The following is a 72,089-nucleotide window of genomic DNA, read 5'->3' as shown; positions in this document are numbered from 1 at the left end:
GATTAGTCATATCTACCCCATCTATGTCCATAATCATTTCTTATACGCCGACTCTACTCCAGTGAAAACCAAGGCAGCGCACCCACTCTGTCCCCATAACTGAAATGTTTCAGCCTAGGACACATCTTGGTGAATCTCCTCGGCACCATCTCTAGAGTTATCATATTCCTTCTATACGGAGACGACCAATATTGTTTAGATGCGCTCTTTTCCACATGAGAAGCGGTCTGAGAACCACCAAGGGAAAAATACTGCAAAATGGACAGGAACACCTGGGTACCTGACCTTGTGGTAGAATCGAAAGGAATGTGAAATTCATTCCAAAGTACTTAAAAAAAGATGCCAGAAATACAGAATAAAATTAGAAATGCTGGAAAAATTCAGCAGCTCAGATCACATCCATTGGAAGAGAGTTAATGTTTAAAGTTAAAGTCTCTTAGTCAGAATTGGAATGCAGATAAAAGATGCTTGTGAAACTGCTGGGAAGGAGTGCGATCCGCTTTATCAATAACTCTAAAGATTGAGTGAGGAACGATCGGCTTTAATACACATTAGATTTCAGCTGGCCCAACTCAATTTGCTGGAATGAATGGAAGGGGGCTGGGAGGTCGACCTTTATGGCCAGGTCATAGGGGAAGGGGTTACAAGGGGTGGTCGAGTCATCAGTGGGCGGGCCAACCACAGTATATACATATCATCACAGAGCGGGATGAGCGTGAGCCCTACATAACACATGTCACAGGGGAAAAAAATTGTACAACATAAGATTGATTAGAGGGAACATTGATTGCCAGTTACCTCTATGTTCCCCCAAATTTTAACACTTCCGTGAACATTAAGTATATTTTACAACCCTCAAATCTGCATGTCTTTGAGATGGGGTAAAATGAAGAGCATTTGGAGAATATGCATTTGGAGAATTTGGAGCCGGTGACCAACTGAGAGCCAGCAGCTCTATAATTTCAAGATTTCAAGTCGATTTTACTGTCATCTAATAATACAAAAAAATCTTATATTACATCAAATTTCCTCCTGCTCCCGCAAGATAGACAGGTGCCATTCGTATTGTGTGGCGCCCAGTACAAGTACAGTAAGAGTAAGAAAGTAGAAAACAAGTCCATTCAGAGACTCCATCCGCACAGATCCATTGGCAATCCCAGCTACAGATCTGAGCACCTGAGCCCTCCCCCCCCCACCCTCGAATTCTAGTTCCGTGAGTCTTTCGACCGCGTCGCTGACCACCTGCAGCCTGCGTGGGCCTCTGAGCCCCTCACTTGCCTGCTGCCACAGTCACCGTCCTGCAGATCCTTCAACCGCTGATCGGTCCTACAGAGTTGTCTCCTCCTCTCATTCTTGAAGGGGAGAAGGGGAAGGGGTGTTCTCCCCATTTCTGGTGAACTGCACCCGCCCGCTGCTCTCCCGGTGTCTGTAACCCCTTGTGGCCGCTGCCGAGCATAGGCGCCGCCATCCAGGGCTCAGACGCTGCATTTGCTTGATTGGAAATAACAACACCGTGGGCTCCTTTAGAAGGTCATTTAAAGCTTCTATACCGGGCGGTTGGACCCTGCAGAGCAGCGCTGGGTCGACAGCGTCCGCAGGGTTGCTGCAACTCCGGCAGCACTGCCATTAAAAAAAAATCTAGTTCATAGACTAGGTAAACTAAAAAATGCACACTTTGGTACTGAATATTTAGAATACTAATATCGCAACGTGCCATTTCGACGTATTAGACCTAATCTACCCATGCCGTACCAAACTCGCCTGAACCTCCCGACACATCTCAATTGACAGCCGGCTCAGGGATCCCTCTAAGGAGAAAACGAAGGCTTGGTTTCTCGAGGCTCAATGTCCGCCCTCTTTATCACGAGTGCATCATTCTTGAATAAGAAGATGCTCAAAAATTATTAGTGCAGCGAATAATTCAAATGGGAAAAAGGAATAATTGTATTTTGAGGCATGATTTACATTGGTATTGTCGACAGTCAGTCAAATCAAACTTGGCGAGTTCTAATCCATTCTTAGTGAGTGCACAGACCTCTTTTCTATCAACATAATTATGGGAACCATATAAAGTTCTTACCATGTTATGCCTTTAATGCGAATCTTGTCAAAATTATAACCAGAAGTAAAATGGCCAATCCACCGGCTGTACGCATGATAGTTAGTCTTTTATAATTGCTTTCTGGATCAGGAGAAAAATAAGAAATTGTGAAACATACAAGGATTGGGAGTCGGCGAAATATAGTATTTTACAGTTTGAAAAATTCTCCGATTATTGGTTAATTATGGAATATATTAAGCAAACATTACATGGTGGCATTGGGCACATAGGAATTGTTTATTCCGATTAAGAGGAGTTGTTTGCTTTTTATTTTGCTGAGCCGGGCATTCATATCAGCTGATCAAAACGACTTCCGTGTTCAGTGAGCACCTGTCCTAGGTTCAAGCAGCTGCGTGGAAGAACCGGTATTTTATGTTGTGTCTAACATAGCAATAAATCCCTCGACATTGCATATAAAGGTATTGATGCGTATAATAGGAAATTGAACATTTTAGAGACAGGTAATGCAATAGATGGGGTTGCAGAGGGACATCGAGAATGAAGAGTATTGACAGCTGAAGACATCGTGTGCAGAAAATGGATGAACAGAACGAAATCTAAAACATATTGACCCGAAACAGTATATGGAAGAATGAAATAACTTCGATATAACTAAGATTTTGTCATTTTGTAACCTAAAGGCATTTCTCGAGAATACGGTGTCACCCACTATCCCGTTTGGCGTTAAGATCGCTTGATTCTCAATTTAACAATTGCAGCCTGGAATATTCTCAGTGACTTTTCGTCCACAGTATTCTGAGGTAAACAAAGAGTCATAAATCTCTCAGAGAAGAAGATTTGTTCATTTGCATCTTGGAAGCCAGACCGTTATCCCGGCTGGAGGAAAGTGTCACGCCCTTTATTGCCTGGGGAATCCCTCTTACAATGTAACCATTTCAGTGAAATCATTTTGAACTTCACACCGATGCCATTATTCTCACCCCATTCAACGCCTGATACTATTCGTCTAGGAATCAATCTCTTGAATGGACACTTCAGCTTCAGACAAAGGATATCCTTCCCTGTGTATTAAGGACAAAACTGTATTCTCGTCAGAGTGACCTCAACAAAGCCCCATGCAATTACAATACAAGGATTGGGAGTCGGCGAAATATAGCATTTTACAGTTTGAAAAAAAAAACTCAGATTGTTGGTTAATTATGGAATATATTAAGCAAATATTACATGGTGGCATTGGGCACCATGTCCTTGTTGTTGGAGTAAAACCACATGGAAAGTAGAATGTTCTTCCGGTATGTAAAATTAACAAGGGTGAAGACAATATTTGAAGAGGACACATAATGGATAATGAGTTGAAGAATACAGAATTACTTGGAGGAAGTAGGAACCTTGTGATGCTTATCGACCGATACCGGAATTAACAAAGTTGTCTCACTATTTCTCTCTCCACATCAAATATAAGCATAACTAGGCGGAATGGTTGGCTGGGCCGTAACTGGGATGGCCCCACTCCTGGAGAAAGGAGATATGCAAACAGTAGAATTATAGATAAGGAGAAGGGTCTAGTAGGCTGGGGATATTATAGAAGGATCTGGATGAAAACTTGAAGAAAGCTAACGTACATGGCGAGAGTTGAGAAATGAGAGATATTGGAAAGACTCCATTTTATAGACTTGCATAGTCGGCAAGTGACAATTAATCTTCAGCGGACCTTCTATGCAGAAGTTCGATTGGAAATGATGTATTCACTTTTGATCTGCTCGCACGTTGACTTTTCACTATGAATAAATACAATTCATAATTTTCATCCTCGAGTATGTCAGCAATCCACTTAAATTTCACATCTGCACTGGAGCTTGCTTTAACGCTTCTAGTCTAAACTTTTTGACACCGTATCTTAAACGGACATAAACTTTGAAAGATTCATTTTGAAACCAGGCAGCTGTCCGGAAAATTTAAAGAATTGTATTTTAAGATCCATTTAAAAATTTGGTATTGTCAATTACGCTATTGTCATGGTGTTTTGCAGGTTGAGAGGATGTCATTTTTCTCTTATCTAAAACAGAATGAAGGAATGGTAAATTCTACAGTATTCTTACCACAATCTGTTTTTAATCCATATGTGTTCAAAAATATAACCAGAATCACAATTGCGGATCCGCTCAATGCACATCCAAGAACATATTTTCCACCTGAGCTCTCTGAACCAAATGAAAAAACAAGAAACCATGACACATAGATACATATTCATGTATTGGGAGTCAAGAAGACTGAACATATATTTTTCATTCCTTATGGTACATAAATTACAAGGAACACTACAAATCACGAATTATAATTTAATGACAGAATCTACAGAACAAACAAATCGCATTAGTGCTTTGCACATAAGATGGTCTATTCAGATTAAGAGGAGTCTCGTTATCTGTTTACGATGCTGCACCAAGCAGCTTGACATTAGCTTGAAAAGGTCAAGATGTTCTCTGTTCTGGAGCGGATATTCAGTACTTGCCCCAACAGATTCTAATTTGTTAACAAGAGAAACATGTTATTTGCTTTGTGCATATAAGACAATAAGGCACCCCAAATCACTTCACATTAAAAGGCATAATTTTGACAACCCCCATTTCCTTTTGCTTTCTCACGTGAACCTGCCCAAAGGATGAGGGCGAACTGAATGAAGGAAAGCGGGAGCAATGGTCATCTGGAATGGAAAGGTTTATAGAAAGGAATTGCTGGCGATTCGGCATTAGGTCCAAGATCTTTGCTCTCCGACGTACATATACACATTGGACCTTAATCTAGTGGGCATTATTTAGAGATTATCCTGTGGTAGAGTAATAGGTACCGAGGAAACAATTTTCATGTGGCAGGAAAGCAGCAAGAGTTGTTTTGGTGGGCACAGAGGTATCAAAGAGAGTTGCAACGAATTCTGAAGTACACGAAGCTGGAAAGGGAGCAGAACAGATGTGAATGTAGGGGGGGGGGGGCTGTAAAGCTTGAGTTAGGACGATATACTTCATAGGGCGCGACATTTTCTCCCTGGAACGGAGGAGACTGAGAGATGACCTCTATAAATCATGACGGCATAGATAAAATGGGTTGTCACAGAATTTTCCTTGAGCTCGCGGAGGCCAAAACAAGAACGCACGAATTAAAGATGAGAATGGAAAGAAGTAAAATAACCCTGAAGGGCACTCAGATGGTGGAGGATATGTTGTATGTGGCATTTCCATCAGAGGTGGTAACAGAAGCAGGAAAAATTAAAAAGCTAAAAAATATTTTGAAAGATACATGGATAGAAAAGGTTTAGAGGCGTAAGAGCTAAATACAGACAAATGCCACTAGTTCAGGAAGGGCATCTTGTTCGGTAAGGACGCGTTGGGCAGAAGGGCCGATGTTTGTGCTACCTAGCGCGGTGGCAATGCCGGACTGTGCCTTTCTCGCACTTCGCTTGTTTAGACACCCTTATTTCAGATCATTGCCTTCGATAAACATGCTTGTTTCGTTGCATTCTTGGCTGGCCATCCCTGTTCTACTGGCCATAAACTTATATCCACCCGTGCCTCAGCTTTCCGCCCGAAAATAAATTCTTGGTCAATGTCACCCTAGAATCTGGCCATCATACCTCCACATACAGTTATGCAAAAAATCTTTTAAGTTTACCTCATGGCCGAAGCAGCCGGCCATCTGCCCTCATATTTCCTTGTGTCATATTTCCTTATTGGTGCTTGTTTGCATTTTAAAAGTTTTTGTGAATTGACTTGGGATGTTTGCAATGTAACGGGGAACAGATGAATTCAACAGCGAGATATATAATTCATATTCATCGCTCCTAAATTGCTCATCCGGGTTGGAACTTGCTTTAAATGCTTTCCTTCTTGCATTGCTCGGCTACCTACTGAAACGGGAGGGTGTCTTAGAGGATTCATGTGATACCAATGGTATGTGAGTGGAAAGAAAAAGGTTGAGAACCACTGCTCTAAATGGTGAGGGAAGCGAAGCAGGTAGGAAGATGAGGGAAAAAAGAGATGGATAGAGAATAATAGAGACTCGGGAAGGAATGTAGGACATATTTACGTTACACATTGAGGAACGTATTTCTGTTTGTGCTCAAGACACAGTCAGTATTACGCTATAAAGAGGATTGGCTATTAGATTATTTTGCCAATTTATTGAAATCATGTGAGGCATGCATAGAGTGAACGCTCATTGTTTATTGTCTCCAGTGTTGAGGATTGTAGAACTAGAGAGTATAGGTCCAAGGTGAATCAGGAGGGATTTGAGAGGGACTTGAGTAGAAACCTCTTCTCTCAGAGGACAGTCCGTTTTTTAATCGAGCTGGCAGAGGAAGCTATAGAAGCGAGCACAATTTCCAAATTCCAAGGATATTTGCACAGATGATTAGATTGGAAAGTTGTGTGGACTAAATGCAGGCACGTGGAACCGGCCCAGAATACAAATTTATTCGGTATGGATGAGATGGGCCGAAGGGCTAATTCTGTGCTGCATGAATCTGCAACTCTAAGAAATATGCTTAATATTGGTTGTGTTTAGCATTTTTACTTTCCATTCATTACATTAATACCATGTATTTTAGAGACATTACTCTGAACTTTGAAAGAGATTTTACCTTTTTTCCCTGCCTTCAAAGAACTGTCAATTACGGCTCCAAAATGTTCGTCGATGACACGGAAGTGTCCGGTATTGTAGACAGTGAGGACGATTCCCAAAGATTGGGACAGGATTGCAGCATGATATTGATCGGTTGGGCAGATGGGGAGACGAATATTTGATGGGATTAAATACAGAGAAAGGAAAGGTGTTGCATTTTGACCGATATAATGTGGGTAGAATACACCCAGTGAATGATATGGATCTGCAGAGAGATCTTGGAGTTGGTACAGCAGGTAGAAATCCTCTGCACTTAATTTAATGGTCACAAATGGTTTCTTTCTAATTCTTCTGCCGTAAAAAAAATTCTTTACATTACGGTCCACTGGCAAATCATTTGCTCGGTCGCCTAAGAGAAACATAAGGACTAACAGCAAATTGAACGCTTCAAAGCGATTACTTTGCGACGATATAAGGAGTGGAGAATGTTATGAGATTGGACTGCACGGGATTCAAGACCCTTATATGGGTTGGATTTGAATGAAAGGTTATAGTGTTTGCTGAAGCACCATTTGACAGAGTGATTGATGATGAAGGAGTAAATCCCATGCTGCGAAAATTAAACAGCAATGGATTTGTACCTTGGACACAAACGCCACAAGGGGCTTGGTGATTGGATGTTACCCAGCTATGCCTTTCTCTCACGCGATCATGTTTCGGGAACCGTTTCTAAGTTCTTGCCATTTCTTAACTTGCTTATTCCGATGCTTTCTCCGCTGTTTCCCCCCGTTCTACCCGCATCAAAGCTAAATTTCGCATATAAATCCAATTTCTGCTTTAGCTTTTCTCCTGGGAAAAGGTCTTAACGTCCACCTGAACGTCTTAACGTCCGTCCATCGGCCTAAGCATTGGCTATATTTCCTATTGGTGCTTGTTTGCATTTTAATGGCTTTGAAATATGCAATAATGTTTGCGAGGTCGCAGGCAGAATATGTTAGTTCAGACTGGAAATGACGTTTTAGCTTTTGAAAACAAAACTTTTTATGGTGAATGAAAACAATTCACCTTTCTTGCCCTCGTGCGCGACTAGACTGCGGTGGTCGAAGAATTTCTCATCTGGGCTGGAGCTTCCCTCCTTACCTTGCTCGATAATGTAGGTGAAGCTGGCAGACATTGTAAGAGCCTCATGTGACACGAGGCAGGTGTAAACAGCTTTGCCCAGAGCAAGCTGCGAATCTTCCAAAACACTCGAAGCCTCATAAAATCCTTCCGCAGTCGTCCGTGTCTCAGTTTCTACTCCGGTCCGAATGTCCATGTTATTTCTTCGCCAGATGATTTCTAATTCCTCCGGATAAAATGGAGCCGTTTTACACACGAGTTTCCGAGAATGCGGTGAAGTCGTTTCAACAGGAACAATGTTCAGGGGAGTTGGGGGAGCTGAGACAGAGAGAAGAATGCAAATATGAATGTTTTTGATGATATTTTCCATCCCCTATCCCCTAATATTATTCAGCTCTCCCGAAAAAAAAATCTCCATCTCAAAATTGGGAGTTTGTTTTGCAAGTGTCTGAAATTTGCGATAGGAAACATTGCATTGGGAATTTGAGAAGCGGACGCCAAAACAATCGGGATGGCGTGGAAATGAACGGGGTCACGTCCATATGAAGCACAAAATAAGGTGAGGAATAAACTCTGGGTGTTCTATTTTATTTCGGGATTCCACCTCTGAAGTATTTATTGAAGGATGAGACGAATACGTTCACACCCTATTAACCCAATTATCACATTTTAAATCAAAACGACCCGGGAAATTTACCGATGTCACCAAAACACAAAATTCTCCTACTCAGAGTAACAAAAATACACTCACTCAACACAATAAGCTGGGAGCCGCTTCCATTTCCGATTATTTGTTGCCGATGCTTCACTTGACAATAATACATCCCGATATCTGCGACACTAGCGTTCAGGAGCGTAAATGTACTCATAGCCCTGTTTTCCCGAAATTGAGTTTTGCTGTCTGGCTCTATGAATGTTTTCTCACCCTCTTTCCACCAGGAAACGTCAGCAATATCTTGTAATAGTTTATACTTGCAGTACATCGTTACATTTCCACCTTTGGAAACTTTCACAACCCGATCGAATTGTTCCACCTTGTTCGAAGTTGCTTTGGCTGCTGGGAAAAAGTAAGGACGATAAAAACAAATGCACACACCGGACCAAGAGACGCCGAGTACAAAACCTCGAAGGATCAAGGGCAAGAGAATGGGAATCGCATTCGAACGTAGAATATGGTGCAATCGGATTGACGCCGTCAAAGTGGCTGCTAAATTGATCGTACCTTGCCAAATCACAACCAAAAGAGACATGTACCGAATTACTGCTTTGAACAACATATCGCAAACGAGAGTAACTTGGGTTGAAAAAAATCAGATTTCATCGGAAATTTGAGGCAGTATGACCCTGATGTGGTCTATCACATGATTATTGCACCGCGATGCATTTCTGGTTCTCTTTGTCCACGTACCAAGTTCAAATTCCAAAACTCTGAATATATCTGACACTTTATCATTACATATCTCCCTGCTGGATCTATTATTTCCTCCTCTATTTTGATTGGTACTTTTTTATTAATTAATGTAGCTACACCTCCAGCTTTTGAATTATATGATACTGCTTCTGTGTCCTACTCAGTCTCTCTTTAATTTATTATGTTCTGCTTCAATTAGATGCATTTCCTGCACAAATGCTATGTCTATTTTTTTTTCTTTTAGGAAATTTAATAGCCTCTTTTATTTAATTTGGTTATGTAATCCATTAATATTTATAGTCATATAGTTCAACATGGCCATCTCATATCCTGTTTACACCTCATTTCCATTTCTTCACTTTTCCCCATTTTCATCTCTCAGTTTTCCCTTTTTGAACTCAATGTATAACATATTTAAAATATAAAATACTTCAACAACTCCCACATCTAATATTCCCTTAGTCTCTGAGTTGCCCCTTATCCCTTGCCAGGCAACCACAACTCCCCTCTCCATTTGGATCGTGAACCCGCTCGCAAGCATCAACTGATTTCATTCTCTCCCACCTAACCCCCTCCAGAAAATACTTTTTTCTTCACATATAACAAAGCTCACCCTGTTCCCCACCCCTTATTTCCTTTCTTCCCTTTTCTTTCCCTTCTTTAGTTCTTACATATACATTACTTTTACATCTTTATATGCATTTTATTGCCATTCTTCATTCTTGTTACATCTCTTAATCTCTCCTTCTGTCCTGCAGGCGTTCTGCAAATTCTCGTGCTTCCTCTGGATCTGAGAACAGTCTGTTTTGCTCCCCAGGGATAAATATTGCACAGTTGGATATCTTAACATAAATTTATAAACTTTTTTTTCCATAGGATCGATTTTGCTGTATTAAACTCCTTCCTCTTCTTTAGGAGTTCAAAACTTATGTCTGGGTAAAAAACTATTTTTTGACCCTGTATTCCAATGGTTTTTTGTCTTCTCTAATTTTATTCCTTCCCTGCTCCAGTATATTTTCTCTTGTTGTATATCTCAAAAATTTTACTGAAACGGATCTTGGTTTTTGTTGTGTTTGTGGTTTCTGGGCTAGTGTTCTGTGTGCCCTTTCTATTTCCATTCCTTCCTGTATTTCTGTCATTCCCAGGACTTTTGGGATCCATTCTTTTATAAATTATTTCATATCTGTGCTTTCTATATTTTCCTTTATGCCCACTATCTTTAAATTGTTTCTTGTCTACTATAATTTTCCATCATATCAATTTTCTGAGCTTACAACTCTGATGAGTCTTTAACTTTTTTGTCACTTTCTTCCAATTTCTACAGCTGTTTCTCATTCTTCCACATTTTCTAATATTTTCCCTATTTCTGTTATGACCAGCTCTATTCTACTCACTTTTTCTTCTGTACTTTTAATTTCACTAAATTATAATGTCAACCATTCTTTTAAGGCTCTCATTTGTTCTTGAAATTTTTTTTAATCTATATTCTGTCCATCTATTTTACCTTCTATTTCTCTCTGCAGATCTTGGTAATCTTCTTCCTCTTCTTCTGTGTCTGCACCTGTGTTTGTGTCTTCCTCTTCTCTTTCTCCTATCTGTGTCTCTTCTGACTTTCCTGATGAGTTGCTTGCCTCACTTTGCTGGGCTTCTTCTTGCTTTGCCTCTTGCTGTTGGTCCTCTTCTTCTGGGCTACTCATCTGTTGAGCCTCCTGCTGCTGCTCTTCTTTCCTTTCACTACCTTTGCTGTCACTTTCCTCTTCTTCCAGCTGAGACCCCTGATGTCCGCCATCCCTCAGCTGGTCACGCTGTGGTTGCCCTCTCCTCAGGTGAGACCCCCTCCCATCGGAGTTCTCCTTTTCCTTAGTAAATGCACTGCAGCTTTTGCACCATTTGAAAGCAGCTCATGCTGCAGGAGCCAGGCATCTGGTATTATTTTTGAAGATGGCAGATATTGACAACAAAGAGCAGACTGAAAGTTATCAGAAAGAAGATGTGGAGGATGCTGAAGATATTGTAGAAAAAGATGCATCTGAAGATAGTAATGCTCGACAGCTTACAGTTCAGATGATGCAGAATCCATGAATTTTGGCAGCATTACAGGAGCAACTTGATGGACTTGTAGGAAACCCATCTGGTTATATAGAAAGCTTGCCAAAAATTGTGAAGAAGTGTGTTAATGCTTTGAAGAACCTTCAGGTGAAGTGTGCTCATATAGAGGCCAAGTTCTATGAAGAAGTTCACGAATTGCAAAGATAATATACTGCTCTTTATCAACCTCTTTTTGATCAGAGGTGTGATATTATCAATGCCACCCTTGAGCCTACAGAGGAGGAATGCAAATTGCAAGGAGATGAAGAGGAGGAATTATCAGATGAAATGAAAGAAAAGGTGAAAGTGGAGGAAGAAAAGAAGGATGAAGAAAAAGATAAACCAAAGGGAATTCCAGAATTTTGGTTAACTGTCTTTAAGAATGTGGATTTGCTCAATGACATGGTACAGGAACATGATGAGCCTAGTTTAAAGCATATAAAAGACTTGAAGGTTAAATTTTCAGATCCTGGACAACCAATGAATTTTACTCTGGAATTTAAGTTCGAATCAATTGAATATTTTACAAATGAAGTCGTGACAAAGATGCATATGATGAGATCACAGCCTGATGAGTCAGACCCCTTTTCATTTGATGGGCCAGAAATTATGGAGTGCACTGGGTGCCATATTGACTGGAAGAAAGGAAAGAACATAACAAAGAAAACTATTTAAAAAGAAGCAGAAACATCAGGGTCGTGGAACTGTTCGAACTGTTACAAAAACTGTACCAAATGATTCATTCTTCAATTTTTTTTTCACCTCCTGAAGTTCTGGAGAATGGAGAAATGAATGAAGATTCCGAGGCAATACTCGCCTCTGACTTTTAAATCGGTCACTTTTTGCATGAGCGGGTAGTTCCGCGAGCAGTGTTGTACTTCACTGGAGAAGCTATTGACGATGATGATTATGATGAAGAAGATGAAGTGGCAAATGATGAGGAAGGGGAGGAAGAAGCAGATGAAGAGAATGATCCGGATTATGATCCAAAGAAGGATCCAAGCCCACCATCTGAGTGCAAGCAGCAGTGAAATCTGTTTATGTGGCCTTGAGCAACAACTGCACTGTACTGGCTTACCATAAACTAATAGTTACTTAACAGCCTTATAATGTTTTGTACTTTCTTGGTCAGACAAATTTCATTTAGCATTTTTTTGGTTAATCATGAACCCTTGAATCAGCCAGTTCAGAATGTGGTTGGTACTTTTGCTTTGTTTTGTTTAATTGGTTGTTCATGGAATGAAGTTTATAAAAGTTCCAGAATTTGTCATTCCAATACAATGGAATTTGGATTCTTCAGACAACCTTTGTTGGAGCTACCACCAGTGGCTTTTGGGAACAGCAAATGAAAAACCAATATTTGTTTAGTAATATCTTGCTGAAGAACAATCGACCAAAGTAATTAACTTTTCGTTCAGCCCTGTCATCTTGATGTATAAAACATGGAAAGATTTCTTTTGTTGCTGGATGAGTGTCATGTGGACTTTCTACAAAATGATAGAAATAAAATTGTGCAACATTTCTGTAGTTATACTGGCTGTGCTTTCATTACTCATCTTCCTGTAAGACACGTAGTTCCAGTGAATTACCTACTGGAGACGCATTGAAAAATGTGGTTGGCTCTATTAATAGAGTTGCAGAGTAGTTGACAGGTTTACAATGTCCAATCATCTGTATTGTTCATACATTGTTTGCTTAATTATGCTACAGTTTTGTTTGTTTGTTTTAATGTGAGATTGTGAACAACATAGCTTAACCACGACCTGAAAGGCCCTGCTGTACCACTAAGGTTGTGAATAAAAAAATAGCATTTTCGGAAAAAAAAAGAAAGTGTACTATACAATTTTGTTTGGCTCAAAGAGCCATTATTGCAGTCCAGCGGTTGGGAGGTCACGACTCTGCGGGGTCATCACCAGCCTTGGAAAATGGGCTCTCTTCTCCATGAAGTTTCTTCATGCAGGTAAGGACTTCTCCTTTTTCTTCCATTGTCTTTTCTTCTTTTTTCCCATAGTTTTTACTTTTTCCTTCTTGGGTGCCATTTTCTTTCTTTTCTCTACAACTTAATCTTTTATTTGTTATGTTTTGTATTTCTTGAACTTTGTATTTTCTTCACTTTATTTCTTCTTTCCTGGAGAGGGCTGGTATTCCCCTGCTGGCCACTACTCAATCACGTGAGTCCTCCCCTTCCACGTACCAAGTTCAAGTTGATATTTATGTTCATGAGTTTCAGTAAAACCAACACCAATCCGCTTGAAATGTTTCCGGATAACCACACACGGAATGTCCATCAGAGCATTACCAAATATGGTGCAAGCGAATATAGATTTCAATAGGTGGGGGGGGGGGGGGTCGGTTTATTTGAAGATTTATCCTAATCAGTCATGGCCCTACTAAATGCTAAGAGGAAACACAAAAAAAAGTTTTTTTTTTCTGCAATGTATTCCCTGTTCCAAGAAGAGGGCCAAAAACCTGGGCTTCATAGGTCAGGGCAGAGATGGGAGTCAGGTGTAAGTGTTGGTCGAACCTGTGTCTTGATAGCATGACCACAATAATTAACTCACAATATTGACTGGTGCAGTATAACTTTCTTCACCACAGAAATTGAATAAAGCTAACCAGAAATTTCAGATCAGTGTTTCAGATGCAGCATAGAGACAGGAACCTTTGTGCACTCAACCTGGTCATGCTCCAAGGTGAGGCCCTTTTTGGGTTGAGCTGGGCCAAGCCCTAGAGAAAATCCTAAGAGTTTCCACAGGACCCAGTTGGGAAACATCATGGACATAAGGTTTTCAATGAACCTGTCCACACTTCAAATCCAATATGGTTGATTGCTTTGGTGGTGGCCAAGAAGTAAATAGCAGTTACCTGGAAGTCAGATGGTCATCTGGGCATTATGCATTGGAATATGGAAATGCAGAGCTATGTTCCCTTGGATAAAGTTACTTATAATCTAAGGAAAAAAATAAAACTTTTCTTAAAATCTGGCAACCATACCTGCCCCCCCCCCATCCTTCCTCTCTCAGGGGTGGACAGGGGAGGGGAGGGTAGAGGTCCATTCCAATCAGGCTAAGTTGAAATGAATGTAGGAGACCAGGAGGATGGGTGTTGAGCTTTGTCTTTATTAATTTGATATTGGTCCTCTTTTTTTTCATGTTACATGGATGTTTTTGCTTTTTCATGTAGGTTAAGTTTCTTTATTTAAATGGTTAATGTTGTTTTTTTTTCTTTTTTTGTTGTTTTTGTAGTTGGGGGGGATAAAACCAGACTCAGTAGAAGAAATGTAAATATACCTGATGAACGTGATTGTTTGTTGTGCAGTGAATTATTGGAACTGTCTGAGTTTGGAAAAATTATAAATAAAATATTTTTTAAAAGTTTTAGCTGATTGCAAGTTTCCTGTCTGTGAAGTTGGGAGATCCAAATACAGAGTGAAAAGCTTTTAATCCCTTCAACTGTGACCCAGTTGATTAACACAATCCTTTGGTAATAACAGGATAGAGCTAATCTTTAACCTGCTGCAATTATTCACATCAGATACAACCAGAAAATATTGAGAAAACTCATAGAACTACATTCAAATCTTCACAGCCATCTCGCGCATACTTCCACCTAAAAGGAATCTGTGATCAGTCATCTGTAGACCTCTGTTTAACACCATACCCTTTAGTTAATTTCAGGCTTCCCTTTCACTTATCTTTATTTTGATCAGTAAGAGGTCGACCATTTCAGATGTTTTATGCTCATAGCTCACTCCTCAAGAGGCCTGACAACAGCATTTCTACTTTTCTGGCCGTTCTAAATACTGGGATTATTGCTTGCATGTTGCTTCACCATTTGATGTTTCCAGTGAAAAAAAAATTACACGTTGAAAATTGTATTTTATCTAACATTAATCGGAGAACTGACGCTTTCTACATTTTGTCTTTTATTCAGAATTCACATGGATCCGAATTGAAACACAGACACAGAAAATTCAAAAATAAGATTTGCTCTGCATGATATACATGCAAACTAAATGTACTTTGCCAAATCATAGCCAGAAGAGACACATGCCGAAGTGCTGCTTTTGGCAACATATTGCAAATTTTCTGAAGAAATTGATAAATGACACAATTTGAGCTGATTTGATATATTACATGACTAAGTCATTGTGATACATTTCAAGAATTGTATACACCTTACCAATTCTACACAAACCCCTTGGACAGCAAAGATACATACACCAGGATGCTCTTTATCAACTTCAGTTTGGCATTTAACACCATAATTCCCTCAGAATTGATCAGAAAACTCTAAGACCTGGGACTCAATACCCCACTGTATAATTGGAGCATGGATTTTCTCATCTCCAGACCACAATCAGTAAGAACATCTCCTTCACAATCACAGTACCGGAGCACCACAGGGTTGTATACTTAGCCCCCTGCTATACTCAATTTACACCTTCGACTGTACAGCTCATTACAACAATAACACCATCTAAAGATTTGCCAACAATACCACTGTAGTGGCTTGTATAAAGAAAGGGGATGAGTCTGCATACAGGATGGAGATTGAAAATTTGGCTGAATGGTGCACCAACAACAACCTTGCACTCAATGTCACCAAAACTAAGGAGCTGATTGTTGTCTTCAGGAAGGGAAAGCCAGAGGTGTACAATCCAGTGGTCACTGAGGGATCAGAAGTGGAGAGGGTGAGCAAATTTAAGTTCTTGTAAGTCACTATCTCAGAGGATATTTCCTGGACACAACACACTAATGGCATCAAGAAGAAAACATATCGGGGGAGTCATGTGATGGAGTAGTGGCCGGACGGTGAACTCCAGCCCTCTCTAGAAAAGTCAGAAAAAAACAAAGCAAAACACAAAGGCACAAAAATAAAAATCAAAGTAAAGTGAATATAAAGGTGGAAAGAAGATGGCGATGAAAAAAGAAAAGTCGAAACAAACGGTAAGAAGAGAGGAAGAGAAGACAACGGAAGATGAAGGAAAAGGCCTTACCTGTTCGAAGAGGCCCGCGGTGGAGAGAGAAACCCGCTCCCTCAGGTTGGTAGAAAGTGGACTACAAAAATGGCTCGCTGAGCCGAGTAAAAGTGCGCAACCGCGCATGCGCGAGGAGTCGTGCATGCGCGATGCGCATGAAAAAAAACACACCGACGGGAGGGGTGACCAGCTGGGGAGTCGATCTCCACAGCCGGCAACGACAGCTGCAGAACACCTGCAGCAAGAGGAGAACATAGAAGACAATGAAAACAAGAAAGAAGAGAAGAAAAGGGCAACAAAAAAACAACAGATGGCCAACCCAGAGGAAGAAGAAGAGGAAGAGGAAGAGTACAGTGAAATAGAAGAAGAAGGGAAAGGCAAGACAAAGGATATACTTTCTCTTATTAAAGAATACATGGAGTCATTTAAAGAATGGCAAGAATTTAATGATTTAAGAAGAAGAATAAACAATACAGAAGAGAAAATGAATAAAATAGATATGACCATATCAGAAATGGGAAAAAGAATGGACAAGGTGCAGGAACGAGAAGCAGCAGTAGAAATGGAGGTAGAGGACTTAAAAAAGAAATTAGAGGAATCTAATAAAAAAGTTAAAGAGACACAAGAACTGTTAGCTCAGAAAATTATAACAGAAGAAATAACATAAAGATAGTGGGCCTTAAGGAAGATGAAGAAGGCAAGAATATGAGAGAGTTTATAAAAGATTGGATCCCTAGGATCCTAGGATGTCCAGAACTACAGCAAGAAATGGAAATAGAAAGGGCACATAGAGCATTGGCCTTTAAACCACAATCACAACAAAAGCCAAGATCTGTTTTAGTAAAATTCCTAAGATATACTACAAGAGAAAAGGTACTGGAGAAAACAATGGAAAAAGTAAGAGAGGACAATAAGCCACTGGAGTACAAAGGGCAAAAAATCTTCATTTATCCAGATATAAGTTTTGAACTCCTGAAGAGGAGAAAGGAGTTCAATACAGCAAAGGCGATTTTATGGAAGAAAGGGTATAAATTTATACTAAAGCATCCAGCGGTATTGAAAATATTTATTCCAGGACAACAAAACAGACTATTCTCGGATCCAGAGGAAGCACGAAAATTTGCAGAACAATTACAAAATAGACTGAGAGATGAAGACGTGTAACGAGAGTACAAAAGACTGCAAACTAAAAAGACATAAGTTTTGAACTCCTGAAGAAGGGGAAGGAGTTCAAAACATTGAAAACAATCTTATGGAAAAAAAACTATTCTCGGATCCAGAGGAAGCAAGGAAATTTGCAAAACAACTACAAAACAAACAGAGAGATGAAGACATGTAATAAGAGTAAAAATGACCACGATTTATATGTATGTGGGTAAAGAGGTATATGTGTGTATATGTATAATGTGCATACATGAATGTATCCGTATTTAGAGGAAAATATAGATAGTATAGACAAGAATTAATAAGGGAAGGAAAAGGAATAGAGGGAATAAGGAGGGAATTAAAAGAGTGACCTTTGTCACATATGAAAAGTGAATTCTTTTCTGGGGTGGGCTGGGTGGAGGGGTGTTACGGTCACTGCAAAATCAGCTGACGCTTGCGAGTGAATTCGCAAATCCAAATGGAGAGGGGAGATGTGGTTGTCCGACAAGGGATAAAGGACAACTCAGGAGGGGAAGGGGGGATTGGGGCTAAAGAAGTTTTAAATAGGAGAATAAGGAAAATGTTTGATGTTTTAGGAATGTTGTCTTATAAAGGGTTCAAAACAAGAAAACAGAAATGGATAAGAAGGAAAGGTAATGATGGAGAAACGGAAAGGGAAGATAAACAAAGTATAAAATGGCTACGTTGAACTATATGACTTTAAATATTAATGGAATACATAACCAAATTAAAAGGAAGAAACTGCTAAATTTACTGAAAAAAGAAAAAATTGATATAGCATTTGTGCAAGAAACACATTTAACTGAATTGGAGCATAAGAAATTAAAGAGAGATTGGGTAGGACACGTAACAGCAGCATTGTATAATTCAAAAGCAAGAGGAGTAGCTATATTAATTAGTAAAAATGTGCCATTTAAAATAGAAGAGGAAATAATAGATCCAGCAGGGAGATATGTAACGATAAAATGTCAGATATATTCGGAGTTTTGGAATCTACTCAATGTATATTCACCTAACGAAGAAGATCAAAAGTTTATGCAAGATATCTTTTTGAAGATAGCAGATACGCAAGGGAACTTATTAATAGGAGGGGATTTCAACCTGAATTTGGATTCAAATATGGACAAAACTGGGAAAAAAAATTAACAGAAAGAACAAAGTAACAAATTTATAATTAAATCGATGGAAGAAATGCAACTTTTGGATATATGGAGGAAACAACACCCAAAGGAAAAGGAATATTGGACCTGATCGGCAGTTTACTTACCAATTGGTCACCATTATCCCTATCCATGATAGGCCGAATTAATGCTATTAAGATGATGATCTTACCTAAATTTTTATATATATTCCAAGCTATACCTATTTTTGTTCCTAAATCTTTTTTTGATAAGGTCGATTCTAAATTGTCCTCATATATCTGGCAAAACAAGAATCCTAGATTTGGGAAAAAATATTTACAGAAATCTAAACTAGAGGGAGGGTTGGCATTACCCAACTTTAGAATTTATTACTGGGCAATTAATATTAGTTACTTAAGGTATTGGTTGAATTATTCAGAATTATCTCTAAATCCCCATTGGGTAAATTTAGAAATTAAACCGATACAAAATTTTTCAATTAGCTCTATTTTGGGAGCTGCTCTCCCTTTTACTCTTACTAAATTATATAAACAAATTGATAATCCAATGGCTAAACATACACTACGTATATGGTTTCAATTCCGGAGATTTTTTGGCCTAACTCATTTTATCTTGGAAACTCCTATTGTACTAAATTTCCTTTTTCATCCCTCTCTAATTGATCAAGCTTATTTACTCTGGAAAGTTAAAGGTATAACATGCTTTTCGGATTTATTCTTGGATAACTCTTTCATGTCATTTGAACAATTATCCATGAAATATGATTTACCTCGATCTCATTTCTTTCGATATTTGCAGATTAGGAGTTTCTTAGTTTCGACTTTACCCTCTTTTCCCAATCGGGAGACTACGACTGTTTTAGAGGATATACTATATTCAAAATTCCCTCCAAAAGGTGTGATATCTAAATTATATAATATAATTACAAAAATAAATTCTGGGACTTTTGAAAAGTTTAAAAATGATTGGGAAAGAGAACTCAACCTTCATATTTCTAATGAAAATTGGAATAAAATTCTGCGACTAGTAAACTCTTCTTCTCTATGTGTAAAACATTCACTAATACAGTTTAAAGTTGTTCATAGAGCTCATATGTCTAAAGATAAACTCCACCGCTTTTATTCTCATATCGATCCTATATGTGATAAATGTCAATTGGAAATAGCTTCCCTTACACATATGTTTTGGTCCTGTCCCTCTTTACAGAATTATTGGAAGGAATTTTTTTCCATTATATCTACTGTTTTGAATATTGATTTACAACCACATCCCATTACTGCAATTTTTGGATTACCTATGATAGATTTGACTTATTTATCTCTTCCTGCGGATCGTATGATTGCTTTTCTTACACTAATGGCTAGAAGATCTATACTATTGAATTGGAAAGAGGTTAATCCTCCCACTGTTTTCCAATGGTTTACCCAAACTATACTATGTTTAAATTTAGAGAAAATTAGAAACTCTGTCTATGAATCCCCTTCTAAGTTTGAGTTAACCTGGCGACCATTTATTCAATATTTTCATTTGTGGTGAGTTGATCTGGCTCTGTTTTCTTTCTATGATTATGTATGATAATTGGGCTGTAAGATGAGATTGGAGTGATCGGCGTGGTTTAGCTATATCTGTAGGTTTTTTTTAAAGATTTTTTAATTCAGATTTGTTTTTTCTTCTTTTTTGGGGTTTTTTTTTCTCTTTTTTCATATATTGTTATTAATTATATCTTTTTTTTAGAGATAGTTCACATCCTAAACTGATCTAAAATTTTTTTTATATGATATATTTTTCTTCTGTAATATTATTGTTTAATATCTCTGTATTAATTCATTACTTACTATGTATTTTTTATATCTCTTTGAACTGTATGTGTTTATAAATTATAATAATAATAAAAAGATTGAAAAAGAAAGAAAAAGAAAAGGAATATTCATATTACTCGGCTAGACATAAAACATACTCAAGAATAGACCTATTTTTGTTATCAGCTCTTATGCAAGATAGAGTAAAAAAAACAGAATATAAAGCTAGAATACTATCGGACCATTCACCCTTAATATTGACAGTAAAGTTAGAGGACATCCCTCCAAGAATGTATAGACGGAGATTAAACCCCATGTTACTTAAAAGGCAGGATTTTAGAGAATTTATTGAAAAACAAATTTAAATGTATTTTGAAATTATACAGAATCAGTGGAAGATAAGTTTATACTATGCAACGCATTCATTAGCGGGCAAATAATAAGTTATGTAACCAAGATGAAGAAGGACTATAATCAGGAAACAGAGCAGTTAGAAAGGGAAATAGTAAATATAGAAAAAGAATTAGGAATGAAGGAAGATATCACTAAAAGAAGAGAATTGGCAGATAAAAAAATAAAATATGAAACACTACAAACATATAAGGTGGAGAAAAATATAATGAAGACAAAACAGAAATATTATTAACTAGGTGAAAAAACGCACAAAATCCTAGCATGGCAGTTTAAGACAGAACAAGCTAAAAAAATGGTATTGGTATCAAGGAAAAAAGACAAACAAATTACATATAATCCAAAAGAAATTAAGGAAAACTTTAGAGAATTCTATGAACAATTATACCGAACTGAAAACGAAGGGAAAGAAGGGAAAATAGATGAATTTCTAACTAAAATTGAACTACCAAAACTACAAATAGAGGAACAAAATAAATTAACAGAGCCATTTGGAATAGTAGAAATACAAGAGATAATAAAAAAATTACCAAATAATAAGACACCAGGAGAGGATGGATTCCCAATAGAATTCTATAAAACATTTAAAGACTTATTAATTCTGCCCCTCCTGGAAGTAATCAATCAGATTGATAAAACGCAAAGCTTACCAGATTCATGTAAAACAGCAATAATTACAGTAATACTAAAGCAAGGGAAAGATCCACTCACACCAGCGTCATATAGACCAATATCTTTACTAAACACAGATTATAAGATAATAGCTAAATTATTAGCAAACAGATTAGCAGAGTATGTACCTAAAATGGTAAATCTAGACCAAACTGGATTTATCAAAAAAAGACGCACAACAGACAATATTTGTAAATTTTTTAACTTAATTCATGCAGTAGAAGGGAATAAAGCACCAACAGTAGCAGTTGCTTTAGACGCAGAGAAGGCCTTTGACAGAGTAGAATGGAATTATTTGTTCAAAGTATTGCAAAAATTCAGTTTACCGCAGAAGTATATTAATTGGATTAAAGCATTATATAAGGGACCATTAGCGAAAGTGACAGTAAATGGACATGTATCAAAGCAATTTAACTTAAGCAGGTCAACACGACAGGGATGCCCACTATCACCTTTATTGTTTGCGTTAGCTATAGAACCACTAGCAAAATTGATAAGAACAGAAAATAATATAAAAGGGATAAAAATAAAAGACAAGGAATATAAAATCAGTTTATTTGCGGATGATGTTATAGTATACTTAACAGAACCAGAACTATCAATAAAAGAATTATATAAGAAATTGAAGGAATATGGAGAAGTGTCGGGTTACAAGATCAACGTAAATAAAAGTGAAGCAATGCCTATGAATGATGCGGATTTCTCAAAATTTAAGAAAGAATCACCATTTAGATGGCAAATGCAAGCAATAAGATACCTAGGTGTTCAAATAAACAAAAATCTCGGCCAACTATATAAACTCAATTATTATCCACTAATGAAAAAATTACAGGATGATTTAGAGCATTGGAAAGATTTACCATTAACACTAATAGGAAGGATAAACTGTATTAAAATGAACATTTTTCCAAGGATATTATACCTATTTCAGGTATTGCCAATACAACTGACAGAGAAATTCTTCAAGGAGTTAAAGAAAATAATAAGGAAATTTTTATGGAAAGGGGGGAAACCGAGGATAGCACTAGATAAATTAACAGAATGGTATAAACAAAGAGGCTTACAACTGCCAAACTTTAAAAATTATTATAGAGCCGCACAATTAAGATACCTATCAGATTTTTATCAAACAAGGGAAAAGCCAGATTGGAGTAGATTAGAATTAGATAAAATAGGGGAAAAGACACCTGAACACATATTATATAAATGGGATGAAAAATTGGTACAACATAGAAGTTCTCCAGTATTACATCATCTACTCAATATTTGGAAGAAGATTCATGTAGAAAGAAATAAAACAAATTATCAATTATCAAAACTAATATTGACACAAAACAAGTTATTCCCTTTTACAATAGATAACCTTTCCTTGAGAGAATGGGAGAAAAAAGGGATTAAAAGAATAGAAAATTGTTTTTCAGGAAATAGATTATTATCCTTTGAACAAATGAAAGATAAATACAATATAACTCAAGATACAGCATTGTCTTGGGTAAACTTATACCTCTCATTTTGTTCATTTTAGATTGGTCACAGTGTTTGAGCTACCGAAAGAAAATAGACACATACACCGAGAGCAGTTCAGTTTATACAAATGTTTATTACTAATTCAAAAGCTGATTTCACACTACAATATGCAAGCCCTTCCCAACTATACTTATCAACGCTTGGACTGGTCCCAACTGCCTAAGCGAGGCAACGACTGCACACTTGTAGTAGGTTGTCAGGGCGCTGGTAGCAGCTTCTCCACCTCCCCCGACCGGGACGTTGCTTGGACTCTGGCTGTTCTTCCTTCTTGACAAGGGGTGTTCCCACCCCTCGGAGAATCTAAACTTCAGCAGCAGGACCACAGGCTTATATACCCCAAAAACAATTAATCATGCGCCTACTCCTTCTAATATTTGTCAGCCAAAATCAAAACTGAACATTACATTCTACAATTTAGAAGATTAATTATTATGGAACCAGGATGTTATAATTTCCTGGTTTATCTCGTAGATACAAAGACTTATTAAAACTTCTCGAGCAAGACAGGTTGTGACCAATTCGTCAATTTCAGAGTGTTGCATTTGACAACTGCCTTCCCTGGGCCTCACAGTGGAATTCCATTTCAAAGTGTATCTTCAGATAAGTCCCCATGGCTGAGTTTAATTACATCTGCTAGTTCTGAAAGTAAGGTGACCTGCGTGTGGACCCAGTGTCGTCAGTTCCACATAAGCAAAAAGCATCTGGGTACATGGTTTTAATCCTCCATTACAAGCACTGGCATATTACCAATTGAGATCCTACTTGAAGGATAAATTAGGAAGCAGTTTGAGTTTGCCAGAGGGAAGGAACTTTGAATACGTGATTACAGATTCAATGATAATCAAAAGATTTATAACAAATATGTATATTAAACTGCAAGAAAAGGAGAATGAGGAAACAAATGGTAAAACGATACAAAAATGGGAACAGGATTTAAATATAAAGATAAAAAAGGAAACATGGGAGAAGTTATGCTCTGGAACGATGAGAAATACAATAAATACGAGGTTACGTATGATACAATATAACTGGTTACACAGGCTATACATTACATCTCAAAAGTTAAATAAATGGGACCCAACAGTATCTGATAGATGTTTTCGATGTAAAAAAGAAATGGGAACAACAATTCATGCAATCTGGACATGTGAAAAAGTAGAAAAATTTTGCGAAGATCTCAATCAGATATTAAATAAAATAACAAAACAATATACCAAAGAATCCAGAGATCTTTCTCCTAAGTAACATAAAAAACAAAGAATTTGGAATTGATTTGGAGGATGCACAAAAAAGATTTGTTAAGATAGCTCTAGCCGTAGCAAAAAAATGTATTATGTCAACTTGGAAATTGGAAGATAATTTGAAAATACAACAATGGTATATAGAAATGAATAAATGTATTCCATTAGAAAAAATAACATATAGTTTAAGAAATAATATTGAAATATTCAAACAAATATGGGAGCCTTATATTAAACACAATAGCGAAAATCTACCGGGGACAATCATTACCTAAGTTAACGGAAGGAAAAGGAAATGAAAAGAATGGACTCAGTGGAATTTCTGGTGTGTTTTTATTGAATGACAACATTGTCTGACTGGTTTAATGTATCCTAGATTTTATACCTTAAATTGACGGGAGGGGGGAGGTGGGGAGGGTGGGAGGGGAGGAGGGGTGGGGGAGAAAATGACATTGTATATGTGTGTAAAGGAAAAAATGTGTATCATGGTTAATGTGATTAATGGTGTGAAAAATAAAAAATTTAAAAAAAAAGCAACAGAAGACCAGAACATTGAGCTCCCAGTCCTGCCCTCCTGCAAGCAATCTTCATTAATGGCCATTATTCCATGTTCATTAACGTCATCACCACCTCATATTACATCTGTGCACCTTCTAACCAGATGGGATTAACATCAATTTCTTCACATCCCGTTTGTTCCCCACCATCCCTCTCATTCCCTATCCTTATATCTTTCTTTCTTTCTCTCATTCTCTTTACCTGCCTTTTCATCTGTCTCCTTTCCTCCACATAGCCACACTCCAACAAATTTGTCCCAATAAATTCTCATATTTGCTCTCCTATTGTCCTGTCCATGTCCTTCTGCTTGTTGGACTGTTGCCCTTTTATTTAAATGCCTGCCTGCACTTTCCTCATCCATTGGCGAATGGCTCAGGCTCAAAGCTTTGACTGTATATCTTTTCCACTTATGGATGCTGGGAGACCTAATAAGTTGCTCCAGCATTTTGGTGTTTTAGTTAAAAAAAAGATAATTTCTCTGAGGTCATTGTGTTTCTGACATACATCCCCAGGAAATGTAATACGTGACTCTTTCCTCCAGCAAAAAGTGGGATTATAATTGGGACAGTGGTCTTCTCTCCAAATTGCAGATGGGGAGAAACCTCTTGCTGGGATATTTATGAACCCTCATCAGATTATACTAGTAGTATATTCGATACTGAAATTGTAAGGTCTGTGGACATGAAAAGAATCAAAGAGTCTGAAAGCCAAGCCTGAAAGTGGACTTTGCAGAGAATCATCTCGAGTTGAGGCAAAATTGTTAAGCTCGATAGTTGCCAAATGCTTCATTTATTCATACTTGAGATAAAAGTCCTTTCATTCTTCTGGATGTTGTTTTAACATAGAAATCATTTAAATTTCATTTTTTGCTCCATCTTTTGTTTCCTGCACCCTTAAGGCTGAGATTCTGCTGTTATTTGTTCCACAACTTAGTCATGATATACTCCACTACCTAAACAGAGAGGCTCTCTGAGTCATTCTGAGACATTATGGATGCCCAAGGAAATTCATAAAGATAATTCATCTGCTCCCAATGGAATGATAGGACAGGTCGTCTGCCTTGGTGATACATCAGCTCTATTTACCATTTCTAATGGGGTGAAGCATGGCTGTGTACTAGCCACAGTCTTATTCAATCTGTTCTTCACTTACTTGTTGTCATGTGGTGTCCAAGGTCTGGAGGAGGGAGTGTACATCAGGTACCAACTGGACAGCTCTCTCTTTGACCTTCGCCACTTGACCGCATGGACAAAGCACATCTATATTATCATTCAAGAAACACATTTTGCTGATGACTGTACACTCTGCATACAAAGACAGAGATCTGCAGTTAATACTGAACAAATTCTCAGATGCTGCTATGCTCTTTCGCCTGACCATCAACTTGAACAAGTCTGAAGTACTCCTTCAGTCCGTGCCAAACCCCAACATCATAGAACCAAAAATGACTGCAGATGACACTCAGCTGACCAATGTAAAAAGCTTCAAATACTTGGGTTCAACTCGAATGATGGGTCTTTGGACAAAGAAATTGTCTCCAGGATTCGAAAGGCTAGCCAGGCTCTGGGGTGGCTGTGTACTGGAGTGCTCAATCAACACAATGTCCACATCTCCACAAGATGAAAGTTTACATAGCAGTGGTCATCCCTTCTCTCTTCTTTTTTCTAAATTTTTTTATTTTTCACACTATAAACCACATTGATCAAGATACATACATTTTCCTTTTCAAATATATACAGTGTCATTTTCTCCCCCCCCCACCTCCCTCTTCCCCTCCCACCCTCCCTACCTCCCCTCCCATTCATTTAAAGTTCAGAATCTAAGAGACATTAAACCCGTCAAACAATGTTGTCACTCAATTTAAATAAACAAGAAATTCCATTGAGTCAGTTCTTTTCATTCTCTTTTCCTTCTGTCATTTTAGGTGGTAGATGTCCCCGGTAGGTTTTCTCTATTATGTTTCATGTATGGCTCCCATATTTGTTCAAATATTGTAATATTATTTCTTAAATTATATGTTATTTTTTCTAATGGAATACATTTATTCATTTCTATGTACCATTGTTGTATTCTCAAGTTATCTTCTAGTTTCCAGGCTGACATAATACATTTTTTTGCTACAGCTAGGGCTATCATAACAAATCTATTTTGTGCACCATCCAAATCAAGTCCAAATTCTTTGTTTTTTTATGTTACTTAGGAGGAAGATCTCTGGGTTTTTTGGTATATTGCTTTTTGTGATTTTATTTAATATCTGGTTTAGATCTTCCCAAAATTTTTTCACTTTCTCATATGTCCATATTGTATGAATTATTGTTCCCGTTTCCTTTTTACAGCGAAAACATTTGTCTGATACTGTAGGGTCCCATTTATTTAACTTTTGAGGTGTGATGTATAGCCTGTGTATCCAGTTATATTATATCATACATAACCTGGTATTTATTGTATTTCTCATAGTTCCTGAGCATAACTTCTCCCATATTTCCTTCTTTATCTTTATGTTTAGATCTTGTTCCCATTTTTGTTTAGTTTTACCATTTGTTTCCTCATTCTCCTTTTCTTGTAGTTTAATATACATGTTTGTTACAAATGTTTTGATTATCATTGTGTCTGTAATCACATATTCAAAATTACTTCCCTCTGGTAACCTCAGACTGCTTCCCAATTTGTCCTTCAAGTAGGATTTCAGTTGGTAGTATGCCAACACTGTATCGTGAGTTATATTATATTTATCCTTCATTTATTCAAAGGATAATAATTTATTTCCCGAAAAACTATTTTCTATTCTTTTGATCCCTTTTTTCTCCCATTCTCTAAAGGAAAGTTTATCTATTGTAAAAGGGATTAGCTGATTTTGCATCAGTACTAGTTTTGATAGTTGGTAATTTGTTTTATTCCTTTCTACATAAATCTTCTTCCAAATATTGAGCAGATGATGTAATACTGGAGAATTCCTACATTGTACCAATTTTTCATCCCATTTATATAATATATGTTCGGGTATCTTCTCCCCTATTTTATCTAGTTCTAATCTAGTCCAATCTGGCTTTTCCCTTGTTTGATAAAAATCTGATAGGTATCTTAATTGTTCGGCTCTATAATATTGTTTGCGTTAGCTATAGAACCACTAGCAGAATTGATAAGAACAGATAATAATATAAAAGGAATAAAAATAAAAGACAAGGAATATAAAATCAGTTTATTTGCGGATGATGTTATAGTGTACTTAAAAGAAGCAGAACTATCAATAAAAGAATTATATAAGAAATTGAAGGAATATGGAGAAGAGTCGGGTTACAAGATAAACGTAAATAAAAGTGAAGCAATGCCTATGAATAATGCGGATTTCTCAAAATTTAAGAAGGAATCACCATTTAGATGGCAAATGCAAGCAATAAGATACCTAGGTGTACAAATAAACAAAAATCTCGGCCAACTATATAAACTCAATTATTATCCACTAATGAAAAACTTGCAGGACGATTTAGAGCATTGGAAAGATTTACCACTAACACTAATAGGAAGGATAAAGTGTATTAAAATGAACATTTTTCCAAGGATATTAAACTTATTTCAGGCATTGCCAATACAACTGACAGAGAAATTCTTCAAGGAGTTAAAGAAAATAATAAGGAAATTTTTATGGAGGGGGGGAAACCGAGGATAGCACTAGATAAATTAACAGAATGGTATAAACAAGGAGGCTTACAACTGCCAAACTTTAAAAATTATTATAGAGCCGCACAATTAAGATACCTATCAGATTTTTACCAAACAAGGGAAAAGCCAGATTGGACGAGATTAGAATTAGATAAAATAGGGGAAAAGATACCTGAACACATATTATATAAATGGGATGAAAAATTGGTACAACATAAAAGTTCTCCAGTATTACATCATCTCCTCAATATTTGGAAGAAGATTCATGTAGAAAGAAATAAAACAAATTATCAATTACCAAAACTAATATTGACACAAAACAAGTTACTCCTTTTTACAATAGATAACCTTTCCTTTAGAGAATGGGGAAAAAAAAGGGATTAAAAGAATAGAAAATTGTTTTTCAGGAAATAGATTCTTATCCTTTGAACAAATGAAAAATAAGTATAATATAACTCGAGATACAGCACTGGCATATTACCAATTGAGATCCTACTTGAAGGATAAATTAGGAAGCAGTTTGAGTTTGCCAGAGGGAAGTAACCTTGAATATGTGATTACAGATACAATGTTAATCAAAAGATTTATAACAAATATGTATATTAAACTGCAAGAAAAGGAGATTGAGGAAACAAATGGTAAAACTAAACAAAAATGGGAACAAGATTTAAATATAAAGATAAAGAAGGAAACATGGGAGAAGTTATGCTCCGGAATGATGAGAAATTCAATGAATACGAGGTTACGTATGATACAATATAACTGGATACACAGGCTATACATTACACCTCAAAAGTTAAATAAATGGGACCCAACAGTATCTGATAGATGTTTTCGATGTAAAAAAGAAGTGGGAACAACAATTCATGCAATCTGGACATGTGAGAAAGTAAAATAATTTTGGGAAGATCTAAATCAGATATTAAATAAAATAACAGAAAACAATATACCAAAGAATCCAGAGATCTTCCTCCTAAGTATCATAAAAAATAAACAATTTGGAATTGATTTGGAGGATGCACAAAAAAGATTTGTTAAGATAGCTCTAGCCGTAGCAAAAAAATGTATTATGTCAACCTGGAAATTGGAAGATAATTTGAAAATACAACAATGGTATATAGAAATGAATAAATGTATTCCATTAGAAAAAATAACATATAGTTTAAGAAATAATATTGAAATATTCAAACAAATATGGGAGCCTTACATTAAATACAATAGTGAAAACCTACCGGGGGCAATCATTACCTAAGTTAACGGAAGGAAAAGGAAATGAAAAGAATGGACTCAGTAGAATTTCTGGTGTATTTTTATTGAATGACAACATTGTCTGACTGGTTTAATGTATCCTAGATTGTATACCTTAACTGGACGGGAGGGGGGAGGTAGGGAGGGTGGGATGGGAGGAGGGAGGGGGGGGGAAGTAAATGGCACTGTTTATGTGTGAAAAGGAAAAAGTGTGTACCATGGTTAATGTGATTTATGGTGTGAAAAATAAAAAAAATTATAAAAAAAAGAAAGAAGAAAACATATCAGAACCTCTATTTCCTCAGATATTACAAAGGTTTGGTTTGAGACCATAAACCCTGGAATGTTTCCACAGAGGAGTGGTGGAAAGTGTGCTGACCTTCTGCTTCACAGTCTGGTATGGGAACACCAACAACCTTGAAAATAAAGCCATCCAATAGTGGATACAGCCCAGGACATTACAGACAAAATCCTCCCCACTATTGAGTACATCTACAGGGAATGCTGTCATCAGAGAGCAGCAGTAATCATCAAAGACCCTCACCACCCATCACAAACTCTGCTCTCACTAGTCCCATCAGGAAAGAGGTATAGGTGGGGTGGTCACGTGATGGAGTAGCGACTGGTCAGGTGAAACCAGCGCTCCACAGAGAAAAAATTAAAAAGTGGAAAAAACCAAAGTTGTAACAAACAAAGTACAGGAAACAGGACATAAACATTGAAAGAAAAGAAAGAAAATGGCTCTGAAGAAGGAGTTGCAAAGAAGAACCAAAGAAATTGCCAGAAAATAAAAAAGAAAGCCTTACCTGAACAGCAGAACCAGGAGCTCTCCTGGGTAACATAAGCTGCACTGCAAAGCTGACAGGTGAGCAACATCAGGGTGAGAGATCACAGGGCGGGTTCCAATGATAGCTGACTGAAAAAGAAAGGGGAACGCTAATGCACATGCATGACACCTCACACATGTTTAGAACACATTCCAGTCAGGACACTGAAGAGAACAGTCACCAGCACCAAGCTCCTGCAAGCCCAATGACGTAAAGCAGTAGAAACAACCTTGGAAATGGACTCTACATCAAGTGAGGATACGGAGCAAGAGTTAGAAGACGTGGAAGTGACAAGGAAGATACAGAATAAAATTACAGGTAAAATCCAAAAACAAACAGTAGATATAAAGTACTTTGATAATCAGATGGGAGCTATGATGGAAACATTAATGTCGGAAATCAGAGTTAATAGAGAATGTGCAAAAAGCAGTTATAAAAATTCAACGTATGGAAAAGGTAATAAGGGATATGAAAAAGCAATGTGAAGAAGTAGAAGAGAGAGTGAAAGGTGTGGAAATGGACATGACTGTCATAAAAGAAAAAAGCAGGAGAAAAGAGGTGAAGAAGACATAAGATTTATTGGCCCAAAAAATAGAAATTCTTGAAAATTTTAATAGGTGTAATAATATTAAAATAGTGGGCCTGAAAGAAGGTGTGGAAGGTACAGACATAAGAGGATTTCTAAAACAATGGACTGCACAAGTTTTGGAAATAGAAGAACTTCAGGAAGAAATAGAAATTGAAAGAGCTCACAGAGATTTGGCACCGAAGCTGCAGGTGTAGCAAGACCATGTTCCATCCTGGTCAAGTTATTAAGGTATCCGACAAGGGGAAAAATATTAGGGCTGGCGGTCAGAAGAACAAAAGAAATTAATGGTCCATTGGAACATAATGGGAATAAGATATTTTTCTACCCGAATATAAGTTTTGAACTTTTAAAGAAATGCAAGGAATTTAACCCAATAAAAGATACATGATGGAGAAAAGGTAATAATTTTGTGTTGTGACACCCAGCAGTGTTTTAAAAATATTTATCCTGGGTGGACAAAAGAGACTGTTTGATAACCCAAGAAAAGCTTGAGACTTTGTTGAACAACTTACAAATATTCAACAAGGAAGAGAGTGATAGACAGAACTAAGAGACTGTTAAAGACAATATATATGTAAATATGTTTGGAGGTTAGCCAAGTGATCAATAGTTTGTTTATATGAGAACTTTGTTTAAATGTTTAGAAAATATGCCATAAATTCTCTGGGGGAGACCCACTCACTTTTCTTGTTTTTTAAAAAAAATTCTATCCTCTTTTGGTTCTGTTTTTTCTTCACTCTCTAGTTATGGGGGTGGAGTGGAAGGGAGGGGGTGGGGATAAAATGGAGAAAGTCACTATGTATATATACATTCAAAGTTTTTATAAATATTTAGAGATTGGTTATATTGTGACTTATTAAATAAAAACTTTAAAAAATGGAGAGGTGTAGGTGCCACAATGGCACCATCAGACTCCTCAACAACAAACTCAATCAGGGACTTATTAAGGGACTCTTACTTGTGCACTTTATTTATTTGTTCTCTCAGTATTTCAGTCAGTTTGTTTACATTTGTTATCTGTTGACATTTATTTTATATGTTTACATGCTTGTGCTGTGTACAGTTTAATTTTTGTACTATCTATTAGTGTAATTCTGCAATACCATCTAGAAAAAGGAATCTCAGGATGTGATGTCATACATCACATACTCGGACAATAAAATCTGAAATCTGGCATTTACGATATTAAGTATTTAGAATATTAACATCATTTTTCAGTTAACTAAGCCTGATAGATGACCTGTCCAGCATGGGATATGTATCTAGGCTGAAATTGCCAGTAAGCCTTCAATCTTCAATCTTCATCAGCTCCAGACTGCTGTACATAGGTTGTGATCAGCGGATCCTGCATACTGATAGACACAGACTCTTTAATGGATCCTGCAGACTGATAGACATATTCTCTGATGCAAGGCTTCCTTCATGTTTGTCAATAATCTAAATGCTGGTCTTGCTCTGCTCACTGGGGATTCGAATTGGTATTTGTGTTTTTCAGAAGGCAGCTTGTGGCACCAGGAAGGAGCGTGCTAATTGGGTTCCCTGCCCTATCTGATTAAAAAATGAAATTTATATTTCTAAGCCATCTGCTTGGGAACTGTACCAGAACAGTTAAAGGTTAAATATTTTTGACTGCACATTGGTGTCAAGCTTGTGGAACTGACAAATTCGCTTTATTTTTATGAATGGAGATTTACTAACTTGCGCTTAACACTGTAATATGTTGAACCCTGCCCATAACTTTGGTGGGCAGAGTTAATTGCATTAAAATGAAGGCGATGCCAAGACTACATTATCGATTTCGGTCCCTGCCCATTCTGCTGCCCCAGTGTTTCTATGAAATGCTCAACGGACGTGTCAGAAAGTTCTTAAGGAATGGTAAAGTGGCTGGAATCTCCATGAAAACGTTGACTTGTAGACCTCTATTATGTCTCCTGTCATCCTTATTCATCCCTAAGAGAAAAATCCTAGCTCGGCTAACCTTGCCTCATAAGTCTTATTATCCAATCCAGGTAACATCCTGGTATTTCACCTCTGCACCATCTTCATTACTTCCACATCCTTCGTATAATGATGTCACCAGAACTGAATACAATACTCTTAGTGTGATCTTACCAGAGATTTGTAGAGTTGCAAGAAGACTTCTCTACTCTTGAATTCAATTCTATTATTAATGAAGCCCAGCATCCCATCAGCCTTATTAACTATGCTATCAGCTTGCATAATAACCTGGAGAGATGTAATGACTTTGACCAAGGTCTCTCTGTTCATCCACACTGTTAAGTACCAACCATTAATCTTTTACTCTTCTGCTTTGACCTTCCAAAATGCATCACGTCACACTTATCCAACTGGAACTCCATCTGTCACATTTCTGTCTAATTCTGCATCCTGTTTATATCCTTTTGTAACCTCTGACAACCTTCAGCACTCTTCAAAACCCCTCCAACCTACGTATCATCTGCAAACTTACTGACTCATCCTTCCACTTCTTCAGGTAGATCACTTATAAAATTTACAAAGATCAGAGGTCCCAGAACAGATCTCTGTGAAACACCACTAGTCACTGACCTCCAGGTAGAATACATTCCACCCACTACTGCTCCCTGCTTTCTACATGCAAGCCAATTTTAAATTCAGACACCCAGAGTTCCATTGATCCCATGCCTCATGACTTTCTGAATGAGTCTCTCATAGGGCACCTTGTCAGATGCCTACCTTCATCAATTACTTATGTTATCTTCTCAAAAGACTCATTTAGACTCGTTGGGAATCGCCTTCCCTTCACAAAGCCATCCTGACTATTCTAGTGCAGACTGTACTTCTCCAAATGTTCATAAATCCTATCCTTAAGAATCCTCTCCAATAGATTGCACACACCTGATGTAAGGCTCACTGGTCTATATTCCCAGGATTCTCCCTATTACCCTTTTTTAACAAGGGACCCACATTTCCAATTCTCCAATCTTCTGGCACCTCTCCTGTAGCCAAGGAGGACTTAAAGATCATTGCCAATACTGCTGTTATCTCTCTCCTCCCTTCGCACAGCAACCTGGGGTACATCACATCCAGCCCTGGGGACATCAATCAATGTTGTTAAGAACAATCCTCATCAGTTTTTAAGAACAATCCGTTCATCTCAACATTGTCCAGCCTACAAGTCTGTTCTACCTCGACTTCATAATAGATATTTTACTGTCTTTTTTTCTTTGGCTTGGCTTCACGGACGGAGATTTATGGAGGGGGTAAAAAGTCCACGTCAGCTGCAGGCTCGTTTGTGGCTGACAAGTCCGATGCGGGACAGGCAGACACGATTGCAGCGGTTGCAGGGGAAAATTGGTTGGTTGGGGTTGGGTGTTGGGTTTTTCCTCCTTTGCCTTTTGTCAGTGAGGTGGGCTCTGCGGTCTTCTTCAAAGGAGGTTGCTGCCCGCCAAACTGTGAGGCGCCAAGATGCATGGTTTGAGGCGTTAGCAGCCCACTGGCGGTGGTCAATGTGGCAGGCACCAAGAGATTTCTTTAGGCAGTCCTTGTACCTTTTCTTTGGTGCACCTCTGTCACGGTGGCCAGTGGAGAGCTCGCCATATAACACGATCTTGGGAAGGCGATGGTCCTCCATTCTGGAGACGTGACCCATCCAGCGCAGCTGGATCTTCAGCAGCGTGGACTCGATGCTGTCGACCTCTGCCATCTCGAGTACTTCGACGTTAGGGATGTAAGCGCTCCAATGGATGTTGAGGATGGAGCGGAGACAACGCTGGTGGAAGCGTTCTAGGAGCCGTAGGTGGTGCCGGTAGAGGACCCATGATTCGAAGCCAAACAGGAGTGTGGGTATGACAACGGCTCTGTATACGCTTATCTTTGTGAGGTTTTTCAGTTGGTTGTTTTTCCAGACTCTTTTGTGTAGTCTTCCAAAGGCGCTATTTGCCTTGGCGAGTCTGTTGTCTATCTCATTGTCAATCCTTGCATCTGATGAAATGGTGCAGCCGAGATAGGTAAACTGGTTGACCGTTTTGAGTTTTGTGTGCCCGATGGAGATGTGGGGGGGCTGGTAATCATGGTGGGGAGCTGGCTGATGGAGGACCTCAGTTTTCTTCAGGCTGACTTCCAGGCCAAACATTTTGGCAGTTTCCGCAAAGCAGGATGTCAAGCGCTGAAGAGCTGGCTCTGAATGGGCAACTAAAGCGGCATCGTCTGTGGCTACCTACTGTGGCTACGGCGGCGGCCCCGATAAGGGCAGGAGCAAGGGGGAGACGGCGGCCCCGGCCTCGGTCGAGTGAGGCAGGCGGAGGCCCCGGTCCGGACAGGGAGTGGGAGGCGGCGGCCCCAGTCCAGGCACAGGGAGAGCAGCAGCGGCCCCGGCCCCGGTCCGGGCGAAGGGTAGAAGGCGGCGGCCCCGATACGGGCAGGAGCAAGGGGGAGACGGCGGCCCCAGCCTCGGTCGAGTGAGGCAGGCGGAGGCCCCGATACGGGCAGAGAGTTGGAGGCGGCGGCCCCAGTCCGGGCACAGGGAGAGCAGCAGCGGCCCCGGCCCCGGTCCGGGCGAAGGGTAGACGGCGGCGGCCCCGATAAGGGCAGGAGCAAGGAGGAGACGGCGGCCCCGGCCTCGGTCGAGTGAGGCAGGCGGAGGCCCCGGTCCGGACAGGGAGTGGGAGGCAGCAGCCCCAGTCCGGGCACAGGGAGAGCAGCAGCGGCCCCGGCCCCGGTCCGGGCGAAGGGTAGACGGCGGTGGCCCCGATCCGGGCAGGAGCAAGGGGGAGACGGCGGCCCCGGCCTCGGTCGAGAGAGGCAGGCGGAGGCCCCGGTCCGGACAGGGAGTGGGAGGCGGCGGCCCCAGTCCGGGCACAGGGAGAGCAGCAGCGGCCCCGGCCCCGGTTCGGGCGAAGGGTAGACGGCGGAGTCCCCGATCCGGGCAGAGAGTGGGAGGCGGCGGCCCCAGTCCAGGCACAGGGTGAGCTGCGGCGGCCTCGGCCCCGGTCCGGGCAGTATGGACCGACCTAGGAGGGGAGGCAGGCCCCTCCAGCCCGGGTAAGAAACCTGCATAGGAGAAGGCCACTCCGATATAAAACCTACGACCCAAGGACCTCGCTGCCACGTCCCAGCTATTTTACTGTACATATTGCACAAATGTACAAGGTACCCCTCTATCCTTAGCAGAACCTTTAACGAAGAGCAGCCAATTTTTGCTTCAGAACAAAACAAAATATCGTTGGAAAGAGAGGAAATGAGAGTAAATTGATGCATTATTCCAATAGCAGGTACAGGAACGTTTTATGTAGAATGTTCAATCTCAAATCCGTGACCCGTGAAACATTGGATAGATTGGATAATACATCCGGTGTAGATCTGTCAATGCCTTGATGTTATTGAGCTGCAACAGCAAACGGTGGACTTGAAATAATTGATAGTTTTGGTTCGTTGTAGCAGAAATGATGTTCTATTAATAAAAATGAGCAAATTATGCACCATTCGCTCTATCAATTGTAATGTGCATTTATTTCTCGGATGAAAGGACCGATTGTATTGCTGATACAGAGCGCAGTTGGAAGACATATTGTGAGGAGGGTGTCTAGGAGCTTGGAAGGGAATGACTTGGTTTCAAAATGACAGGCTTCACGGTGGCGTCGCTTGGTTTATGTTGTACCCCTCTCTGCATTATTTAAAGGATACGACATGTCTTAATATTTCATTGGACACATTAGTTAAAATGTCTTTAATTTTTAAATCATTTTTTTAATGCCAACCCCTGTGGAAATATTTCACCTAAATCTGGCTGATTAATCTTTTATCTGCTTTTCTTTCACTCCCCATCGCCGTCTTCTTTTTTTTAAAAATATTTTATCATTATAATTATAACAGTTAGTATCAAATCACAATTTTTTTCTTGATAAATTCTGCTATAGTTTTTCACAGTCTTTCTGATATTTCTCTTTACAAAATCATCTTTACTAATCTTTATTTCCGTCTCCTGTGCCTACATTTGCGCGTCAGGGCCACGAGGGACACAAACATCTCCAGAGATGATTCCTCTGGGTTTCTCGCACATCCGAAAATGTACGTGTTGATCGGGTAATTTACTTATTTAAATTGTCCCCCATGTGCAAGAAACTGTGGAAGGGGGAAGTAATTGGAGGAGGAGTGAGGCTGAGATTTAGAGTTAGATTTGTGTGAATGCATCTACTGATGTTATCCAAAGAAATGACTCAGTAGAGTGGATGCAGCAAAGCCTTTTGGCTCCGGTATCCGAAGTGCGTGTGAAAGACCACCGCATTAGTCGCTGGTTGTTCAGGAACAGGGACAGCAGGGATCCACTTGACAATGAGGGAAAATGTCAAATTAATTCTATGCTGCAAATAGTAGAAATCTTAAAAAACCCAAGTTGATGGCGCTGCTTCAGCAGTAGATTGGAAGATATTGGTCCACTGTTCCACCTCATGGTAATAGCTCATCAGCACCTGCTCGATGCTGCAGTTTCAACAGGTGCTTTTAAGTTGCAGCATCTGGGTAGCCCTCCTAGGACTCAGGTGCGATTAGTGGGGCAAAGGTGCCTCCAGCACCTTTTAAGATGAGGGGGAAGGACCCAGTAAATCGCCAACCCGGTGATTTAAGGGGGATCCCATCCCCACAATGACGCATCACCAAACTAGTCTCCCCAACCCACCACCAGCTCCCACCATCAATCGCGCTCCCACCCTCCCCCCCCCCCCCCAACCCACGGCAGCCGACCCTTCTGCCCCTGCGGCGGCCGATCCCTCTCTTCTCTCTCCCCCGTGGCAGCCAACCCTGCTCCTCTCTTTCCTGCTCCCCTGTCCCACTGATCTTGGCCTGCTCCCCCCCCCCCCACCCCCGTGATGCCAGCGTGTAACTAGGTCGGCCATTTTGCTGTTCAAGCTGCTGGTCGACGTTTTCTGTGTAAGTTTAACTGGGTTCCCTGACGACCTCCGCTGACCGGGTCCAACCCTTTCAAGTTGCCTTGTGAGTGAGGCGCTAACCAGGCAAATTTCCCGGTTAACCCCATTTTACAAGGCAGTTTGAAAGCACCTAATGCTGCATAGTTTCAGGATTCACTGACACCGTTTTGTTCCAACTCCCGTTTCAGTTTCATGCCAGAGGCGAAAGGGTGGAATTGCATTTCTGAACCGTTAAATGAAACAATTGGAAATCAAGTGAGAAATGCTGAGCTGATTGGAACCATAAAGTTTTTTTTAAACATTGTAGAGTTCAGATGCTGGAATCTGCAGAACACTTGAAATATGAGTCTTCTGGTAGAAGCGTTTCACAGATTTGTTTAGTACACGCTAGTGTTGCAGTTGTGTAGAACAATTGTCCACAAGGATATCTGCAAGAAACAGTGGTTCTCAACCTTTTTATTTCTATTCACATATCACTTTAAGTATTCCCTATGCCATCGGTGCTCTGTGATTAGTAAGGAATTGCTTAAGGAGGCATGTGGGTGGAAAGAAAAAGTTTGGAAACCACTGTCTTAATTGTACCTTATTGTCCACGGTTTCATAACTTCAAAGGAAATGGGCCAATGACAATTTTTCTCAATCAAAATATTTCAGTAACAATTGGGTCTAGAGCAGTGATTCTCAACTTTCCTTTCCCACCCACATACCATATTAAGCAATGCCTTTCTAATCACAGAGCACCAATGGCATAGGGAATACTTAAAGTCGTATGTTAGTGGGAATAAAAGGTTGAGAACCACTGGATCAATGTCAGAATAAAAATGAGCTAATTTAAGTTTAGAAATGTGTATTCCTTGAAGCTCCTTAAATGGTTACAGAGAATGACGTGCACAAAATGAAGATTCATTAATCAAATGAAGAGTGGTGCCCTCGTACTCATCTGGAAGGGATATATTCAAATCCCATTCCTATTCATTCTTGATCCTAGTCACTGAGGCTATTTTTAGGTCCATCAAATTATTGGTAAACTTCAAATCAAAAAGTAAACCAAGAACATTTATTTTGGAAATTCTAAGCAAATCAGGAAGTTTGGACTGAAAAAGAAATCCTATTTGTAAGTATCTAAAAAGGTGTTTATTAGGAAGTTTAAAAATTTCTGTCAATTGTTTGAAAGAAGCAACATTATCTTGAATAAAAGATCCTTGAAACTTTTTATATCTAATTTGTTCCACTCCTTAAAACCTGTGTCACACATGGAAGGTTGAAAGTGATCATTATGTATAATAGAGCTGGCAAGAGAAAAACATAATATCCAAAACATTTCCTAAATTGTGCCCATGTTCTCAACCTATGTCGTAAACCTATCCTACCCTTTACCTCGTTGATAGCCAGACGAGCAATTCTGATGAAATGGAAAGATAATTCTACACTGACTCATATGCAATGGTTGCATGTTATTGACTTACTTACGGCTGGACAAAATGAGATACAGCACAAAAGATGTCAAGGTTGAATTCGACAACCCATTCACGGATTATTATCACAACTTTAAGATTTAGTTGCGTGAATGCCCTGAGGGTTCCCTGTCGGTGTCCGAGAGTCACGATTCGATTATACCCATTTAGTGGGAGATTAGTAGGGGTTTTTCTTTTTTTCTATTTCTAGAGAAAACCGGGCAAGAGGAGACAATTAATAATGATCCCCTCATAGAATAGGATGAAGGTTTATAGTACATGTATGGGATTCTTAATTCTCTCTTATTATATTCCGTTTAACATCAGAATCCGAGGTTTTGAGCAAGATATGTTGCCTGTTAATTAGGGTTTATATTCTGTTTTACAAGTGATATATGTTGTGTATTTACTATGAGTTGCATTGTATTATGTCATCAGTTAGAAATCATGTATAAAGTTTTTTTCTCTATTAAAATCAATAAAAGAAAGTAATGATATATTATTTCGACAGTATGTAGAGGGTATGTAGTGGGTAGTGGGTCTTGCAATTGGGCATTCATGTCACAGTTAATGAAAAATGTTAACTTCTTTTGGAAGAAATTGGATGTGTCCAATGTGTCCCGCCGGTCCCCGCTGACAGCCCCCGCGACCCCGACAGCTCCCGCTGTCCCGACTGTCCCCGCTGACAGTTCCCTCTGCCCCGAGGGCACTGAAGTCCGACAATTATTTGCGAAACGCTGTTAAAGTATTTATTGCGAGCCCACGATTTTCTTCCCTTGGTTCCTGCCCGTACTCGTTTTTGTGACAAACGAGGGACGTCCAGCCATGGAATGAGGTGAACAGGCAGCTGCTTTAATTAAACACAAATATCTGCATTGGAAAAAAAACCCAAGAATTAATTAGCATTAATGTATCAGCCACCATTCACGAACAAAGTTTTCACGACATTTTGATAATATCTCCCTCCCAGTAACGAGAAAGTGCAGAACTTTATTTCGCAGCCCGTTTCATGTTAGCAGAGATCGGAAAACGAGGGCTGTGTTGATACGGTCAGTGAGAAATTTATCACAGTCCGAGGTAAAAATGACCACTTCGCTTTCTTCGCCTGTGTGTGTGTTGTTTCTCTTGTCGTTTCGTAGTCTGCACTGTAACGATTAAAAATAAACATCTTTGATCTCTATTCATTCGTAGCCTAGGAATGGAAACTTAATTTGATTCTCAGCTTCTCGCTTCTCTTGAAACCTTTACACCTGCATACACCGCACGGGCGTCTTTCTCGTTAAATGCCGTGGTTTTATTGGACTTTTGAAGCTGCAGAGAGGCGTAAGTCAGTTTTTCCGCTCCTCCTGTTTTAGTCTGTGAAAGTAATTCAATATCGGCCGTTAGTCCATTGTCCAGCCGATCGATTTTAAAATAAAAATTGCAATGAACTCAGTTTTATCACGCTAAATTCGCAGCCAGTTTACACAGAGATGAGCATTAAATTATTTTCCTCTGTTCCTAAAAGATTTTCTTGGTACAGGAACTAATGTCATATAGAGGTAAAGAATGCCATATATTGTGGAAACGAGTCTGCGACCACCAGCATGCGCCCATTTAAAATAATCCCATTTAATTTTCACCAGATTGCCGTCATCACTGTCTTCCCCTCAGAGTCCACCAGTCACCTACATACTTGTGGCTCTGTACAGTGGCCATCAACCCGCATGTCTTTGCGATGAATCAATACCCCTCGGTTGGCAAAGAAAGCTAGAATTGGACCTGCTGAACACGCGGAACAGCATGTGCCGGCGTCTAAGTACTTAAAGGAATGCTTAGGACACAAAATATGTGGAACGCTTACATTTCCAAGCGCTTATTTCAAATACCTCTACATGAATTTCAGGTATTGCAACGATCATTTTCTATGTTCTTTACTCCAAGCCCCCGGCTTTACCTGCTCTTCCTGGTGTCGAACTTTGGGAAATCTCCTGTCCTCGCTCAAATTTAGTGCAGAGCCATGTCCCGGTGACTCTTGTCCAGCCTGTTAGAAGGATAACATTATAATGCTAGCAGTGGGTCTGGTGTAGTTCCATGAAGGGAAACTGAGCCTGAAGCCTTAAACAAGGCGAGGATAAACCCCCCAAAAAGTGCACAATTTAATGCTGGGTGCACTCAAGGATATGCCCAGAACGACATTCGGGGAAGACGTGAGGCATGTCAGCTCCAGCGTTCATTTTTGTTTGTGGATATTTTTAATCTACATTGATTTTAAGTGAACAATTTGGAAACGTGCTTTACCAGTTGTATTAGTTTCTCGGTTTCGGCCACCTTCGTTGCTCCACGGTTATCCCCATTTCCCTACTTTCCTGTACTTTAGGGTAACGGTTACCATCTTCAATGTCCACATATTGGGGACCTAACAGAGAGCTCTCACCAATCACAGGTACTTCCATGAAGGAAGAAGCTGTAAACTCCAGGAATAAGTCAGGACTGAAGCCGCATCATCGGAACTCTGAGGCAGCGGATTTATAAGCGGAGACACTTGTTCTAGCGATGCAATCAACAGGCAGCATCGTTTCATTCTACGCTGCAATTTTTAAGGAATTAAATTTATATATTCTTTGCAGATCATAACATTTCTCGACTTGTCCAGCCCTCGGGGGTGGAAAATCACATTAACCTACCGGATTTCCAGTTCGGATTTCTTCCACGGCGATGGTATCACGACCTAAGGAGGGGAACAAACCCATTTTCAATGACAGGATTGCTTTTTAGGAAGGTGAAAGTTATCCACTTGAATTGTCATTATAATTAAATTACAAAGTCCGAACACCGGAACGCTGGTAACAGCTACTCGAAGATATTTTTGGAACACTATTTTTGGCAAAAGAATGTGCTGCTTCCTGTGTCCATGGTTGAACATGCACGTCAACAGCTGTGTTGCACTTGAAAATGACTAATTGTATCACCAAGAAAACTAATACTGTTTTTTTTAACCTAAAATCAAGATCAATCCCAAATTATTTATGGCTAAAAATCTGACATTTTCTATATGTAATTTTAGACATACAGTACAGCACGGTAACAGGACCTTCCGGCCCACGAGCCCATGCAGCCCAATCACATCCAATTCACCTACGAGCCCCGGTACGTTTTGAAGGCTGGGAGGAAACCGGAGCCCCCGGAAGAAAACCCACGCATTCACGGGAAGAAATCCTTACAGACAACCCCGGATTCGAACCTGGCTTGCTAGCGCTGTAAACGTTGTTTGAGTGTTTGGAAAGCAAGTTCAAGGTAATATTGAATGATTCGAATGGGAAGGTGAAATAATGGTATTTGTATTCCAGTTTGTAACTGGTATTCTCCACTGTCAATGCTTGAAAATATTTGTTTCTCTCCTTAATGACTTCCGAGTTATTGCCAGAGTACATGTATAACATCACATACAACCCTGAGATGCTTTCTACTGCAGGAATGGCAGAATTACCATTTATTGGCAGTGTGAAAAAAACTGACTCAATATACACATGTAAACAAATAAATAAATGTCAACAAACTGTGCCATACAGATACAGGGGGAAAAAAATCAATAAAGTGCAAAAATAAGAGTACTTAAATGAGTCCCTGATTGAGTTTATTGTTGAAGAGTCTGGTGGTGGACGGGTAGTAGCTGTTCCTGAAGCAAGCGGTGCAAGTCCTGTGGTGTCTATACCTCTTTCCTGATGGTGTCATCGAGAACAGAGCATGTGCAAGGTGGTGTGAATCCTTGACAATTGCTGCTACTCTCCCATGATGTGTTCCCTATAGATGTTCCCAATGTTGGGGAGGGTTTTACTAGTGATGTCCTGAGCTGTGTCCACTACCTTTTGCAGGGCTTCACACACAGATGTATTGGTGACCCCCCATACCAGACTGTGATGCATCTAGTCAGAACACTTTCCACCACGCATCTGTGAAATTTTCCAGTGTTGGTGATGTCATGCCAAACCTTTGCAAACTTCTGAGGAAGTAGAGGCACTGATGTACTTCCTCCATGGTGGCATTTGTATTAGGTACAGAAAAGATCCTCCACGATTGTGACTACAAAGAACTTAAATTTGCTCACCCTCTCTACCTCTGATCTCCCAATGATCAATGCATTGTACATTCTGGTGTTCCCTTCCTGAAGTTAACAGTTAGCTCCTTGGTTTTGGTGACATTGAGTGTGAGATTGTTGGTGCCCCATTCACCCAGGTTTTCAATCTCTCTCCTATTTGCTGGCACATAGCCCCTTTTTATACGGCCACTACTGTGGAATCACCAGTGAACTTGCAGGTGGTGTTATTGTCATACTGAGCCACACAATCATAGGCATAAAGTGAGTAGAGCAGGGGGCTAAGAACACAGCCCTCCAGTGCTCCAGTAGTAATGGAGATTGTGGAGGACACTTTCTTACCAAGCTCATTAATTGTGGTCTGGATTTAATTGCACAATTTGGTGTTGAGTCCCAGTTCTTGGAGTTTGCTGATCAATTTTGAGGGGATGATGGTGTTAAATGCCAAATGTATGCTTCTTTCTTCCATCAATGGAATTAGGAAATGGGAACATTTGTTCAATTTTGTAAGGTTCTTACCTGGTTTTCTCTTTAATGCAACTATGGTCAAAATTATGATCAGAACAAGAATTGCTGATCCTCCTACTATACATGGAAAAATAAGACTTTCATAAGTGCTTTTTGAATCTGGTGGAAAAAAAAAGAAACCGTGATACATATACTCATTTACATGGATTAAGGTTAACAAGGCAGAACATTTTAACGTGTCTTTCAATCTTTACTGTATGAAGATTGGAAGAAATAGAACTACATAGAAATTGTAAATTAAAGAGTACATTTACAGATGAAACATTCATGTATTATTCATTAAGATGAAATAATGTTTTCATTTTCCTTTCAAGGGGCTGGGGATTTTCCATGGAGTTTGACATCAACTTCAAAAAATTTTCCAAATGCATTCCATGCATTGACTCCCAGCACCTGTCTCAACAAGTACTTGTGGCTACAAAGCTATAGAACATACAAAGACAGACAAGGCACTTATATCGAGCATTAGGATACATAATGTGACATTTGGCCATAAATATAGCTCTCTATTTATATATATGTAATTATAATATAAACATATGTGGTGGCTCACCACAAAGCAGGCGAAGCGGCCCCACATGTAAGCCACATTGTGGGGCAGCCGGCCAAAATGGCACTGTCAGGGGTTTCCCTTCCTTCCAGCATGGGGCTCAGAAACCCACGCTGGGGGACCACGTGACGCCCGGGTGATGTCAGTGCCCTCCAGCACGATTCTCAGCCAGAACCAGGCGGGGAGTATAAGTGCAGCCCAGCAGCCTGCAATAAACCAGAGTCTGCTCACTGAGCTCAATCCGTCTGGTTGTATGTGTTATTGTAGGAGCAGTGTAGCTGTCACTACAATTGGTGATCCCGAATGGTTCAAATATCTTTGAACCCATCATGAGTGAGCCTGGGATCAACACTATAGCTGTAAAACTGCCTGAATTCTGGGTTCAGGAGCCAAAGACCTGGTTTGGCCATGTGGAGATCCAGTTTCACCTCTGCAAGATTTCATCCGACATGACCAAATTCTACCATGTGGTCACTGCCCTGGACCAGGCCACTGCCAGACACATGCTGCAACTTGTTCAGCACTCACCCGCCGAGGACAAATACGAGACCATCAAGCAAGTGGTTACCGGGTCCCTCAGACTATCCAGACACCAGTGTGCCGCTAGGATGCTGCACCTCGACACCCTGAAGGACAGGTCCCCGATGGAGCTGATGGATGAGATGCTCGCACTCATGGGTGAGCACACCAACTGCCCACTCTTTGAGTGCATCTTTCTCGACCATATGCTTGGGGAAATCCAGCCTCTGCGGGTCCAGGAGAGCTTCACCAACCCAAGGAAAGTCACCCAGAAGGTCCAAGAGCTATAGCTTGCATGATCCCCAGAGGGCTCAATGGTCCAGCAGGTCACGAGGCATGGACATGACCATGCCAATCCCACCTCTAGCACTGCAGCAGAGCACCCGGCCCCTGAAGGGGCTCCCAAGAGCATAACCAAGGCCACAGCATACACTTCAGGCCTTTGATTCTACCACCAGCGCTGGGGAGTCAAGGCTTGGAAGTGTCATCAGCCCTGCTCAATCCAGGGAAACGACCAAGCTGGCCGCTGTTAATGGCTTTGGCGGCTGGCCAAGGACACAGCACCTTTACCTGCAGAACTCAGTCAGTGGCCAGCAGTTCCTCGTTGACACTAGAGCCCAGATCAGCATCATAGTGGCCACGGCCATCGAATCCAGGAACTGACCTCATGGACCACCCCACCATGCGACCTACTTTTTCAGCTCAGGGCACACTTGGACTTGTTCAAACCCCCCACTGCTGCCCAGTCATGGCACCCGCCCATCTCACGTTCCTGGCGAACTTCTTTCTGTGGAGTACATTTTCGTTCAGTGGAGCCCCACCGCGGCTCCTCTGCAGTGATCATATGAGGGGCCGTACAGGGTTGTGCAGCATTCTGGCTCGACATCAACACTGGATATTGGTGGCAGGAGGGAGCTGTTTTCCATGGACAGGCTGATGCCGGTGCACCTCGATCCCACCAAGCCCATGGTCATTGCTCAGCCCAAGAAGAAAGGCTGCCTGGTGATAAAGGACATTGATGCCGGTTCTGGGGGGAAGGGAAATGTGTGGTGGCTCACCACAAGGCAGGTGAACCGGCCCCGCTTGTCAGCCACGCAGTGGGGCACCCAGCTGAAATGGCGCTGTCGGGGGTTTCCCTTCCTTCCAGCATGGGGCTCAGAAACCCATGCTGGGGGACCACATGATGCCCAGGTGACATCAGCGACCTCTAGCGCGGTTCTCAGCCAGGTCCGGACGGGGAGTATAAGTGCAGCCCAGCAGCTGCTCACTGAGCTCAACCTGTCTGGATGTGTGTGTTATTGCAGGAGCAGTGTAGTCACTGCTACACACACACACACACACACACACACATGCACGCACACACACACACACACACACACACAGATATTTAATAAATTAATTAATGGATTTATATGATTGGTAGTCCTTCAGTTCGAAGAAGACATTGTTGTGCATTTCATCTGTGGAGGCAAAGGTGACTTTGCAGTCCCAGTCTGGCACAATGGGGGCACTGGATGTTGGTTTTTGTAATAACTTTGGCTGCTGCTTTGAGACACTGTTCACAGTTTTCCATCAGTTTTTGGCAGCATTTGTCTTCAAAGCTGGTGTAGTTTTCATAGCACAGGGCTCGACAACGGGATCTGTCAGCAGCCTCAGCTTCGAGTTCTCTTGGCAGGTTGTCACAGCACTGTAGGGTTTCCTTCACAGCATCTTTATATCATTTGTGTGGACGACATTGAGGTCTCCTTCTGGCATTCAGTTCACCATAGAACTGCTAGCGAGGCATACGGTGGTCCATTCTGAAGACGTTTCCCACCACCACATCTGGCTCCTGATAAGCAGGGACTTAATGTCGGTGGACTTTGCATGACCAAAGACCTCCAGGTTGGAGATAGGGTCTTGCCAACGGATGCCAAGGCTGGAATTGATAGCACACATGTGGAATTGCTCCAGATGTTTGATGTGACATTGGTACAGAGTTCAGGTCTCACATCCATAGAAGAGAGAAGGGGGAGGGAGTCACGTGATGGAGTAGTGGCCGGTTGGGGAACTCCAGCCCTCTCCGGAAAAGTTTTAAAAAAAACAGAGAAAACACAAAGGCACAAACACGAAAATTAAAATAAAGTGAAAGTAAAAGTGGGAAGAAAATGGCAACGAACAAAGAAAAGTCGAAAGCAACGGGAAGAAGAGAAGAAGAGAAGAGAAGAAGGAGTCGCGCATGCGCGATGCGCAAGACAAAAAAATAACTGACGGGAGGGGTGACCAGCTGAGAATTCGATCTTCACAGCTGAGAATGACAGCCACAGCACAACAACAAGAAGAGAACATAGAAAACAATGAGATCAAGAAAGAAGAGAGTAAAAAGAAATCAAAGAAACAGCAGATGACCAACGCAGAGGAAGAAGAAGAAGAACACAGAGAAATTGAAGATGAAGGGAAGGGCAAGACAATGGATATATATTATTTGAAGAATATATGGAATCAATAAAAGAATGGCAATCACAAGAATTTAGTGAAATAAAAAGGAGAATAAAAAGTACAGAAGAAAAAATGAATAGATTAGAGATGGTCATGTCAGATTTAGGAAAAAGAGTGGACAAGGTGGAAGAACGAGAAACAGCCATAGAAATGGAAGTAGATGACTTAAAAAAGAAATTAGAAGAATCTAATAAAAAAGTTAAAGAGACACAAGAGCTGTTAGCTCAGAAGATAGATATAATGGAAAATTATAATAGAAGAAATAATATAAAGATAGTGGGCCTTAAGGAAGATGAAGAAAGGAAGAATATGAGAGAATTTATAAAATATTGGATCCCCAGGGTCCTAGGAAGACCAGAATTACAGGAGGAAATAGAAATAGAAAGGGCACACAGAACATTAGCCCCTAAACCACAACCACAACAAAAATCAAGATCCATTTTAGTAAAATTCCTAAGATATACAACAAGAGAAAATATATTGGAGAAAGCAATGAAGAAAGTAAGAGAAGACAAAAAGCAACTGGAATACAAAGGTCAAAAAATTTTTTCTATCCAGATATAAGTTTTGAACTCCTGAAGAAGAGGAAGGAGTTTAATACAGCAAAAGCAATCCTATGGAAAAAAAGGATATAAATTTATGCTAAAGTACACAGCGGTACTTAAAATAGTTATTCCGGGGCAGCAAAACAGACTATTCTCGGATCCGGAGGAAGCACGAAAATTTGCAGAACAAATACAAAACAGACAGAGAGATGAAGACATGTAACAGGAGCAAAAATGACCACGAACTATATGTATGTGTGTATATGGGTATATATATGTATATATATATATGTGTGTGTGTGTGTATGTGTATTTAAGAGAAAATATATAGAGTATAGATAAGAATTAATAAGGGAAAGAAAGGGAAGAGAGGAAGTAAGGAGGGAATTAAAAGAGTGACCTTTGTTGTATATGAAAATTAAAATCTTTTCTGGGGGGGGCTGGGTGGGGAGGAGTTACGGTCACTGCGAAATCAGTTGACGCTTGCGAGTGAATTTGCAAATCCAAATGGAGAGGGGAGATGTGGTTGCCCGACAAGGGATAAAGGGCAACTCAGGAAGGGGAGGGGATAGTGGTGTTAAAGAAATTTTAGATAGGAGAATAAGGGAAATGTTTGATGTTTTAGAAATGTGTCTTATAAAGTTTTCAAAAAAGAAAGCAGAAATGGATAAGAAGGAAAGGTGATGATGAGGAAACGGAAAGGAAAGATAAACAAAGTATGAAATGGCTATGTTGAACTATATGACTTTAAATATTAACAGAATACATAACCAAATCAAAAGGAAGAAACTGCTAAATTTACTGAAAAAAGAAAAATTTGATATAGCATTCGTGCAAGAAACACACTTAACTGAAGTGGAGCACAAGAAATTAAAGAGAGATTGGATAGGACATGTAACAGCAGCGTCATATAATTCAAAAGCTAGAGGAGTAGCTATATTAGTCAGTAAAAATGTACCAATTAAAATAGAAGAGGAAATAATAGATCCAGCAGGGAGATATGTAATGATTAAATGTCAGATATATTCAGAGTTTTGGAATTTACTCAATGTATATTCACCTAACGAAGAAGATCAAAAATTTATGCAAGATTTTTTTTGAAGATAGCAGACATGCAAGGGAACATACTAATAGGAGGGGATTTCAACCTTAATTTGGATTCAAACATGGATAAAACTGGGAAAAAAATTAACAGAAAGAACAAAGTAACCAAATTTATAATTAAATCGATGCAAGAAATGCAACTTTTGGATATATGGAGGAAACAACACCCAAAGGAAAAGGAATATTCATATTATTCGGGTAGACATAAAACATACTCAAGAATAGACCTATTCCTGTTATCAGCTCGCATGCAAGACAGAGTTAGGAAAGCAGAATATAAAGCTAGAATATTATTGGACCACTCACCCCTGATATTGACAATAGAGTTAGAGGACATCCCTCCAAGAATGTATAGATGGAGATTAAACTCCATGCTACTTAAAAGGCAGGATTTTAGAGAATTAATTGAATGAACAATTAAAATGTACTTTGAAATAAATACGGAATCAGTGAAAGATAAGTTTATACTATGGGACGCAATGAAAGCGTTCATCAGAGGGCAAATAATAAGTTATGTAACTAAGATGAAGAAGGACTACAATCGGGAAAGAGAACAGTTGGAAAGGGAAATAACAAATATAGAAAAAGAATTAGCAATAAAGGAAGATACAACTAAAAGAAGAGAATTGGCAGACAAAAAAATAAAATATGAAACACTACAAACATATAAGGTGGAGAAGAACAGAAAATAAAATAAAAGGAATAAAAATGAAAGACAAGGAATATAAAATCAGTTTATTTGCAGATGACGTTATAGTATACTTAACAGAACCAGAAATATCAATAAAAGAATTACATAAGAAATTGAAGGAATATGGAGAAGTGTCGGGATACAAGATTAACACAAATAAAAGTGAAGCAATGCCAATGAATAATGCGGATTTCTCAAAATTTAAGAAAGAATCACCATTCAGATGGCAAATGCAAGCAATGCGATACCTAGGTATACAAATAAATAAAAACCTCGGCCATCTATATAAACTCAATTATTATCCACTAATGAAAAAAATTACAGGACGACTTAAAGCATTGGAAAGACTTACCACTAACACTAATAGGAAGGATAAACTGTATTAAAATGAACATTTTCCCAAGGATACAATACCTATTTCAGGCATTGCCAATACACTTGACAGAGAAATTCTTCAAGGGGTTAATGAAAATAATAAGGAAATTTTTATGGAGAGGGGGGAAACTGAGGATAGCACTAGATGAATTAAAAGAATGGTATAAACAAGGAGGCTTACAACTGCCAAACTTTAAAAATTATTATAGAGCCGCACAATTAAGATACCTATCAGATTTTTATCAAACAAGGGAAAAGCCAGATTGGACTAGATTAGAAGTAGATAAAATAGGGGAGAAGATACCTGAACATATATTATATAAATGGGATGAAAAATTGGTACAATGTAGGAATTCTCCAGTATTACATCATCTGCCCAATATTTGGAAGAAGATTCATGTAGAAAGGAATAAAACAAATTACCAACTATCAAAACTAGTACTGACGCAAAATCAGCTAATCCCTTTTACAATAGATAACCTTTCCTTTAGAGAATGGGAGAAAAAAGGGATCAAAAGAATAGAAAATTGTTTTTCGGGAAATAAATTATTATCCTTTGAACAAATAAAGGATAAATATAATATGACTCACGATACAGTGTTGGCATACTACCAACTGAAATCCTACTTGACGGACAAATTGGGAAGCAGTCTGAGGTTACCAGAGGGAAGTAATTTTGAATATGTGATTACAGACACAATGATAATCAAAACATTTGTAACAAACATGTATATTAAACTACAAGAAAAGGAGAATGAGGAAACAAATGGTAAAACTAAACAAAAATGGGAACAAGATCTAAACATAAAGATAAAGAAGGAAATATGGGAGAAGTTATGCTCAGGAACTATGAGAAATACAATAAATACCAGGTTATGTATGATACAATATAACTGGATACACAGGCTATATATTACACCTCAAAAGTTAAATAAATGGGACCCAACAGTATCTGACAGATGTTTTCGCTGTAAAAAGGAAATGGGAACAATAATTCATACAATATGGACATATGAGAAAGTGAAAAAATTTTGGGAAGATCTAAACCAGATATTAAATAAAATCACAAAAAGCAATATACCAAAAAACCCAGAGATCTTCCTCCTAAGTAACATAAAAAAACAAAGAATTTGGACTTGATTTGGATGGTGCACAAAATAGATTTGTTATGATAGCCCTAGCTGTAGCAAAAAAATGTATTATGTCAGCCTGGAAACTAGAAGATAACTTGAGAATACAACAATGGTACATAGAAATGAATAAATGTATTCCATTAGAAAAAATAACATATAATTTAAGAAATAATATTACAATATTTAACAAATATGGGAGCCATACATGAAACATAATAGAGAAAACCTACCGGGGACATCTACCACCTAAAATGACAGAAGGAAAAGAGAATGAAAAGAACTGACTCAATGGAATTTCTTGTTTATTTAAATTGAGTGACAACATTGTTTGACGGGTTTAATGTCTCTTAGATTCTGAACTTTAAATGAATGGGAGGGGAGGTAGGGAGGGCGGGAGGGGAAGAGGGAGGGGGGGGGGGGGGGAAGAAAATGACACTGTATATATTTGAAAAGGAAAATGTATGTATCTTGATCAATGTGGTTTATAGTGTGAAAAATAAAAAAAATTAGAAAAAAGAAGAGAGAAGGGATGACCACTGCTATGTAAACTTTCATCTTGTGGAGATGTGGACATTGTGTTGATTGAGCACTCCAGTACACAGCCACCCCAGAGCCTGGCTAGCCTTTCGAATCCTGGAGACAATTTCTTTGTCCAAAGACCCATCATTCGAGTTGAACCCAAGTATTTGAAGCTTTTTACATTGGTCAGCTGAGTGTCATCTGCAGTCATTTTTGGTTCTATGATGTTGGGGTTTGGCACGGACTGAAGGAGTACTTCAGACTTGTTCAAGTTGATGGTCAGGCGAAAGAGCATAGCAGCATCTGAGAATTTGTTCAGTATTAACTGCAGATCTCTGTCTTTGTATGCAGAGTGTACAGTCATCAGCAAAATGTGTTTCTTGAATGATAATGTAGAGGTGCTTTGTCCATGCAGTCAAGTGGCGAAGGTCAAAGAGAGAGCTGTCCAGTTGGTACCTGATGTACACTCCCTCCTCCAGACCTTGGACACCACATGACAACATGTAAGTGAAGAACAGATTGAATAAGACTGTGGCTAGTACACAGCCATGCTTCACCCCATTAGAAATGGTAAATAGAGCTGATGTATCACCAAGGCAGACGACCTGTCCTATCATTCCATTGGGAGCAGCTGAATTATCTTTATGAATTTCCTTGGGCATCCATAATGTCTCAGAATGACTCAGAGAGCCTCTCTGTTTAGGTAGTGGAGTATATCATGACTAAGTTGTGGAACAAATAACAGCAGAATCTCAGCCTTAAGGGTGCAGGAAACAAAAGATGGAGCAAAAAATGAAATTTAAATGATTTCTATGTTAAAACAACATCCAGAAGAATGAAAGGACTTTTATCTCAAGTATGAATAAATGAAGCATTTGGCAACTATCGAGCTTAACAATTTTGCCTCAACTCGAGATGATTCTCTGCAAAGTCCACTTTCAGGCTTGGCTTTCAGACTCTTTGATTCTTTTCATGTCCACAGACCTTACAATTTCAGTATCGAATATACTACTAGTATAATCTGATGAGGGTTCATAAATATCCCAGCAAGAGGTTTCTCCCCATCTGCAATTTGGAGAGAAGACCACTGTCCCAATTATAATCCCACTTTTTGCTGGAGGAAAGAGTCACGTATTACATTTCCTGGGGATGTATGTCAGAAACACAATGACCTCAGAGAAATTATCTTTTTTTTAACTAAAACACCAAAATGCTGGAGCAACTTATTAGGTCTCCCAGCATCCATAAGTGGAAAAGATATACAATCAAGGCTGTGAGCCTGAGCCATTCGCCAATGGATGAGGAAAGTGCAGGCAGGCATTTAAATAAAAGGGCAACGGTCCAACAAGCAGAAGGACATGGACAGGACAATAGGAGAGCAAATATGAGAATTTATTGGGACAAATTTATTGGAGTGTGGCTATGTGGAGGAAAGGAGACAGATGAAAAGGCAGGTAAAGAGAATGAGAGAAAGAAAGAAAGATATAAGGATAGGGAATGAGAGGGATGGTGGGGAACAAACGGGACGTGAAGAAATTGATGTTAATCCCATCTGGTTAGAAGGTGCACAGATGTAATATGAGGTGGTGATGACGTTATGAACATGGAATAATGGCCATTAGTGAAGCTTGCTTGCAGGAGGATAGGACTGGGAGCTCAATGTTCTGGGCTTCCGTTGCTTTAGACACGATAGAATGAGGGGGATGAAAGAGGAGGAGTGGCATTGCACATCAAGGAAAATATCACAGTTGTGCTCAGGCAGGACAGACCGGAGAGCTCCTTTACTGAGGCTTTTTGGGTGGAGTTGAGGAATGGGAAATATATTATAGACCATCCAATAATTGGAGGTGCAAATCTGTAGAGAGGTAACTGACAGCTGCTAGAAACATAAGGTTGTGATAGTAGGAGATTTTAACTTTCCACATATTGACTGGGTATCCTATTCTTTTAAAGGGTTGGATGGCTTTGAGTTTGTCAAATGTGTTCAGGAACGTTTTTTAAATCAATATATAAAGGTAGTAATGAGAGAGAGTGCAATACTGGATCTCCTATTAGGAAATGAGACAGGATAGGTGACAGAAGTACTGTATGTGTAGGGGAATATTTTGGGTCCAGTGATCATAATACCATTAGTTTCAAGATAATTATGGAGAAGGATAAATCTGGGCCTCGGGTTGAGATTCTAAATTTGAGAAAGGCCAATTTTGAGGAAATGAGAAAGGATCCAGAATGCATGGTCTGGGATATGTTGTATTCAGGGATGTATGAAAAGGACGGCCTTCAAATGTGAAATATTGAGAGTACAGTTTGTATTTTACTGTCAGGATCAAAGGCAAGGTTAGAAGGCACAGGGAACCTTGGTTATAGAGGGATATTGGGGATCAGGTTCGGAAGGAGAGAGGTGAATAACAGTTAAATGCAAGAAAAACCTCAAGAAAGAAACCAAGAAGGTAAAAAGAGACATGAGGTTGCTTTGGCCGACAGTGTGAAGGAAAATTCTAAGGGCAAAGGTATAGTAAAGGACAAAATTGTTCCCCCTGAAGGTCAGAGTGACCAGATTTGTATGGAGTTAAAGAGATGGTTATTTTTCATTGGCATTCACTACGGAAAAGCGCACAGAGTTGTGGGATGTCAGGAAAACAAGCAATGAGACCATGGAACCTATATAGATCAAAGAGGAGGAGGTGCTTGCTGTCTTAAAGCAAATAAGGGTGGACAAATCCTCAGGGCCTTCAAGATATTCATTTGGAGTTTGTGGGAGGCTAGTGTAGAAATTGTAGGGGCCGTGGCTGGAATATTTAAAATATTCTTAGCCTCAGGTATTGGAGGGGAGCTCACATGGTTCTGTTGTCTATAAAAGGTTCCAAAAGTAACTCTGGAAATCATAGGCTGGTGAGCTTGGTGTCAGTAGTAGATATATAATTGGAAGGTGTTTTAACAGATCATATATATAATTACTTGGATTGCCAGGAACAGATTAGGGGTAGTCAACGTAGCTTTGTGTGTGCGGTCGTGTTTAACCAATCTTACAGTTTTTTTTTGAGGCAGTTACCAGGCAAGGAAAGGGTGTGGATATTTTCTACATCGCCTTTGAAAAGATCCCGGATGGGAGGTTTGTCAGGAAGTTTCAGATACTAGGTATTCATGGTGAATTAGTAAACTGGATTTGACAATGGTTGGACGGATGAAGCCAGAGAGTAGTGGTGGATGATGCTTCTCACTTTTGAGGCAGTGGCTAGTGGTATGCCTCAGGGAACGGTGCTGGGGCCAAATGTTGGTTGTCATCTATATCAATGATCTGGATGATAATGTGGTTGAAGGTAACACTAAGATTTGAGGTGTTGTGGACAGCAAAGAATGTTTTCAAAGCTTGCACAGGGATCTAGACCAGCTGCAAATAAATGGGGTGAAAATAACAGATGGAATTTAATGTAGACAAGGGTGAAGTGTTGCATTTTGGAAGGTCACACCAAGAAAGGACATACACAGTAAATAGTATGGCACTGGAGAGTGCAGAAGAACAGAGGGATCAGGGAATACAAATACATAATTCCCTGAAAGTGGTTTCACAGGTGGATAAGCTTGTAAAGAGAGCTTTTGCAAATAGGCCTTCAAAAATGGAAGTATTGAGTCTTGGAGCTGGGATGTTATGTTACAGTTGTTTATGGCCATATATGGAGTATACTGTGCACTTTTGGTCACCTAACTACAGGAAAGATATCCAATAAGAAAGAAAGAGTGCAGAGAAGATTTATTAGGATGTTGCCTGGAGTTAAGGAATTGAGTTACAGGGGAAAGTTAAATAGGTTTGGTCTTTATTCCCTGGAGAGAAGAAGAATGAGGGGAGACTTGATAGAGATATTTAAAGTTATGAGGGGTATAAACAGAGTAAATGTAGATGGGCTTTTTCCACTGAGGGTTGGTGAGAATCAAACCAGAGGACATGGGTAAAGGGTGAAAGGGGAAAAGTTTAGGGGAACCTCTTCACACAGAGAAATGTGGGAGTGTGAAATGAGTGATAGCTGAAGTGTTGAATGTGGGCTCAATTTTAACATTTAAGAAGAATTTGGACAGGTACATGGATGGGAGGGCTATGGACTGATCACGGGTCAGTGGGACTAGGCAGGAAAAAATGGTTCTTTACAGATGAGAATTGCCAAAAGGGCCCATTTCTATGCTGAAATGTTCTATGATTCCAGACTTCTATGGTTGGGGAGTACTCAGAAAGAATATGAAATTTGTTATATTAATGCCATCAGGGCACCATCCAACCAGATGTCATGAACCAGCCTCCAGTTTCATCCCTCTCCAGCTCACCCTGTCTCTCTCTCTCTTTCCATATCCCCATGTCCCTTTCCCCCTAGGTCTGTCTTTGTGTCTCCCTCCCTTTCCCACTCCCTTTCCTTGGAATCAATCTTTGGACATTCTGCTTCATCATCTTCAGGCAATCTACCATTCTATATTAGACCAACACTGGACAGTCAACTCGTATTCATCTCAATAAGCTCCAGTTGTCCTTTTCACACTAAAATTCTCTGACAGTATTTACAATTTACGGAGTACTTTTGCTGATAACGACATGCTGTTTTTGCACGTTAACCTTCACGGCTGGCACTAAATTAACAGTCAGAAACGGTGTAAACTTTCTGATTCTTCGACGGAAATAATACTTACATATTTCTTCACATCATGTTCCATTGGCAAACTATTTGCTTGTTCATCTTAGAAATACATAAAAACTAACAGCAAACTGAATGAAGGAAAGTGTTTGGTTTGCGACGATATAAGAACATGTTTGATAGGAGTGGAAAACTTCATGAGATTAGACTGCGCAGGATCCAGTACCAGGTCCAAGTCTTTCGCTTTGATTTGGATTTGAATAAATTGTCATTATTTAGCGTTTTCCTAGATTCATTTATTGTAATGTAATAAAAACAGCGCAATATTGCACGGAATTTACTTTCGTCTGCCATCAGGTAAACAGATTCACCATGGGCCGAAATTGCCCTCAGAGTCACCGAGCGTGGTGGGTTCACCTCTAGCGCTGCCTCAGCCACAGAGAGTCCAGTCCAAACATCAGCAACCCAAGCTCCAGATCCAAACCTACAACAGGGCCAGGAAACCTTCAGCGCCCTCAGCATCCTCTCGCATTCCGCTTCTAACACTTGGTTCCCCTTCAGCCAGTCTCCAGCTGCCCGCCGCCTGTGCGTACTTCAGCTGCAGATCTCCTCACTGGGCCGCCCCCACGTCTCCTCTGCTGCTTCTCAAACGTGGTGAGTGGTGGTGGTGGTGGGGGGGGGGGGCGGGGTGGGGGGAAGGGAGGGTGGTGGTCTCCCCGTTTTCTGGTGTCCTGCGTCATTCCTCTGCTTCCCCAGAGTCTGCCGATCATAGGCGTTTCTATCTTGGGCGTAGACCCCGCGGTGGCAGAAACAGGGCATTTAAATCCTGGATGGAGTTGACGCAGTTGGACAGTTGGACCCCCGCGGGAGCGCTGTGTCTCCGCTCCCTACTCTCCTCTTGTGCTAAGGTTGCTTCGTTCATACTGCCGTGTTACGCCTTTCTCTCACGGTGTCATGTTTGGCACCCTTTTAATCTAATGTCAGATTTAATATTTCTCCTGAAAAAAAATCTTAAAGTCTTCCTCAAGGTCCAAGTATCTGGGCATCTGCTCTAATATTTCCTCGTGACTTTTTTTGCTCTTGTTTGCATTTTTCCCCTCTTGTGGCAGGCAGAATATAAATTACTGGTCTTCTTTTAGCACATTTCAGGATGCAAATACGTATTAGCTGTTGAGCATAAAACATTTTTAATGGAAACTATTAACATTTCTCTTTTTCGAGTCTAGACAACTGTCCAGTAAATTGCTTTAAAACCTTACCTTGCTCGAAAACGTAGGAGAAGCTGGCAGGCATTGTAAGAGCCTCATGTGACACGAGGCAGGTGTAAACAGCTCTGCCCAGCGCAAGCTGCGAATCTTCCAAAACACTCGAAGCCTCATAAAATCCTTCCGCAGTCGTCCGTGTCTCAGTTTCTACTCCGGTCCGAATGTCCATGTTATTTCTTCGCCAGATGATTTCTAATTCCTCCGGATAAAATGGAGCCGTTTTACACGCGAGTTTCCGAGAATGCGGTGAAGTCGTTTCAACAGGAACAATGTTCAGGGGAGTTGGGGGAGCTGCGACAGAGAGAAGAATGCGAACATGAATGTTTTTGATCTATTTCATTGCAAGAATTCTCCATCGAATGATATCTTTCTCCTGGTACCACATGAATGTCCCCGGACGCGTGGAGACCCCTGAATCATACATTAATTTAGGTGTTCTTTCCCCCTTAGATAGAAAGAAGAATTGAAATCAAGCGCAAGGAGGCAGAATCTTTCCGCTGCCGACGGCGAGGAAAACGTGATTGTTCTTAATGGACATGACAGATTGGTAGAGCAGCGATATTTGAGAGTAGATTGTTGTGTTTGCTTTTACACTGGGCATTTCTTCTCTCCATTTCCCCCCTTGTTTTGTGCACTTGATCACCAGAGTAAAATGGGCAACAGCGAATCGGCAGATCTATACCAACGACAGGAGTTGATGTTCGGGAGAAGCACACACGGAGCAAGCGGCATCGCGGGACGGTTCGAGTAACGATTAGCTCAAGACTGTGACAGCGCCAGCTTCGAATCTGGAGCTGCCTTTAAGGAGTTTTCGCTCTCCCCGCGTCTGCGGGTATTCCTTCCGGGTGTTCTGGTGTCCTTGAAAACGTACGGGGGTTAAGGTTGATTCGGGTATTTGGACAGCACCGGCACATAGGCCAGAAGGACTTGTTAACGTTCTGCATGTCTAACTTCAGAATTAAATTAAAAAAAAAACCCTGTTTTTCGGCGGACAGCTCAGTGCTCATCAGTTGGATGTTTTATAAGAGGGAAGAGTTTGTGCTCAGGACACGGCTGGTATTTATCCAGAAATTGAATCGATCGTGAGCTTGTTTTGCCGATGTATTGCAAAATGCCCTCACAAGCAATCGTTTCTTTCACTTGGTTTTACTTTCCTGTCATCGCAGGGTAGCATGTCATTGTATTGGGATTGCTATCGAGGTCCTTAGCTTTTATTCCCAGTCGCACAACTAGAATTGTTGTTCACGATATATTCACGGATCTAATTTTTTTTTAAAAAGGTAGTAAAGTATAATTTCAGGTAAAATCCCCGCCCCCCAACATTTATTCGTATAAAGGTAATGTTTAATCTTTCTTAGACAATATTGGTGGCAAGTCATCAGTAACAAGTGCAACAACCAGTGTTTGGTTGTCTGAAAGGCACCCAAAGAATAGGGGTGAAACATTCACCCTTAAAGGCGTTCAAATTCATAGCGGTTTATCTGCGTTTCAACCCCATAGGAAGTCAATTTTATTGTCACCTGATTGTCCAAGTAGAACCCGAAGTCACAGCCTCGGTTCTCCGGTCCTTGGTGGAAAACATGCAGACACACAACCAGACATAACACGCGTACAGACAAACAATACATATGCAGGACAAATATTTTATCTACAAAAATAAATATACAACATTCTTTTGTACAAACGAGAGTCTCGGATGTTTAGTGTGAGCTCGTTCCTTAGTGTTCAGCTCTCCCGAAGAACAACTGCCAATTTTCGGAATTCGGTGCAAGAGTATTGCATTGGGAATTTGAAGAGGTGCAGGCAAAACAATCGCTTGGTGTGCCATTAATTAACATGATCAACAACGAATTCCAGCACCACGTTCATGTTAATGGACAAGACAATCCAAGGAAGCACGGAAATAATGTTGGAATAAACGGTTTCTCGCTTCACAGTTGCTGCCCAGCCTGTTACTTTTTTTTTGGGGGGGGGGATTTCGAACGGTGGGAGGAAATCGAACCCCACAGGGAAAACCCACGCAGACACGGAGAGAACGTACAACCTCCTTTGAATCCCGCTCCCGGCCGATGGCGCTTGAACAGCGTTGTGCTAACCGCTACTCTAACCGTGCAGCCCACTTTATGTAATTTTATTTCTCGATTCCACCTCTGAAGCATTTATTGAAGCCTGAAACGAATGAGTTAACATCTGTATTAAGCCAGTTTATAACATTTTAAATCAAACCGATCTGTGAGATTTACTGATATCCCAAAACACTTCCCAAAACAAAGCCACTCACTTAACACAATAAGCTGGGAGCCGCTTCCATTTCCGATTATTTGTTGCCGATGCTTCACTTGACAATAATACATCCCGATATCTGCGACACTAGCGTTCAGGAGCGTAAATGTACTCATAGCCCTGTTTTCCCGAAATTGAGTTTTGCTGTCTGGCTCTATGAATGTTTTCTCACCCTCTTTCCACCAGGAAACGTCAGCAATATCTTGTAATAGTTTATACTTGCAGTACATCGTTACATTTCCACCTTTGGAAACTTTCACAACCCGATCGAATTGTTCCACCTTGTTCGAAGTTGCTTTGGCTGCTGGGAAAAAGTAAGGACGATAAAAACAAATGCACACACCGGACCAAGAGACGCCGAGTACAAAACCTCGAAGGATCAAGGGCAAGAGAATGGGAATCGCATTCGAACGTAGAATATGGTGCAATCGGATTGACGCCGTCAAAGTGGCTGCTAAATTGATCGTACCTTGCCAAATCACAACCAAAAGAGACATGTACCGAATTACTGCTTTGAACAACATATCGCAAACGAGAGTAACTTGGGTTGAAAAAAATCAGATTTCATCGGAAATTTGAGGCAGTATGACCCTGATGTGGTCTATCACATGATTATTGCACCGCGATGCATTTCTGGTTCTCTTTGTCCACCTACCAAGTTCAAGATGACATTTATGTTTGTGTGTTTCAATCAAACCAACACTAATCGGCTTGAAACGTTTCCGGATAACCACACACGGAACGACCATTACGGAGGAATGCCAAATATGGTGCAAGCGAATACAGATTTCAATCAAGTCGAGTCGGCTCATTCGGAAGATTAGTTTCCTATTTTCCTGTCTGTGAAGTTGGGTTATCCAAACTCAGAGCGATTTTCCTACCGGTACGCCGCCTTCAACTACGATCGAGGTGATTAATACAAACCTTTGGTTATGACAGGACGGAGCTAGCCTATAACTCGCTTCAATAATGCACGGAAGATATAGCTTAAAAATAATTGACAAACTTACATGCCTTTCTATGCATAAAAGTACGGTTCGAATATGCATTTTTACATCCATCTCACCTTAAGGAATCTCGGACCAGTGATCTGTAGACCGTCTTCTCTTGAGTTCATCGCAGACCTCATTTTCACAATTATTCCTTTCTTTGATCAGTAAAACGTCGGCCATCCCAGATGTTTTATGCTCATAGTTCACTCCTCAAGATTCCTGACAACAGCATTCCTACTTTTCTCGACGTTCTAAATCCGGGAATTGTTTGTTTGCATGACTCTTCACCGCCCGACGTTGCCAGAGAAAGGTTTACACATTTAAAACTGTATTTTGTCTGACATTTAGATGATTTCTACATTTTGTTTTTTTCTTTAGAATATGTACGCATCGGAATCGAAACACAGACATAGGTGAACAACTTTCGAAATATTTACTTGCAAGTAAGTTGCTTAAATTGCACTTCCTGTCCGTAACTTAAGCAATACGCTTAATTTTTTTTTGAGCGTAGTCTGCAAAATGATTGTTTGAGAGGGACGCAATCCTTAATCATAGTGTGTTCCCATTATGTTAAAAGTGGGTTCGTGATTCTCCACTGTTAGTTGGAGCTACAAATGAATTAGTGGCCGGTCATTGGTTTAAAGGTGAATTGAGCTCTTTTGAAAATAAAAAGATTTTAAAAATCGTGAAGGTGAATTACAAACAGAAAATTAAAATGGTGATTTCTTTCAAGTGATTATGTTTTCCCCATCTGAATAACAATTGGATGACATAAAAAGGGGCACAGAAACAGAAAGGCAGACGCACAAACATATATTCTGCATGAAACGTACCTTGAGGAAGGGTTCGGACCCGAAACGTCGGTAATACATCTTTACCTCCTGTGGACGCTGCGAGACCTGCTGAGTTCTTCCAGCATTTTGGTGTTTTACTCATTCTGTGGTTAATTATTCGCAATTTCCCACAGGTTCAACATGTTTCCAGTATCAGACCCATCCTGACCCACCTCGTTTCCGCATTTCATTGGGATGATTCACTTCGCGACTTTCTGCTCACTATGCCATTCCCACCTATGCCACTTTCCCGCTCACACTTGTCATATCAACTATTCCTTTCGAACATCCAGGGACACAAGTTGTCCTTCCAGTTGAGACAACGATTCACTTACACTTCTTCCAGTCTCGAACACTGTTCTTCATTCATTCAGTGCCACAGCGTAGCCTCCTCTCTGCCGGAAAAATGAATAGCAGACTGGGTGATTGCTTCGATGAGCGCTTGCGCTCCAATCTGCAGGAATACCACCGAATATTGTGTTGCCTTTAATTCCCCATCAAGATTACAGATAGACATTGATAAGATGCCAAGATGGACTGAGAAGTGGCAGGTAGAGTTTAACCAGAAAAGTGTAAAGAGGTTAGTTTCGGTAGGTCAAGTTTGAAAGCAGAGTTAATGTTAAGCAGTGTGGAAGAACTGAGCGATCTCGGAGTCCATGTTCAAAGAATGCTCATGGCTGCTGTTGCATGGGTTGATCAGGCCAACCCTCGCTCAACATTGCTCCAATGAGAAAATACCCTGTTGGTCGAGTTCAGGAGTTGTGAGATAATGATGCAGCTGAATAAGATGTTAGATGCCACTTGGAATATTGTGTTCAGTTCTGGCCACCTCACTACAGGACGCAGAGGAGATTTACAAGGATGCTTCCTTGATTGGAAAGCATGTTTTATGAGGATAAATTGAGGGAAGTTGGTATTTTCTTCTTGGAGCAATGTAGAGTGACGGTTGACCTGATAGCCGTAGGTACGATGATGAACGGCATTTATTGTGTGGATGGATGGCCAGAGGGTTCCCGCCCCCAGAGCTGAAATGCCTAACAGGATGGGGTCTGGTTTTAAGGTGTTTGGAAGTCAGTGGGGGGGGGGGGTATGGGGGATATAAGAGGTGTTTTTTTTCAACACTGTCAGAACGGTGTTGGAGGCATGTACTAGCGAATCTTTTAAGAAACTGAGAAGAAAAGGAAAGTTAAGCAGTAGGGAAATTCTAGGCAGTTGTTTAGGGGAGGCAGTTATTCACAATGCTGCGCAACACTGTGAGCCGAAGGACATGTTCTATGCTGTAGATTTCCATGCTCTCTTCTATCCCACAGCGCAACGCTGCTACAATTATATCTCTCTCTCTGGAGCCTTCTCTCCTGAAGTAAAACCGTTTCTGTTTCTCATTTTCTTCGTGGCGATGAAGACCCGAAACCTCGACTGTTTCTTTTCCAGCAGACCTGGCGTTTTCCCTGTATTTTCTATTGTCATTTCAGATTTTCAGCACCTGAAGCTTAATTTTATTTGCACGGTCTACTCCACATGGTCACACCTATTCTTTCCGTGAATAGGTTTGGCGCGGCATTCTCTTCTTTTGAGATCACACTTCAAAGCGAGTAATTTAATTAAACTTTTTTTTATCTCTCTTCTTGTTTTCAATTAATTCGGCGAATTATTATAAGAATACAAAAATAGGAAATAGAGGCTGAAGAAGGCTATTCGGCCCCTCGTGTTTGTTCGACAATTTAATACGATAAAGGCCAATCAGACCTTAATTTTAGTTTTGAATTCCAGTCTATTGTTATATTTTACCTCCCTGCTTGTGAAGAGCAAACTGCTTCTGCCTTAACAGTTTCGTAGATTCTGCTTTCTTTGCGGAAGAATATTTCACCCATGACCTTCGGAAATATATAATTTCCTCCATGTCTTTCCCAAGTGGTCCTAAGTGCTATTTTTAAACATTAACTGTAAGCACTTGACTGTTTCTAGCGAAGAACTATGCTCTGCACAGCCACATTGTTAAGGGCAATTATCAATATACATTTTGAATTAAGGCCCCTCTCATTCTTCCAAATGAACTTCTCTTTCACGTATCAGTCGGATAAACTTGTCGGCAGGCTTTAAAAGACGGACATCTAAATTGGAAAGGGCTCATCGGAGATTCAACAAAATGTTTCCTGGACTCTTATGTTTTGAGTTATAGGGAGAGCTTTGATGGGTTGTGTCTTTATTCGCTCGCTCGTAGAGATGATCTTATAAAGGTTCATATAAATACAAGGGGCATGGCTAAAGTGAATGCTTATGGTCTTTTTCTTCAGGGTAGCCGATTCAGGGGACATAGTTTTAAGCTCAAGTTTTCCCCGCATGTACCAAGATGGAGGTTGTTTTGCGAGCAGACCAGAAGACATCACTAACACAGAGGAGCAAATGAGACACAAGTAAAACGAACAAACGCGCAGAGTTACAGAAACATATCAGTTGATACGTAGCAAAGGCCATATCATTGTCCTATTTTGGGCTTCATTGAGGAGTCTCATAATGCGGGAAAACAGCCATTCAATCTGGCGTTGCGCAATCGCATACTCACGAATATTCATGAGTATTTGGTGCAATGACTGTGGCCGGGATGGACTGAACATTTTTATATCTGGCTACTTTTTCCGAGGCCCCTGAAGTTATAGATGGAGGTTCTTGTGGTCTTGGGATGAGAAGTTCCCATATCTCCAGTGATAATCCCTGGTAGGATGTTTGAGGTGAAGAGAGATGGATTCAACAGGGACCTGAGGGCCAGCTTTTTCATTCAAGAGGGTGGTCCACTTCTGGAATGAGCTGCCAGATGAAATTGTAGAAATGGGCACCAGTTTTCTATTCATGAGATATTTGGGTGGCTTTAGGTGTAGGAAAGATTTAGATGAACACGGACCAAACGCAGGTCAATGGCTATAGCGCAGAATGCCAATGTGGTCGGGATGGACGAGTTCGCGGAAGGGCAGGTCCGGGTTGCATGACTGAACAGCGTCCAATGCATTTTCTTTCTCCTTTTCCAGAAAAGAAAATAGTGCAGTATACTCTGCTCCAGATGTGGTATCACGCTACATAATTGAAGTACGTCACTCTATTCATGCTTGAGCTTGAAGTGTTTGAATCATGTTCAGATGTCTTACAACGACAATAATCTTAGATAACGATAAGCAAGCAATGTAGTCTTCATTTACAATCGATGTTCGGTTACGTTTCCAGGACTCATTCGGTGTTCTAGCTGAACTGTCAATTTTACTGTTCTGGTGGCAGATGTAGAATATTCCCTCATTTCCTGCATCGCAATAATAAGTCGACAATTCAGCATTGGCTTTAATGGAGAAGCCAGAGAGCGAGAGTGTACGACTGGCTCTCCGATTGCCCAACGCTCTTATTCTGCACTGATTCCATTAACATCTGAAAAACAAAAGTTTCAATATCTGTTTTGTATCATTATCCCATTTATCAGATAAATTTACAAAGATCTGTGTAATTGAAAGCAGATGTGTACGATATATTTTTTTCTATTACTTGGATTCCCTTTCGCCTTCATTGATGCCAGCAATATTATTATTATTTGGGGATAATATGGAAATGCCCTTAATGTTTCTCACGAGTTTCTTCACAATTTCGGTAACGAAAATACACTCCTTAAAATCCAGCATCCTTCAAATTCAGGTGTGTGAATTTTAAACAGAAGTGGGACAGGTAAAACAAAAAGCTGTGAAGAACTGGCGCAGTGATACATTCACTCTATATTTGACAGCGCACCTTCTCTGCCCGATTCAGAAGTGGTGCAGCTTTTGGCGGTGATAAACTATGGGTACAATAAGCGTTGGCTGGCTCCATCGCTGTCTTTATTGTCTTAACGGAAGGGAACACAATGAGTTTCAAAGGCGGAGAATTTTTGAAGAAAGGAACGAATCTTTTTAATTTAACATTTATGGTTGGGTTTGCGATGAGGCAAGAATAACCTCGGTAGTCATCACTAATCGGCATTTTATTGTGGAAATGTTTACGTCCCTAAACGCAGCCACGATGTTTAAAAATATACGGGATGGCGTGACCAAAATTTAGAAAACCAACAGTATGAGCTATTTCCGAGTGGCCTCTTACCTTACCAGCGCCGTGAATATTTTCCCTGACATTAAGTTTTACATTGACATTAAATACAAGAGGCTCATCTTTCAAAAGTGTCTTCAGGGAAAGAATTCTATACTTAAAACAGCCAGTCAAATATAATTTGGAAGGTTGCATGGGATTTCTTCTCTCTGGGATGAATGTGTGATTGAATAAAGAACAATCATGTTTCAAATGAACTTTCAAAGCATTTGGTTGATAAGAAGGGGTCTTTGAAATAAAATTGTTTCATTTATACTTCTATCTCATCAATGAAGCATCAAATATGGTACAAAGAACTCCTCTTACACAAGCCGCAGAGAATTTCCATGATGTTACCAGCAGCCTTTAGTTATATTTTCCTTCGGTCTGTCACTTCCTCTCAGCTCGAGTTACCATTCCGATAGTGGAAAGTCAACAGTTGTGTTGAAAAGAAGTCGAGCCTCCTCCTCAAACATTAGTCATCGCAATATACAAGCAGTAAGCAAAATGTGACGCCTGCTTCTTGCGGAATTTCCAGGGGAATATAGTGAGAACAAAATGTGATTCATGTGGACTTGATGGGTCGAAGGCCTCTTTCTGCGATATTTGATTATTTCATCACCACGAACGGGGAAAGAAGTGGAAGCTTAAGAAAAAGTGATAAAGAAACTGGAAAGGATACCCTCAAGTACACCCGCACTGTTAATGACACGAACATTATCTTCTACATTTATTTAAACATTCGAGTTTAAGTTTGACTTATGACGCGGTGAAACACGAACTACTGATTTGAGGGTAATCATCGAACGTTAATTATGTTCCTCTTTGCAAAGATGTTACTAATCCGCGGATTATTCCGATTTTATTTTATTTCAATGGCTGAAAACACTCGGTATTTAGTTTAATAGCATCGTTAATCTTATTATGTCTGTTAAATTGGTATAGTTTTATGTCGATGTTATTCCTTCTCCAGCGTGTCCTGCATTATATGGATCCAACCACAAAGCATCTGACTTCAGCAGGTTTAAACGTTCAATGAGGGTATTTCTCCATTTGGTTTCGGTTGCAGAGGTCTCACTTTGGTTTCATGCAACTTGCACATCATTCTCCCCAAATCCAAAGTCTATAAAGAAAGTGTAAACTTTCTGTGTTATTAGCAGTAGCGGGAAAGGGAAAGCAAGCTGCGGTGGTAAGGTTCGTTTTCTCCTGAAATTAACGAACACCACTCTAGGAATTTTATACCTGTCAGCATGTGCCCTTTTCGGACCAAGTTTAGTGCAGAACCCATACCAAGTGAAGGCGCGCATTGCACATATTCTTCTCTTGGTCATGATAATCGGTGGACTCACTAAGAAAAGGCGGGATCTTTCACGGTCTTTACTGACTTAGCAAAAGGGAAGTTAACGAGGGGCGCCTGTCCGTAAAGCTTTAATAGAATTACAGTAAATGTTAAAATTCTGATCAAATTTGCAAAACTTTTATAACTTAAGACTCAGAATTGTGGTCCAAGATCCCCTTCGTTTGTCATCATTCATTGACAGGCCATTATTGAAACGCCAGGACACATACATGCCACGTCACTTCATCACAATTTTACATACTGGACGACTCAACTGCATTGTAGCAGTGAATATATGACAATTATATATGATATTATATATTATAATATTTATATATTTTATATTATATATATATATATATATAATTATATATGACCCCTCACGATACCTGACATCAATATTTACAATGACTTCCAACACATAAGATGCTCGACTTCTCCCGTTTCGACCTTATCAAAAAAAGATTTAGGAACAAAAATAGGTATAGCTTGGAATATATATAAAAATTTAGGTAAGATCATCATCTTAATAGCATTAATTCGGCCTATCATGGATAGGGATAATGGTGACCAATTGGTAAGTAAACTGCCGATCAGGTCCAATAGAGGGAAAAAATTAGTCCTAAACAAATCTTTATGTTTTTTAGTAATCTTAATCCCTAAATATATAAAATGGTCTCTAGCTATTTTAAAAGGTAAACTATCATAAATAGGGACCCATCCATTAAAAGGGAATAATTCACTTTTATTTAAATTCAGTTTATATCCCGAAAAATTACTAAATTGGGCTAATAAAGATAAAACTGCAGGAATAGAATTTTCAGGATTGGAAATATATAACAATAAATCATCTGCATATAGTGATACTTTATGAATATCCCTGCAACGAATAATACCAGTAATATTGGGTGCTTCTCTGATAGCAATTGCCAAAGGTTCTAAAGCTAAGTTAAATAATTAAGGGGGCACCCTTGCCTGGTGCCCCGAAATAATCGAAAATATGGCGATCTTTGGGTATTAGTAAAAACCGAGGCAACTGGGGAATTATAAAGAAGTTTAATCCAAGATATAAATATCGGACTAAAATTAAATTTTTCAAGAACTGTAAATAAATAAGGCCATTCTACTCTATCGAAGGCTTTCTCAGCATCTAGTGAAATAACACATTGTGAAGACTTATGTGAAGGAGTGTAAATAATATTCATCAATCTTCTAATATTAAAGGAGGAATAACGATTTTTAATGAATCCAGTCTGGTCTTCAGAGATAATATATGGTAATATCTTCTCTAGCCTTGTCGCTAGAATTTTAGAGAAGATCTTAGAATCAACATTCAACAAAGAAATAGGTTTTTTTTTAAAAGTTTTTTTTTAATTCAGATTTGTTTTTTCTTCTTTTTTGGGGTTTTTTTTTCTCTTTTTTCATATATTGTTATTAATTATATCTTTTTTTTAGAGATAGTTCACACCCTAAACTGATCAAAAATTTTTTATGATATATTTTTATTCTGTAATATTATTGTTTAATATCTCTGTATTAATTCATTACTTACTATGTATTTTTTTATATCTCTTTGAACTGTATGTGTTTATAAATTATAATAATAATAACAAGATTGAAAAATAAAAGAAAGAAAGAAAGACTTCTCCCATTTCGGAGGAAAGAATGAGATATCTCAAAATTTTATATAAATATTACTTTGAATATTGCATGGTATTTCTTATTTCCGGAATAAACACGCCATTGAATGAGGAACACAGAAGTTTCTAAAGAACTTTCGAAGCATTAAGTTGACGGAAAGAGGAAATTTAATTTATGTCGCTTGCTTATCAATGGAGCATCAAAGATTCGTCTGTAACTTGTTTCATACAAGCTACGGAGAATTTCCATGATATTACCAGCAGCCTTCAATAAAATTCTCCTGCAGTCTTTCACTTCCTCTTAGTTGGAGATAGTTAGTGGAATGTCAACACTTTGCGTTGAAAAGAAGTCGAGTCTCGTTCTCAAGTACTAGGAATTGAAATTTACAAACAGTAAGCAAGATTTGATATGCAATACACAAAATTGATGGAAAAACTCAGCAGGTCAAGCAGCATCTGTCGGAAGTAAAAGTTTTGGACCTGAACTTTACGCCAAGGTACGAGCAAAAAGCAGACAGATGCCTGGATAAAGTGGTGGCGGGGGAGCAGAGAAGAGGAGAGAGGAAGAGGCAGGTGAGGGAGTACAGGTATGAGCCCACAGGTAGATTATAGGTGGGAGGGTAGAGGAGTAAAAAACCTCAGGTGACAAGGGGAGGAAGTCGCTCTCTGAATCGAAAGGGAAGGGAAAGGGGCGGTGCGCGGGAGGATATGACAGAGGGATAGGGAAAGAGAGAGAGAAAGTTGGAAACTGGAGGATGTTGATGCCTTCGGGAGCTTGCGCAGGAATATGAGGTGCAGATCCTCCAATTTGCGAATAGCCTCGGTTGGCAGTGCATGAGACCATATCGACCTGTGAGTGTAGGAATGGTGTCTGGAATTCAAATTGTTGGCCACTGGGACCTCCCTTTAATGGCAACCGACAGAGCGAATATGCCATTTAAATCAATAGGGATAAAAAGTTGTTATTAGTGGGGGTTCTTGTTCATTCAGGAGTCGGACGGGAAATAAACGGCCTTTGAAGGAGATAATTTCTGAATTATTTCTCCACTTAGCTGAGCTTTTGGTTGGGTTGCTATGTACCGTTCTAGCCGTTGAAACCAGGCAGAATATGACGCTGGATTTCGGAAAATTGCACGGCACCATACTAACCTTGGTGGTCTAACTTTGACCCAATGAATGGCCGAAGAATATAATAAATGTAACAAACATGTAAGGCGTCAGACTATTTGAAGTACAATTCGAAACAAGAAGCAAAGAGGCTTAATCTGCCGAACCGTTGCCATGCTTCCATATTCTACTGCACACACGAGACGGGGGTGTATGTGTGTGTATGTGTGTGTGTGTGTGTGGAAGAATTTCTTCTGGACTGGAATGCTCCATCGTCGTGAATTATGGATTTTGAAAAGTTAAAAGGATTGCAGCCTGGGTTTGGGAGGGTGGGTGGCATTTGGGTGATTGGAGGGGGTACTGCTGAGGTTTCAGGGAGCTGGTTAGCGAGCGAACTTGTAGGTATACAGTATCGAGGATGGAAAAAAACCCGAAAACAGAAAGAGCGCTAACATACCAGGTCGGCGTCCGAGTACGGTCAGTCGCTCGTGGAGAATTGGGTCTCAGTCACTGGGTGATAAGATCCATCAAATCTTGCTTCCGCGTTCTAGTTTTGTACTGGTTGCAGGTTTCAAACTTTCAATAAAATTAATGCAAACACATCCTCTTGGTATTTGTCGTCACTGTGCATGTCCCGCCCCTAATGCCCAACGTCATATTTGCGGATCGGCCATAAGCAATTTCCACCAGACGTTCTCAACTTTTTTTCCGGTTATTCCCACCCCCCAACCCCACCCCCGACTCTACTTAAAGTTTATGACCTTTCCCTATGAATGAGTAAAGTTTTGGGTTCTTCCGAACTTCTCTCCTACCGACTGCATAAAACATTAAAAAATACGTATGTAATATGAGGTGAAAAGAAAACAAGGCTTTAAGATAAATGTGCTGTGGCCCGCATCCCCTCCTCCCCCCCCCCCCGGGTGGTCGATTTAAACTTTGAAAAGACTCCTCATATAAAAAATTGTGGACCTCATTATTATATATAGCAAAAATATAAAGTTTTTTCTTGTGAACAAATTGTCTAAAGTTCTACATTTTTGACACAGTCTTTGTAACGAGGTTCTTTTAGAAGGAAATTTTACACTATTGTCAGATTACATACATGACATCACATACAAAACACTAAGATGCTTTGATTCAATTGAACCACCACTTCCTGGTAGTTTAAAAACCTGTACTCAACGTACACATGGAAACAAATACAGAAATGTAAACAAAAGTGGAAAAAAAGTTGTAACGAACAAATACAGGAAACAGTAAATAAACATTGAAAGAAAAAGAAAGAAAAGGGCTCCAAAGAAGGAAGGAGTCACAACGAACAGCAAAGAAGAACCAAAGAACTCGCCGGAATTTAAAAAAAAGAAGGCCTTACCTATGCGCCGGAACTGGGATCTCTCCTGGATCAGGTGGCCCGACCTGTGAAACCGACAGGTGAGCAGCATCAGGGTGAGAGATCGCAGGGCGGGCTTCAGCGAAGGCTGACTGAAAAAGAAAAGAAACGCTTATGTGCATGTATGATTCCTCGCGCATTTCAGTAAAGACATTGAAGAGGGCAGTGATCAGCAGAAAGCTCCTGCAAGCTCAGTGACAAGCAAAGCAGGAGAAACGGCCTTGGAAATGGTCTCTACATCAAGGGAAGACACGAAGCATGAGATAGAAGACTTAGAAGAGACAAAAAAAAATAGAGTAGAAAACTAAAGGTCAAAGCCAAAAACAAACAGTAGATATAAAGTACGTTGACAATCAGATGAGAGCGATGATGGAAACATTAATGACAGAAATCAGTTAGTAGAAAATCTGCGCAAAGGAGTTTATAAAAATTCAACGTATGGGAAAGGTAATAAGGGATATAAAAAAAGCAATGTGAAGTAGAAGAGAGAGAGTGAAAGGTGTGGAAATGGACATGACTGTCTTAAAGGAAAAA

The 72,089-nt window shown here is 39.9% G+C and overlaps 1 protein-coding gene, 1 long non-coding RNA gene, 1 pseudogene and 1 gene segment (V, D, J or C); 2 read left to right on the top strand and 2 right to left on the bottom strand.

Moving 5' to 3' along the window:
• Nucleotides 1-3,900: 3,900 nt before the first annotated feature.
• On the bottom strand, nt 3,901-9,152 carry LOC138743833 (tyrosine-protein phosphatase non-receptor type substrate 1-like). The segment is given in 5 exon segments: nt 3,901-4,004; nt 4,162-4,254; nt 7,817-8,113; nt 8,547-8,849; nt 9,018-9,152. Coding segments are annotated over 5 exon segments (852 nt in total).
• A 1,995-nt stretch (nt 9,153-11,147) lies between these two features.
• On the top strand, nt 11,148-12,417 carry LOC138743948 (nucleosome assembly protein 1-like 1 pseudogene; annotated as a pseudogene).
• Nucleotides 12,418-40,306: 27,889 nt separating this feature from the next.
• Nucleotides 40,307-71,635, bottom strand: LOC138744626 (tyrosine-protein phosphatase non-receptor type substrate 1-like). Of its 6 annotated transcripts, none has more exons than XM_069901077.1 (9): nt 71,538-71,635; nt 70,623-70,741; nt 61,226-65,395; nt 60,158-60,463; nt 57,871-58,167; nt 44,070-44,177; nt 42,142-42,185; nt 41,412-41,498; nt 40,307-40,831 (listed from the first exon to the last, which is right to left on the bottom strand). In XM_069901077.1, the coding sequence occupies exons 4-9, from the start codon at nt 60,387-60,389 to the stop codon at nt 40,694-40,696; spliced, it is 906 nt and encodes a 301-aa protein (XP_069757178.1). In that variant the 5' UTR covers nt 60,390-60,463; nt 61,226-65,395; nt 70,623-70,741; nt 71,538-71,635; the 3' UTR covers nt 40,307-40,693. The 6 variants fall into 6 exon arrangements, with proteins under 6 accessions (XP_069757178.1, XP_069757177.1, XP_069757172.1 ...); XM_069901076.1 differs by having other exon boundaries at nt 60,158-60,460; XM_069901071.1 differs by lacking the exons at nt 61,226-65,395; nt 70,623-70,741; nt 71,538-71,635 and adding an exon at nt 60,629-60,760.
• LOC138744627 (uncharacterized) lies at nt 60,840-65,431 on the top strand. The gene is made up of 3 exons (XR_011345662.1): nt 60,840-61,068; nt 61,530-61,594; nt 65,008-65,431. It is a non-coding gene; the product is annotated as an uncharacterized lncRNA (long non-coding RNA).
• Nucleotides 71,636-72,089: the final 454 nt, after the last annotated feature.

This window comes from Narcine bancroftii, chromosome 10 (assembly GCF_036971445.1).
Source record: "Narcine bancroftii isolate sNarBan1 chromosome 10, sNarBan1.hap1, whole genome shotgun sequence".
Taxonomy (NCBI): Eukaryota; Metazoa; Chordata; class Chondrichthyes; order Torpediniformes; family Narcinidae; genus Narcine; species Narcine bancroftii.
The sequence above is the reverse complement of the archived record's forward strand: the minus strand, read 5'-3'. Positions and strand labels throughout refer to the sequence as shown.

Excerpts from the sequence above, each read along its gene's own strand:
- LOC138744626 (XM_069901071.1), bottom strand. The coding sequence starts at position 60,683 with ATGTTGTTCAAAGCAGTAATTCGGTACATGTCTCTTTTGGTTGTGATT. Across the intron at positions 44,178-57,870 it reads CTCCTACGTTTTCGAGCAAG|ATTCAAAAAGCACTTATGAA; the intron begins GTAAGGTTTTAA and ends TTTTTCCACCAG. Across the intron at positions 42,186-44,069 it reads TGCATTAAAGAGAAAACCAG|GTCGTGATACCATCGCCGTG; the intron begins GTAAGAACCTTA and ends TCCCCTCCTTAG.